The sequence below is a fragment of the Salvia splendens genome, chromosome 17 (genome assembly GCF_004379255.2).
Source record: "Salvia splendens isolate huo1 chromosome 17, SspV2, whole genome shotgun sequence".
NCBI classification, from domain to species: domain Eukaryota; kingdom Viridiplantae; phylum Streptophyta; class Magnoliopsida; order Lamiales; family Lamiaceae; genus Salvia; species Salvia splendens.
Genome location: NC_056048.1, coordinates 6395167 through 6467255, shown reverse-complemented (window position 1 = coordinate 6467255; position 72089 = coordinate 6395167). Strand labels below are relative to the sequence as shown.

Sequence of the window (72089 nt, the reverse complement as noted above, 5' to 3'; positions counted from 1 at the left end):
TTATTTATATTAAAAAATATATTTATAAAAATAATTAATTTAAACAATTATTTTAAATAAATATTTACTATCTTGTTCGACCCCACGATAATTTGTTCCTGGATCCGCCATTGCATGTCAGATATTGGGTTCAAAATATCTGCATATGATGGATGTGTACAGCAAATATAACAGTGAGGGTGTTGGCATTGCATACTTGGTTCTGTACGTCGATGACATGCTTGTAGCAGCTGAGAATTTAGAGGAAATTCAGATTGTGAAAGAGCAGTTAAGGAAGGAATTTGAGATGAAGGACTTGGGCGAAGCAAAGAGAATTCTTGGCATGGAAATTCAGCGAGACAGAGCTAAAGGATTGTTGTGGCTGAATCAATCTGAGTATATTAGCAAGATCATATCCAAGTTCAAAATGCAAGATTCCAGAGATGTCTCTACTCCTCTAGCACAGTATTTCAAGTTGTCACTGGACCAGGCTCCAAAGACAAAAGAAGAAAGAGATGAAATGTCAAAGATACCATATGCCAACATAGTTGGAAGTATTATGTACAGCATGATTTGTACACGACCTGATTTAGCACACGCGATAAGTGTTGCTAGTAGATACATGCAGGATCATGGGAATGAGCATTGGTCTGCACTGAAGTGGATCTTGAGATACATGAAGGGCTCCAGAAATGTTGGGTTACTGTATAAGCAGAAGATGGAAAAGGGGACTGAAGTATTAGTAGGGTATTGTGATTCAGACTTCGCCTCTAATATGGATAATAGAAAATCTCAGACCGGGTATATCTTCAACTGGTATGGGACAGCAGTGAGCTGGAAATCTACCCTTCAATCCGTGGTAGCACTAAGTACTACAGAAGCTGAGTACATAGCCTTGACCGAGGCAGTAAAGGAAGGAATCTGGCTGAAAGGTATGCTGCAAGACTTTGGAGTTGTGCAGGAGGCTGTCATTATCTTTTGTGACAATAATAGTGCCATTTGCTTGGCGAAGCACTAAGTCTTTCACGAGAGAAGTAAACATATTGACGTGAGACTTCACTTTATAAGAGATGAAGTTGAGAAATGAGACATCAAGACAGAGGAGAATGCGGCAGATTCTCTTACCAAAGCCTTACCAATTTCAAAATTCAAGCATTGCTTGAAATTGGTGGGTGTGACTGACGAGTAAGGTGGAGGTGTTATGGCATGAAGGCTTGAGTTTTTCATTGTCCAAGGTGGAGATTGTAGTGAGAGGTGTCCATGGAAATATTTAAACTATGAGGGACTACATATGCAATACTGGAAAAGGAGAATAAATTGGAGAATAAATTGGTTCTAACGTTCATTGCTAACGTTTTGTAACTGATTTGGAGAGCTAACGGTTTAGCTCAAGGAGATGATACAAAAGAAGAGAGTGAGGAGTTCACTTTTGAGATAGAGGTCATCTGGAAGAGTTTTCTTCGTGAGTTCATAGAGATTAGAGAAGCCAAGCGTGTGGTGTTCATTGTGTTGCTCTCTGTATAATTCAATATTGTATCTCCTACATACTATCTCGGAATAAAATCATTCAAGCCGTTTATGCCCGTGGATGTAGACTTTTACGTCGAACCACGTAATTCTTTGTGTACTGTTCTTCGTTTCACATTAGATTCTTTACAATTATTTTTTAAAATCTTACTTTTGTAAAATAAAATTCGAAATTTTAGATTTTAAACTATCTCTTATTTTTTCTATTCATAGTGAGCTCATTTTGATGTGCTGGTTCATCATGGATCTTATCTCCCATCTCTGTGGTCTTCGACTTTTGTTTGAGTTGGATTTTGGATTTGTTTTGCTTTGTTTGTTTGGCTATGTTGTTCGATTGGATTTGTTTTAGAATTGTTTTATTCTGTTTTAAACTTATACCCAAGCAGTTTTGAGCTTTTTGAATTTATTGAAAAAAAATGTTCACTGATTGCATTACCAAACATAAACCACAATCTCTCATCATTCTATACAAAGGTGTTAATTAGATTGCAAAACTCAACATGCATAAAATATATACTTTTGCACAATTTAAATGTTAGTATGCTTTGAATCTATATAGTTTGCCGCTAGCCAAATGGAGGTCTCGCTGCCCGATCAGCTAGTCAGGGGGCGACGCTATAATATGTTTCTGTTTTAGGCCTTAATATTTATATTGGGCCTAGCCCGTCGTCTGTGTGCTTATTTATATAGGAGTCAGGCACAAAACTCTGTAATCTGAAAACAATCTGAATAAGTTCTTCGTTTCCTGCCCGTGGACATAGCCAACACAACGTTGGTGAACCACATAAATTCTATGTCTCTTTACGTTTCTGTTTGTCTTGATTACACAATTGCTCTATTCTGTCACAACAAATTTAAATAAATAAAGAAAAGGAAGTGTTTTGCAGGTGAAAAGACTATATATGAAGTAATGGTTGGTATGTTGTTTTCACATGAAGAAGATGAATCACAAAATTAGGGCTTCTTTTTGAAGTGGACCACTCTAGCTAAGTAGAGCAAGAAAGAGATAGGACACTAGTAGTAAATGCAGGTAAAAAAACTTGTAAAAAAGAGGAGAAATGGAGAAGTAGGGGGCTCGTGATATGCTTCCCATTGTATATAAAAAAAAAAAGGGAATTTGTAATAAATATATTTTTTTTTGAAAAAGAAATGAAGTATGAGCTGTTGATGCACATGTATGGAGTTTGGATCATGAGAGTTTCATCATCAACACCTATGCGAAGTGAAGATGCCTCATCACTAGTATAATGTCTTCACTCTCTTTATGGACTTTGAGATTATTATTATTATTATTATTTTAATTTTTTCATATTGTTATTAAATATGGTGCAATAATTGGGTATACTTAGCGTGATGGTGTGCTAATCATATGAAGTATGAACTACTACTAGAATTAATTAATGATCAAATTTTGATGGAGGACCAACTCATGAGATATTTTGAGACGTAAAGTTAATGACGTATGGTTTGTAAAATCATTTGGAGTGTAAAAAAACATCAAAATTTAATGGAGGAATAAATGAGATTGAGACGAAAAGATTATCGTGTTGTATGGTTTCGATCGTGGAGTGTGAAAGGATGAGCTTTAGTGGAAGAAATTCATGTGATTGAGAAGAAAAGAACATTGTTTTAAACAAATGTTTTGGCAAATCAATCCCTATCGAAAAAGTCGAAATGCTCCACAAGAAAATTCATTTCATTTTTTTTTGGCCTAATTTTAACCAATATATTGATTATTAATTGATTTCCAAAACTTGGCTACCTAATTCGCTCGTATTCGGGCCAACTCTACCATATTGTTGGATAATTAATCAAAATATAATTTTATATAAATTTGAAAAAAAACTCTACTAACTTTCCAAAGTTTAAAAAATATGAATTTTGAAAACTAAATACGAGAATTCACTTATTTTGGAATAAACTCTATGGGACTTGGGATTATTTTCAGGTCAATCATGTCAAACTGTATCCTACCATATAGTTTAAAGTCATTCACAGATTAAAAAAAATGGGACTATAAATTTACAGCCTAAACTTTATCAAATTTTTACATATTTAAGAGCTTTAAAGAAAATATTGTTTTTTGGCCTGACGAGCTAGCTTTTAAATCTTAGTTTATTTTTTAAAAAAAACATAAAAATATTCGAGCTCGAAAATTTTCTGCCCATTTGGTATGAATCAAAAAATAGCCAAGCCCATTATAAAAGTGTAGGCATCCGGTTGTTGATAGAAATTCATGGATTTCATCCTAAAATCAATTGGTGATAGGAGAAGTGGTCCATTAGAATTATATAGTGGTTTCAGGATTATATGAACACCGACGTGGGATAGTTATAATTTTATATCTAGTTTCATTACAACAGTTATAGCAATGAAATACCATTCTGTCTCTCCAAAGACAGTTAAACCATTCACATTCCTTCAATTCATGAATAGAAAAGTTACTCTACCGAAACATGATTTTATTATCTAACTCAGAAAATTTTAGAGATTCATCTCTCTCCCTCCAACTCAACAATCTATATTAATATCTTAACATATATAATATTAATTGGTTTGTTCAAACACATACCTGCACCAGAAGAAATTAATTAGGATAGTGAGGAAACCATTAATCATTCATTTCACATGCCAAATTCAGATAGTTTTTTTACTCGGATTTAGAGTTCCTCCATAGATTGAGTTATCTTGTTCAAATTTTGCAAAAGACAATGAGTCTTGTTGTGGTTTTTCAAGGATTTGGGTCTTGGTTGGAAGCCCATTCATATTTTTTAGAGCTGAATTTAATTAAGTCTAAACATATTTTGGCGGCAACTTTAGGCCCATTGATGAGCCTATTTGCCTCAATTTTTTTCTTTTCATAAGGCCCACTGACATTGGCCCAAGTTACTCCCTTTTTTCGCCACTAACATTGAAATGCATTGAGTTGCTTAGATTTGATTGATAAGTACTACTATTGATTGCTAGATTAAATTATATCAAGATATAATATTAAACAAATAACGAGGAAATTTTAAAGAAAAAGGTGTTGATCAAATGAATAATTTTTATACCGAAATTTATAGGGTTGTGTTATAGGCATGTCATCTATATAGTGCATAAACAAATACCAAATCTGATCCATTGGATCAATAAATCAATTGTCTAGATTAAATATCTCATAAATAATTATGTAGTAACATATTTAGTAATGATAATTTTGATTAATTAATTTAGTTAAGGAAAATAAAAACTAAGGATAAATAGGGATGTATTGATTTGTTTTATAAAAATAATTTTGATTCTTGTTCATAACAGGGGAGAGTATATCATTTCAAAATACTCCATAAATCATTTCATAATGATACATAGCATGCATGTTGAAAATTCGAATACCCAAATTGAACATATCATTTCATAATGATAAATAAATTAGGTCATTACATTACAAATTTACAAATAACATGCATATTGAAAATTCGAATACCCAAATTGAACATAAATATATATGGGTCAAAATTGAAGTGCAGTCTAATTATTGCTGCATGTGAGCACGTCTTAGGTTAAGACTATGTATTATGTATTGACTTTGCATGCTAAAGGGGCCTAATAACATACTGTTTTTATTACATAAGTTTGATTAACACCTTGTTATATACATATGGACTTTTGACTTCTAGTTTATTATTTCCAAGTTGTAAGAAAGATAATACTAATAATTATCATGTATAGAATTAGAGAAGTTCTCTGGACTCTAATCTAAGTATATGGTTGATTTTCGAATGATTATGTGATTTGTACACATTGTGCTAACTTGATAAGTCGATAATCTTATTGATAGTAATATTATTGAGAAATGACTTATTCAGAACATTAATCATTCATTTTTTTCACTAAAGTTTTGAGTTTGGTGTGTTATTTTAAGTTGTATGCGAATTTTAACTGCTAAAAAAGCAGGCATTAATTCCCAAACCGCTTGGCCCAACATGAAATAATTAAATATGGGGTAATAACATAAATTAAAATTACTATTACTCAAAGTCTTGGTTTATAATATAGTAGGAAACTATTTAGTAGTACTATTTTAAATATGGGAAGAACAAATATGATCACCTTTAAGACTTCCACAAAAGTACTAAATTTGCAAAGTTAATTATACCTTGGTTTACAATATTGATATATTTTTGGAAAATTCAAATTGATATGACTGCCACATATATAATTAGAGTAAAGATAAATTAACAAAATTTGTACATACAAAATACCCTTAAATTTTAAACCGATTTTTATTTAAACCGATTTTCTTATTTATTATTCCTTCTTTACTCAATTACCCTTTCTTTAGTATATTTGTAAAGTTAATCAATATCAAACTACAAGGTTTATATATGGTAAAATATTTAATATGCATGATCAGTGAAAAAAACGGTGCCATTCATTTAAGGGAAATCTCATAAATTAAAAGAAATTGAATGATAACACTATATTTGCTTAAAATATAAAACTTATCTAATAATAAAATAATTGAATACAAATAGAACTAGGAGTATTATTATTTTATTGGATAATAACACTAAAGTATATATGCTATAATCATTTTTATAACTTAGAATATTAAGAATTATTTAAAGAGTAATAAAATAATTAGATGCGAAATAATGATATTATTTCGTTAGATTATAATTCTATGAAACTAAATATATATGAAGTCATTTTTTATAATTAGATATTAGAAAATTATTTAATAATAAAGTAATTGGGTGCAAGTGACTATAATTTTTCATTAAATGATCATAAGACAAAGAAATTAAGTATATATCATGTAGTTGTTTTTATAACTTGGAATTTTAAAATTTATCTAATAATTGGATGTGAATGACTATGATTATTTCGTTTGATCGTAACACTAAGAAATTAATTATATATGCATGTAGTCTCTTTTGAAATTTAAAATTTTAAAAATTATTTAATAATAAAGCAATTGGATGTGAATGACTATAATTAAATTGTTGGATGATAACGCTAAGAAATAAAGTATATATGCATGTAGTCATTTTTATAACCTAAAATTTTAAGAAATATTTAATAAGAAAATAGTTGGATGCGAAATACTATGATTATTTTGTTGGTTGATGATACTAAGAAAATAAGTATATACTCACGTAGTCGTTTTTATAACTTACAGTTTTTAAAAATATTTAATAGTAAAATAATTGGATGTGGATGATAGTGATAATTTCGTTTGATGATAACACTAGGAAATTAAGTATATATGTATGTAGTCATTTTTATAATTTTAAATTTTAAAAATTGTTTAGTAGTAAAATAATTGGATGTGAATGACTATGATTAAATTATTGGATGATAACACTAAAAATTAAGTACTTTTTATTAATATAGTCATTTTTATAGTTTATAATTTTAAGAATTATTTAATAATAAAAAATCTGGATGTGAAATACTATTATTATATATTTGGATGATAACACTATGAAATAAGATTTAAGAGCATTTAGTCATTTTTTATAATTTAGAAATTCTAAACTAATTTATTAATAAAATAATTAGATGCAGATGACTATTGTTATTTCATTTGATGATATTACTAAGAAATTAAGTGTATATAAATATATGTAGTTGTTTATATAACTTAGAATTTTATAAATTATTTAATAATAAAATAAGTGGATTGTGAATGACTATGATTAAATTGCTGGATGATAACACTAACAAATTAAGTATATATATGCATATATAACTTAGAATGAATTTAATACTAAAATAATTGGATGTGAAATATTATTATTAATTTGTCCAATGATAACACAAAGAAATTAAGTATATATGCATATGGTTGTTTTCATAACTTGGTATTTTAAGAATATTTAATAAAATAATTAGATGTGAAATACTAATATTTTGTTTTTTTGGATATTAACACTACGAAATTAAGTATATATGACGTATCCTATTTTTTATATCTAGAAATTTATGAATTATTTAATAATAAAATAATTACATGCGAATAACTATGATTATTTCCTTTGATGATATATTTAGTTAAGTAATAAGTATATATACATTAGTCGTTTTCATACCTTAGTATTTTAAGAATTATTTAATAATAAAATAATTAGTTGCGACATACTATTATTATTTCTTTGGATAGTAAAATTAAGAAATTAAGTATATTTGCGGTAGTCGTTTTTTGTAATTTACAAATTTAAAAATTATTTAATACCAATAAAATAATTTGGTGTTGATGACTATGATGATTTCGTTTGATGATAACACTATGAAATTAAGTATATATGGATGTAGTGTTTTTATATTGGAATTTTAAATATTATTTAATAATAAAATAATATGATGTGAATGACTATAATTATTTTATTTGATGGTAACACTAAAGAATTAAGTGGAATGAAAAAATATCCACATCCTTATTAATGGAAGAAGAAATTATGCAACAAATGTAAAGTATCTACATAATTATGAAGATATAGTAAATTATCCACTGGGTAAATGATGATTATGAAAACTTAATTTTCCAAAATGATCATAGGAGGTTAATTTATGTAATACATTAAAGGAATTAGTCATCATAAATTTATTGTAAATGTAAAATACCTAAATTGTCCAATTTTATATACACAATTTTTGTTAATTTATCACTACTCAATTAATTAAGTATACTAAATTTACTTAAGATTCGATCAACTAATCTACATATATATATATATATATAGGGTTGTGATCAATTGAGATTTTTTAACCTAATTGAGAATTGAGATGCATTATAAGCCACTCATTTTTATTAAATGAGTGGTCCAGAATTTGCCACATGGAAAATATTTTTACATTAATTAATTGTGAAAGGGCATATTTGTAATTTCATCATATATTTTATTTAATAAATATTTTTTTTATTTTTTTAAAAAAAATTATTTTTTTTTCGATTTTTTATTTTTTTATTTTTTTTATTTTTTTTTTATTTTTTGTCAACTACATATACAATTCATGTCAACTACACACATGTAATGTCAACTACATATACAATTCATATCAACTACACACATATAATGTCAACTACATATACAATTCATGTCAACTACACATATATAATGTCAATTATAAGCTGTTGACATTTGATGTGCAGAGCTATTGACATTTGATGTGCAGACTACACATCGTAGTTGACATAATGTCTCAGTAGTTGACATCGCGCGAAAATTTAAAAAAAATTAAAAAAAAATTAAAAAAAAAATAAAAAAATTAAAAAAAATTAAATTTTTTTTAGTTGTTGACATTTTAATACGAGTTGTTGACATTTGATATTCTGGCTATTGAAATGAAATGACGATAATACCCCTTAGTTGACATAATCTACTTGCAGTTGACATTTCAAAATGAGTGGCTGAAAATGCATCTCAATTCTCAATTAAGCTAAAAAATCTCAACCTAACAAGACCCTATATATATATATATCATTTAACTTTTGTGTTTGTCGTATAATGATAATCTATATAGCTCGTCATAATTCGAGTAACAAATTATATTAAAAATATCATGATTACATGTACGCATCATAGTAATGTGTTGGTTGCATCACCTCGAAGATTCTATTTCCAATCAATGTTAAGAAAGAAAAAATGTGTAAATTCGACACTTTTAATCAAACCTAAAATCTATACGTCATAAAGCATTTACATGACTAGGCTTTCCACATTGGCCACATATATAAAAATTGTAGAATATTTAGGTTACAGCAACCTTATGTTAAAGGCAGCAGCTTTAATTTATTAATCATTAACGAATCCCACTCATCCACTTGATCGTCACACATATAATGATACACATTTAATTTCTAAATTTAATGACTATAGTCGAATCTGACCTAATCCCTCTCTCACTTTTCTACCATTTAATTAACTATCTAACAATTTAATTTAACTTATCTTATTCTGATTCCCGCATAATTAACTTTTTCGAGCATCATTTTAAAATTGATGTTCACTGTTTACCAGAAGAAAGCAGTCTTTCCTAATCCGAACAATTTATTGCAAGTTTGCAACATATTCTTTGAGAATATATGAATGAGAATTATGCTTAATTATTGAAATAATTATATGTGAAGTCAAACATACGCAGAAAATAAATGTTCGAACGAATTTTTAAACTCTTTATAATAAATTATGTCCCCTTATATGCATATAATTTCCATTTTAATGTACCTAATTTTGTACATGGACTTCCACTAAGGTTCAAAACCTAATCAATATTATGGTAAGTGACTAATCATCTCATCTCTATCCTCATTTCCTGTCCTGTGATGTTGCCAGGATCATCCAAACAATGTACAAACATAATTTCTTGTTAATGGCGTTTACTTATTCGGATAAATAGCGACGCCTCAGCTAATTATCTTCCTAAAACAACTATGTGGCCAATCAACACTTATATACATTGTTTCACGCATTTGATTTAACAAAGAACCAACCAATAAATTCTCAACAAATTGCCGCGAATGAAAAAGAAAAGATTAAAGGAAAACTAGACTTAATTAGTTAATTTTAAAAAATTGCCGCGAATGAAAAAAAAACAATACCATTGTGAAACTAGAGTACTTAATTGGTTAATTCATTAAGTGATGGATTGCGGAAAAATTCATGAAATTTGTTAGACAGAAAAACCATTAAATTGGCGTTTATATATTCTCAATTATTTCACGACTAAAAAAAATAAGATAGCCTATTTAACTCAATGGTGGTGACAGTACGTGTTATCTCTCAGATTTCATATTAGAATATTAGATGCTCCACAATTTCACCTAATTTTTTGACATGGAATAATTAAAAACAAAATCAAATTTCATGATTTTTTTTACTGATTTTTAAAATTGCGGGACAGACTAAAATTTGACAAACCTTCATTGTTTTCTGACAATTTGACATTTAAATAAAGTTTAATGTACTTAAAGATATTGGAATTTATCAATCTACAAAAATCATCAAATATGGATACTACTATGTGAATTGTAAATTCTTGATAGTGAGTTGTTACTTAGTATCGTATTTATAAAAAGTATATTATAGAAATTGTCACATGCATGTTTATCGTCGATACAAAAAGGAAAAAAGACAAAAAAAATTAGGAGATTGTTGCCGGGATAGTAGATTAATTTGGATCAAAGAACTTTGCTATATTTTATATACATGCATTTTTAGACATACAATATTTTATTGACAGACGATGATGTGAGCACATGTGGATTTATGATATTCTTCTGCATGCTTACGTGATAGTATCATTAATAAAGATAGTAGTACAAAAAAATAAACTACTACTATATCAAGCAAGTTTTCCCTCATCAATATATACGTGCTTGCTTCATTGATAGATTATTTTAAACAAGGAATCCGAATGCGGTAAATATGGGTAATTAGCAATTTAACATAGGATTTGGACACTCATCTTTGTCATCATATACAACATACAAAAATTTTTAATGATAATTATAGATTAGATAAGGCCTTAATTTCCCCCCACCACATGTTGTCCCCTAAATTTCCCTTTCCCCATGTGATTAAGTAATCCAAAGGGGGCCTTTTGTAATTTTGTACGATTTTATGGCACTTTTGAGTTTTCTTTATTTTTGAAGGGGGGCGTTTAAATTTCTGTGAAGTTCAGTTGCTGATAGGAAAATCAATTTCTTATGAAAAAGCTTGTGGTAGGATATTATGTGAATTAAATCTTAATACTTAGTAGTGTAATTGTGGAAAATAAGTTAACAATCAATTGTACTGCGAAATCAGTACAATCAATTGTACTGCGAAATCAGTTCAACAAAAGCATATGAATCATGCATATACAGCAAAATTAGGTCATGGCATCAAAGTGCAACAAAAGTCGACAAGAATCATTATTATCTATCATGGTACAAGTTGACTCGTTACTAGGGGCGGACACAGAAATTTTCGATAGCAGGGGCTATACTATATTCTCTCCATCCACAATAAAATATACAATTTGAGAACGGCATAAATTTTAATACATAATTAATAAAGTAAGAGAATGAGAAAAAATATAAAATAATATACTCCCTCCGTTTTCAGTTACTTTTGCGCACCCATTTTATAAAAAATGATAATAAATAATTAAAGTGGAGAAATGGTAAAGTACGAGAGATAATAATGATGAGAGGATTATCATTTTTGTAAAACGAGTGCGTAAAAGTGAGTGAAACTCTTAAAATTGGACGAAGAGAGTAATAAATAATAGAACTCATAAATTATAAAAGTAAGAGTGAAATAGAAAATATTTCCATAAATTAGCGTGCACTCCTAAATAAAAAGATGAATTTAATACGATGAACTTTTTAAAGCATCAATTTTATTAAAAATACATTTGAATTTTCGATTGGACTTTTAATTTAAAATAATAAGCTAATAAGTGAAATTACAGTCGGTGCTTTATTAATAAAATAATATTATATTTTAATTTTTTAAAATTAAGTCTCCTCCTCAACAAGACACCGCTGTCATTGTTCTTTCTTTCTACCGCTGCAAATATTCAGTTCAGCCCCTCTTCTTACTCAATTTCTGATGATTTACTCTTCAATAATCTAAATTTGGTGAGGGCTAATGACCGTTTTTAAAATAATTGTAAATTTTAGAAGTAGAGAAAACATAAAAATAAGAATTTGGGGAAGGGCTTAAGCCCTCCCTTCCCGTTATTGTGTCCGCCCATGCTCGTTACTATTCTTATAAAGTTTCAAAATTGATACCTTCATCCGTGAAATATTGTCCAGTTTTGCCATTTTTGTGCGTCAGTAAAAAGTTGTCCACTTTGTTTTTTTCTATTTTTGGTGAATGGAGCCTACTTTCCACTAATTCTTTACACTCACATTCTTTTATAAAACGAATATATAAATGTGAAACTCTCATTCCAATAACTTTTTCAACTCATTTTTCTTCACAATTCTTAAAACTCGTGCCGAATCAAACTTCAACAATATTTCATGGACGGAGGGAGTACATGTCTTAATTCATGTCCCATTAGGAAAAAAGGAAAATAGACCATATGGATATTTAATTATTAAAATAATTATTCCATTTATCTCTAAATAGTGTACTTATCTGCAATGTTCATAGTTAGCATTTTTCTTTAATTATGACAAGAACAATCATTTTTCATATCGAGTTATGTATAGTTTTGAAAATCAGCCTTTCTTGTAAACTTATGCAAATTAGGACAACCTAAAACTGATTGATTATGCATGTATAATGAGTAATGTACACCTAACAAACCTCTGTTTTATTATGAAATAAAATAATGTATACTAATGAATGTCACATGTTATTAGTAGGTAACTAAACTTACAAGAAAAAATATTCTACATGGCGTCCTTTATTAAGACTTATCAATCCTAGAATTACTTTGTCGCCAAGTATCATTTTTGGTGATTTATAGTACTCCTTTTCATCTAAATAATCCTTTTTTGGTGATTTATATTACTCCTTTTCATCTAAATTTGTTCTAAAATAAAATACAAATGAAATACCTAAAGAGACACGTTTTAATTGAATTATTTGCATGTAAATATACGAATTTTAAACATTTTTTAATTTTTCACCTCAACTTTTATTTTTTTAATATAAAATACAGAAACTTTGAATTTTTCTGCCTTTTCCCCTACAAAAAGTTTTAGCCAAATTAAAGTTGATGTGGAGTATATTTTGGATATTACCATCTACAAGGCGAAAGGTTGAAAATCAATACATGAACTTTCGACATTTTCTGATTTTTTTTTTTCCTCTAAAACTTTCCTTTTTCTAATTTAAATATATGAACAATGACATTTTCTAAAAAAATTTCCCAATAAACAATTTCAATCCAAATAACAGTAGAACTAAAAATGATAACCTTTTTCTAGACGGCCGAACAGCAATTTTGGTAATTTAAGTGTGAGCTAAATTTATTACTATATCATTTTTATTTATTCCATAAAGTTATTAATTTAACCACCATATCAGACTGGAGTAATATTTTAGAATTTTGTAGTTTGTTTTACCGAATCCTAGGCAAATTATCGCTGCGAATTTTTCGGCATCTTTTTATGTGCAAATTATATTTTATTATGGTAATTAAGAAACTACCCAACAAGGCAACAGCTCTATTAAAAGATCATCGGGTAGTCGTCTTGATCGACTACATATTTGTATGATCTTTCCACATGGTTTTGGAAATGGTGGAAGATAAATATTCCCTCCGTCCCGGATAATTTGTCCCATTTTTCCATTTTTGTTCATCCCATATAATTTGTTTCATTTTTTGTAGTGGACCTCATATTCCACTAACTCATTTCTACTCACATTTTATAATAAAATTAATATATAAAAGTAGGACCTACATTCCACTAATTTTTTCAACTCACTTTTCATTACATTTTTTAAAACTCGTGTCCGGTCAAAGTGAGACAAATTATCTGAGACGGGGGGAGTATTATAAAAATAAAGCGCTCTACGCCTGAAAATATTTAAAAATTTCGAGGCCTCATTTCAATATACTACTCCCACCGTCCACGAAAAATATGGCACTTTGTGAATGACACGAGTTTAATGTAGAATTGGTAAAGTAAGAGAGAAGTAGTGTTAGTAAAATGTGGAATCCATATTATTAGTAAGAGAGAAGTTGTCGAAAACTTTTCTTTTTTGGATGTGCCTTATTTTTCGTGGACCACCAAAAATGGCAAATGTGCCCTTTCATGGATGAAGGGGTATATTTTAACTAATTTATTATTTAAGTTATTCAATAATGTTGTACCGTATGTACGAATAATTTGTTTAATGAATTGCACTAAAATCATGTATAATGATTTTATTAATAATCGTACAAATAATTCTACACAATGATTCTCTTCATTTTTAAAACAGTCTAGTCGATCGTTCATGATACATTACATTGGACTGATTATGTGGAGTATTTAATATTCAATGCTAATTGGAGTATAATAATACATGCACTTCTAACTAATTAAATATATTTATATAGGGTTATACTAAAATAACAATCTAAATTATAATGATAACCTTCCACCAACGATGACCCTTAGATTTATAAGCAGATTTAACATTAGTCTGTCACATGGCAGACTAGCTTGTCTATGTATCTCACATTGTTTGATTATCTCTAATTTCGTATCGCAGATTGCTTGGAACCATATGCCGAGTTGTTTTCCTAAGTATCGCAGATTGCTTGCCTATGTATAGCAGATTGTTTGCTCAAGCTGTCATTTTAACTAGGGTGTCATCAATCATCATAGTGCTCTGATTTTATATCGCAGATTGCTTAAAAACATATACCAAGTTGATTATCTATGTATCGCAGATTGCTTGCATAGGTTGTCATTTTAACTATGGTCTTACCATAGTGCAACCCTACGTATCTAACTTCCATTTACTTGGAAAACACTTCATTTCAACATCAATTTAAACCCCCTAGTACTACACCCATTGTCACAAATTACATCAAATCGTAATCGACTTTCCCAAATTAGTTAATTTATTCTCTTTATAGTAAAAAACTAACTTAATTCTCTTTTCTGCTTACATCCTCCTTTTTCTCTTCCCAAATTACTTCATTTATTCTCTTTATAGTAAAAAACTAACTTAATTCTCCTTTCTACTTACATCCTCCTTTTTCTCTATCATATTCTATATGGTTTCACGCTTTATTTATGTACTTGAATTCCAATAATTTAATTAATTTACGAGTTCGCAAGTTTTGAAAGATAGTATAAAATGAGGAAAACTACTTGAAGTCTTTTTAGTGAAGATTTTGGTATTGGAGTTCACTATTGTCTTTACATTTACTATTTGAGTAGCGTATGATTCAAAAAAATGGAGAAAAAAGAGAGCATAAATTTGGAAAATAACTTGGTAGAAAGTAGTACTCCCTTGAATAAGAAAAAAAAAAAAAAGTAGTACTCCCTCCGTCCCGGACTACTAGCACATTTCCTTTTCGGCACAGAGATTAAGGAATGAGTGTATAGCAAAGTCAACAATTGCGGCTGTAGGTGATAATTTTTACTAAAATTGAAAAGAGTGCAAATAACTTGGGATGCCCAGAAAGGAAATAAGTGCAAGTAGTCAGGGACGGAGGGAAATTACAAATCAACTCCTATAACAAGGAGGAAAGACAAATTACGCCACCCAGGGTTCGAACTCGAGACCTCCAGGATGGACGCGGTATCCAGCACCCTTTACCGCTAGGCCAAGGGGCTTGGATAAATTAACTGTTTTAATTAATGTTCAATATTTATACATACCTACCTTAATTCCACAAATTTTGAGCCAGAGGTTTTTAAATTATTCCTTCAAAAATTTGTTAGAGACAACATCCAAATCAGTACTCGTGAAAATGTTAATATAGACTGTAATTATAGTACTACAAGTATTAATATGATGTGGAACCACAAGCAACACGTAGGTAGGACTCAAATTGATAGTATATAGTACTAGTAAATACTTAGGTCATCTGCAACCCTGCCTCTTATCCGTCTCTTAATCGTCTCATTCCTTAACTATTCATGGCCCCACTGTACTTTTCATTCTATCTCTTAACTAAGAGACAGAACCTGCAACCCTCCACCTCTTATCCGTCTCTTAACCATCACTTAACTTACTATTCAATCAATTTCATTTTTATCTTTATTTCGAACAAATTCAATTAATAAAAACACATTTCATTAAATAAAATAAAATTACAACATAAAATAAAATTACAACTTAAAATTTTAAAAAAACACATAATTAAAATCCTAAAAAAATAAAAATTGCATAATTTAAAATACAATTTTATAGAAATTAAAAAAAAACTACTCCGCCGGCGAATCATCCCCCGAAGGCGGTGGCGGTGCACTCAAGCTACCTGGAGGCGGAATACCAATTTGTCTTGCTATATACTCAATTTCGGCAAGATGGGCTTGATATTGTGGAGGCGCTATGCGGGAACTGTCCGTCATCGTGGCAGTCAAGTACATGGACAATAGGGTGTTCGAGCCCGAGACCGAGCCCGCCTGGCTTGATTCGCCTCGGCCCCTCCTTCCTCTAGCCGCCTTCGTCGCCTTGGTCCCTTGCGGCCGACGGCGCCCACGGGAGGATCCCCCGGCATCGTCTGCCGTGCCCTCAACCTCCTGCGAGGCAACCTCTTGTGCGGCGCTGCCCGAACCTCCCCCACTAGATGAGTATTGGCCACCCGACGTGTGCTTCGTGCGCTTCGAGATCGAGCCAGAGCTGGACCGGACACCGCCGGCCCACCTTTCCTCGTCTTTGACGGCCTCCCAAACATCGACATGTCTGAATTCTTTGCTGGTGTCTTCGAAATAGACTCGCAAAGACGATCTCAGAAAGTCGGCTCCCGTGGCTCCTCTTTGGTAATGAGCCGCTTCGTTCTTGTAGATGCCGCAGAATTTTTTGACCTCTCTATCGACTCGGTCAAAGTGAGCGTGGAGAATCTTCAATGTGCGGCGGCGGGACCCCTTCGGCTTAATCTCGTTGTAGGCCTCGGTGACCTTTTCCCAAAAGCACTTTCGGGTTTGTTGATTCCCGACGATGTGATCGTACGAGACGCTGATCCAGGCGTTGTACACAGCCATCGTGTCTTTGTGGCTGTACGGATGCCGGCCTACATCCTCCTCCTCCTCGGCCGCCTCCGCCTCTTCCTCCACCGCCCTGGAGCTTCCATCGCCTCGTCCTCCTTCCGGAGTGGGTTCATCCGGATAATCCTCCCGAATTTGGGATAATCCCTGCGAACTCCTCGGGGCGGAGGGACGAGCGTATGCATCAACATCAAAATGGGGTGGTTGGTACCCCGCCGGCGTCGACGAGCCCGGGGTGTCCGGTGTCGATGAACCGGAGCTGGAACCACCCAGGACATTGTCATGCCCCCAGTCGCCGAACGCGTTGATGTCAAACCCGCCGGAGCCGCCACCGCCATAGTTGCCGTCGCCGGATATTTTGTGATGACAATTGGAGAGGTTAGATGAAAATTGGAGAGGAAATGGAGATGATTTGGGAAGAATAGATGTGTATTTGTGTGTGAAATGAGGATGAAAAATGAGTATTTATAGAGTAAAAATAAATATAAAAAAAGGAAAACGGTCGAAAAAAGGTAATATTACCGTTTTCGATTTTTATTTTATTTTTTTTATTAAATTTGAATTAAAAAATTGATTTATTGCGTCAGCGTGACGAAGCCCATTCGCGGGCGTCACGCATAGTGCCGGAGCCCGTGATCTGTCTCGGTGGGACGGGCGTCTCGGTGAGACCGGGACGAGACGGGACGCTGCAACGCGTCTTGCCGCCGTCTCGTCTCGGCGGGACGAGATACGAGCCACCCGCGGGACGCGTTGCTGGTGGCCTTATGGTAATTACGTATAACAAGAGATTTTTTACAAGATTTAGCTAATTAAAATTAAATTTTAAAACAGTTTAACAGAATATATAATACATCATACTCCTGGTGAGAACAAGATTTAGGAATATATAATAGGAGTATGAAAGAAGTGGAAAGAATAATTATTCCTATGTTCATGAGAACTAATTCCTATGTGGGAGTATATAAAATTATCATTTCATTCGTAATTAGACATATCATGTACGCCCTTCGTTCCATAGTAGTGGAAATGTTTTTTTTCGGTACACAATTTAAAAAAATGTGTTAATTGAGTTAAGTAAAGGAAGAATAAAGTAGGAAATGAAAAAGATAGAGAGATAAAGAGAGAAAATAAAGTAAGAGAGTTTAAGTAGATGAGAACAAATGTGTTGACTTTTACTTAAAAAGAAAATGACTCCAGTAACGTACCAAAATGACAAAATGACTTCATTATTTTAGAACGGAAAGAACATAACAAAATGATAAAATGATTCCACTACTTTAGAACGGAAGGAATATGTCTTGTGCAGGGACAACAGCAGTGAGACAAAATAAATATAGCCACAACTAGTATTTTTCAAAAGATTTCACATATTTGAAAATAGGGGGAAAAATAGTAGGTGGGCTTAATAATATATATTCACGGTTAACTTAATAATTATAAAAATATATTTCAAAGAAATATATGTAAGTCAAACAATAGATTCCAAAATGCGATAATGTTTCCAAAATAGCATATAAAATTCAAAATGATTAACATATTTGTAGATTAACCTAATAATAGGGTGGTTAATGTTGAAAGAAAAATTTTTTGTATTCAAATCCATCACAAAGGACCTCTAAATCTTTCCTTTATTTATAGCATCCACAATGGGGCGACCGAGGCGTGCCATCGTCCTCGGGCGCGCCATCGGGCACCATTGTGGGTGCCCGGACGATGCGACGCCCTAAGCCCACGCCCTATGCTTCGTCCGCGGTAGAAGCGCGCCCGATAGGCCATCGGGCGCCATTGTGGGCGACGCGGACGATGGCGCGCCCGATGGCACGCGTTTTTTATTTTTTTAATGCTAAATTTGTTTAAATACTCTCTATCCCACCTTTATTTGTAACATTTCATTTCACGATTCCACTCTCGAAACTCACATTTACTACGAAAACGGATTCAAGTCCCAAAGTCCGATGTTTGGGGGTGATGCGCGTTGGCCGGGTACAGAACCCGACGAATATCGGTCGTTCGACGCCAACGCGCAGTACGATCCCGAATTCAGTACGGATTCATACGGTTTGTCTGATATGGAGCCGTCTCCAACCCGATTCGTACAGATTCGTAGATTAGCCAACTTGAATCGTTTAACTTTTATTTAATCAATGTAGTCTTCGCCGGTTTTTATTTAATCGTTGCGTTTTTTAATTAGTTTGCATTATATATTTTGAAAATATTTAAATTAATTAACAAAACAATAGTAAAACCTATAGGGCGCGCCTTAGGGCGTCCCATAGGGCGCTCTATTGCAGGTGGAAGGGTATGAGGATAAAAAAGATGACGTGGCGGTGCATGAGGGGCGCCCCTAATGCTCTTAACAATAATAAAGGACCAGACATCTAAATTATTAAAACATAAAACTCGGAGGCATTCAATCGAAACTCATGCGTGTAATAATGATAGTTGAAATTTATTTGTCACACTTTTCCTTTTCCCAACATAAAAACAATTTAAAACGTAACCACCTATTGCTTCTTTGTTATACAGTAATATTCAAATTGCAATCATGCTAGTATTTAATAAATATCCTAATTATCACTTTATAATTATATCCTAATTTATGCCAACTTTATAGAAAATGCCCCAAACTATTAGAATTTTAAGTAAACTTTAAACTATTAATTTTATAGTATCAAAAATACTGTAGGCCCCTGTTTCGGCCTACGAAATTTTGATTAACAGAGCATCAAAAGTCGAATTTTTTGTGGTTTGTCTAAATATCATTTCTATTTTGTGATTTTTTTATAAATGTATAATTTTAAATCTGTAGTCATATTTATCATAAATAATATCCAGGCAAAATGTCATCATTTTCCGCATCGTATCACCATTCACCAACTTCTTTCAAATTCAAGTAATTTAACTTGAGATACCGTCAAGTAATTTAAGTTTTTTCAAATTCAAGTAATTCAAGTAAACTGTTAAGGACCTAAATCCTTAACGTCGATTTCCACACAAAATCAAGAAACGAGATGTCGTCGTTGTCGAGCGCCTAACGTTGGGTCGTGACTTGGACGGCAAAAAAGGGGCGGTTGAGCGCGAGATCAGCCTCGTCGGCAACCTTAGGAGATGTTTCTTGTTTGCAACTCAATTGAGCCAAAAGAACGATAATTTCATATATTGATTGAATGAATAAAACGATAACAACATAGCCCTATTTATAATACTAGAATACTAGCTTAGGGAACAAGAAAACAAGATACGAAAAGATACTATGAATCAAAAGATAAGTAAACAAAAGATATGAAAGATAAAATATATCTAAACTAAAGGACTCGTATCAACTCCCCAACGGTTAAAATCCACCTTGTCCTCAAGGTGGGAACCACGAACCAAGGACGAGAGTTGAAAGCAAAAGCTTGGCGAGGCGTCTCCTCCTGGATCAAACGCATACCGAACAACTGAACTTCTCCCTTCATCACCTCCATAAAAACTCAACGAAGGTAGACTAATGTGGTCGTCCAAATTCAACGCTAAAATGGAAAGCTCTGCCACACATTCCTGAATGCTTAAACACGGCGTGTTACTTCACGGAGGAATCAACCTTGCATCGGTGTCGAGCGATGTTGATCGTTGCTTCATACTTGTAACATCACCAACATTCAAATCCTTATAGATACAAGCAATTTCATGGAAAACAGTGTAATCACCACCTCCTTCCTTACCCCAACAAGTTTGAACATCATGGGGTGACTCTCGAGCAACATTAAATGATGCTATGACCTTCACTTCACCAATAGAACCATCCTCCTTTTCACCAATCTTCTCATCATATACCCTAACGAGCACTTGCGGTGACTCATTGTCGTTCTTGACAATCCATTTGTTCTTGACGAACTCTCCAGGGGACTCGTTGTTTGGAACATCAAGAGGAGCGCCATCATTGTGAACATCGGTAATGTCATTGGGAACATCATCACCGAATACTATCATGGGAGTATTATCAGTTTTCTCTTCGGCTAAATTCTCATCTTGAATGTTCTCCTCAAACTCCTCCCCATCATCCGCATAATAGAGAATGTGTTGTTTACACACATGTCCCATCACCCATTTCTCGAGACAGTGCCAGCAGAGACCCAACCTGGACCGTTCTGACTTCTCCACCTGGGAGACCCGTATTAGCGGCAAGCGTGGCTGCTCCGGAGTTTGACTGGCCACACGTGCGGGCTGACTGTACAGGTCCCGCGTTGGCTTTTCGGTGGAGTAGCGGGGCTGGTGGGAGGCGGGCTGGACTCGCGCTCTCACCTCCTCCCGAGGGTGAGGTCGGTCCCAGCACGTCTCCGAGCGTCGGGGCCGGTCAACGATTGGGTAGTCGCGGTCTTTCTGTTGCGCCGGTGGGTCCCAGCACGTTGGGCGGTGCCGTTGCGTTGCGGTTGTCGAGTAGCGATCAAACCCTAATTGGGTCTGATGATCTCCGTCATCAGATAGGTGGCCACCCCTCTCGATGTAGCCACCTCGGTGTCGGGGCCAAGCGTCTTGCGCGCGATCGCGGTACCCGATGGGCTGGTATCTCGGCCGCGGGCGACGATCAAGTGGATCCAAGTGGTGTGAGACGTACGGTGATTCTAGATCAGGCCACGACGGCGGACGGAGTACTTCCACCCGGCTGCTCGGAGGGTCCCAACTGGTTACACGGTGAGGTTCGGCCGGCTGGTACGGACGGAATAGCTGTGTGGCCTGAGGGAAGTCGTATTGACGACAGCGATAGCCGGCGTAGTTGTATGACATGTTGACGGACTGAGGCGTGGCTGTGGTGGATGATGAGCGTCTGACTTCGACGCGGCACGCGGGAATCCTTCCCGTCGGCGTTGCAGAAGTAGTGTTGTCCTGCGGCTAGAGCTCTGCGGACAGACGAGACTCGACAACCAAAGCAGTTGTTGTGCGCGGAATGTTTTCCGTCGGGCAGCGGTGTAGCTTCGGTTCGGATGGTGGGAGGGTCAGCTCTCAATTAAAGCACCAGTTGTTAAGGACCTAAATCCTTAATGTCGATTTCCACGCAAAATCAAGAAACGAGATGTCGTCGTTGTCGAGCGCCCAACGTAGGGTCGTGACCTGGACGGCAAAAAGGGGCGGTTGAGCGCGAGATCAACCTCGTCGGCAATCTTAGGAGATGTTTCTTATTTGCTACTCAATTGAGCCAAAAGAATGATAATTTCATATATTGATTGAATGAATAAAACGATAACAACATAGCCCTATTTATAATACTAGAATACTAGCTTAGGGAACAAGAAAACAAGATACGAAAAGATACTATGAATCAAAAGATAAGTAAACAAAAGATATGAAAGATAAAATATATCTAAACTAAAGGACTCGTATCATAAACATAAGACAATTAAGGTCATGTGCGTATGATTAAGCCAGACAAATGGTTTTTTGGAAGGAATTATCAGACAATTGCAATAAAAACTTACTAGCGCCATTGTTACATAATTAATTCTTAATTTCTTAGTCAACATAATTAAGTAAGATTAATTAAAATTCTGGGATTATTATAATATGTATACTTGAGGCAGTAATTCCGAGTCTAGAAACAAGGTTTTTCACAATTTCCGGAAATTATAAGTTTATACCTAAAAATCATTTGTTTTTATTTTTAATTCTTGAATGATAAAAAAATTCATGTGTAAAAATGTTATATTCATAAACTTAACGAAAAAGTTCCATCAAAATAACGAAAGAAAGAGCAGCAAAAAAAGGGGTAAAAGGTCCTTATATAAATTTAATCGAACTCTAAAAATCTATACACTAAGGAATGGATTGAATTCGATCGCGGCGGCCCTTACTTCAGTAGAACGGCACGGCGATATGCGGCGGCTTCGCCGGCGGCTTCTCCACCTCCAGCACGACGCTGCCCTGCCGCGGCGGCTGGCAAGGGCACGGTAATGCTATGAATTTCGGAACATTATCTCCCGGCATTATCACAGGCAAGCTCTGATTCTCCTTGCGATTCAAATCCTGAAATTCACGAAATCAACAAATTAAACTCAAATCGATCCAAATTTAGGTTGAATTGAAGTAGCGACAATCCGATTGCACCAATTTGAGATTCAATCAAATGTGTACCGTGTTTGGGGGTTTCGGCTTGAGATCAGCGTCGGCCTCGATGTCGGCGGAATCGAGAGAGAGAGTGCGGCGGAGTTTGTCCCAGTGGTAGCAGCAGGAGAAGATGCCGCTGAGGCTGAAAATGACGACCAGTAAGAGAGCGGTGCCGAGAGGGAACCCTAGGGAAGGGCGTGAAGCTCCGCCGTGGCTGGTAACTGGCGCACCACCGTGGTATGGACTGTCCATGCTCTAATTGTGTGATTGTATGAGTTGATGAACTCACCACTCCCCTCATTCGAGGTGCAAAGCAGCTATGGGTGGAATGGAATGAGAGAGAAGGAAACGATGTGTGGGAGAAATGGGAGAGGGATGCCCTTATTTATAAATATTGAGGTACATTTTGGGGTACGGAAATTAATTGGGGCTGGCTGCTGCTGCTGCTACTTGCCTTGCCCCACTCAAGTTTGGTACCTATCAATTTCACTAATTCTCTTTTTTCAATTGAACATATAATTATGTTTCATATATAAAAAAATTATCTATATCTAGGTGTATTCATTATTCTAATCAAGACTCATCAATTTTTGATTAAAATTTATTAGATGGAATGCATCATGCATCTGAATGCACTAATGTAAGATATTTGAAGAAATTTAGTTTTCTCTTTGTACATATTTTTAGGTTTTTGGGGAGGGCCCATTGTAATGTGCAAGCAATGGGTGGACATGAAAGCGGCGTTTGATTTGCTTGTTTTGTGCGAGAGAATTTGGGTAAAAGCAAGTGTGAAAATTTTTAGATTTTGTTTTAATAGCTCTTTTTGCGCCTACGCTTTACGGTTTGCTAGTGCTTACCTTTGTTTATTGTTTGATAGCGTAATAATATTAATCACTTACTATCTTGTCACGTCATAATTGAGACATTTATTGTAGATATGAAATTTTATAAAATTGATGTTTGAAGATATAAATTGTTAGAAAATAAAGTAGAAAAGTGAAGATAGAATATAATTAATGTTTAAAAAGTTAAATAGAAAGAGAATAAAATAGAAAAATAAAGAGAGAATTAAATGATGTTTAGAGAGTTAACTTAAATGGACAGAAAATAAAATTGAAAAGTAAAGAGATAATAAAATAAAATAGAGTAATTATTTTGAAATGTAAATAATTCAATTTAAGTAGGAAATTTTTAAAAAGATTTATAATAGAATGAATAAAAGTATATGAAAACTAGAGAAATTTAATTACACATTCATTATAATAGAACGAATAAAAGTATATGAAAACTAGAGAAATTGTGATTATACATTCATTTATAATAGAACGAATAAAAGTACATGAACTAGGAAATTGTGAGTATACATTCATTCATTCATTAATGGATGGCAGCTATACTTAGTACTCCCTCTGTCCCATTGAAGATGACTCACTTTTCTTTTTAGTTTGTCATAACCAGGATGACCCATTATTAAAAATGAAACTACTTTTCTCTCTACTTTATTCTCTCTCTGACTTTATTCACTTCGCTTCACACACAAAACAAAGTTGCATAAATTCTCGTGCCGCCCAAGGAATGGGTCATCTGACGGAGGGAGTAATTTCTAGGGGTAAAGAGTTTTTTTTCTATGTTATTGCAAATGCATCATGTGATGGCTTGCAAATTATGTATGGAATGTAAGTCACATTTGGAAGGTACATCATATTTGCAAGGCTGGCAAATCACATTTGGAAGAAGCATATTCGTCCTAATTAAATTACAGTTATGATTTCTAAATGAAAATTAATACCATGAATCAAAGATTACCATAATCCATAATTCTTATTATTAATAACTATTTTAACTCATACTTAATTCCCAAATAACTATCGATTAACCCCAAACTAATTATTACTATTAATTAGTTATTAATATGCTAATTGCGGCCGCCCGCCCATGTGTTCTTGTGTATTGCATTTTATTTAAAACCCGTTTAACTTTTAAAAATCTCTATTCAATTATTAAAAATATGAGTATAATATAATTATAAAACAAAGTAAATTTAAACTTTAGTCGCGGTTTTATTAAAATATAGTAGTATTTTGTACTTGAGGAAAAGAAGAGCAATGAAATTTGGTCTATATACTCATTTGTTTACACATTACAGATCATAAAAGGTCTTCAACCACTAGAATTCTCTCAATGTTGTCTTCCTAATAAAATACCTAAATTTAGTATACGAATCACATATATGATCCTAGTTGTTAATTAACTCAATTTATAACTCTAGAGGTATATTATTAAAAAAAAATAATTTCAATCTTATGCTGACAAGGAATAGTCAATCTTGAATCCCACTTGTCCATAAAAAAATTATTCGTACAATCCTCCCATCATTTGATTAGATGAACATGGATCTCGAGCCTATCACTTTGCTGAATAGATTATATCTCATTTTCCTCGTACAAATCGTACTTGAATTTTTTTACTTTGAATATATATATAAGGGTGTTATTATATAATAACTTATATATATATATCATTTTATAGTATATAAATATTATTTTTAGTAAATATGATATTTTTAACCCATAAAATGATAGGCTATTAGATTATCACCATAAATATGATTATCATTTTAAATATATATAGTATGTGATGAAAGTTGTAAGAAATATTACAAGGGACAAATTGAATCAGACTACTTTTGTTGTGACCCTTGGGGCACCTGAAGGCCAAAACTGAAAATATCTCTGCTGGAGAATGATGAATAGTTGCCATCAATCTCGACTTTAGTGTTTGATAATAAAAAAATCAAGACATGCAATTAATATTTTACTAGTAATTCTTATGGATTAAATTCAAATAAAGAACGTTCTTACTGGCTCTAGCTATATCTCGCAATTAGAGTGATTTCAAATAAAAATTAATGGGATTTTTTTTATTTTGTCATTTCAATTTTCACTCTGTCGAATTTTAAATATCAATAATTTGATGGATACAATCTAAGTAAATAGAGGTCAAATTCAATTTTGCAATGAATTTTCTGTTATTGATTACGTACCATATAATTTCAAAGCATTTATGCACAACTCGTGAAAATTACTGTTTAAGTCATTGGTCTTTCCCTTCTTTATATCATTTTCTTCTTGAAAATCTCTGTAATCACTAAGTGGATTCACTAGTGAGTAGTGACAATAACTAGTGACATTAAGCTCCAAGTTTGGAACATAAATTTAAAAAAATAATAGTACAATTTTTGAATCTTCCTCGAGAATTTCATAAGATTGAAAATAAAAGAAACAAGAAACATAATGTTTTCCACTTTCTTCCAATTTCACTTTGCAGTTTATTGAGATGGTGAAGTGGCCCACCACCACCACCTCCACCTCCACCCGACCTACTCGCCTTTCGTCACCTATACTTTTCCCATTTTATTTTCTTTTTTTAAAATACCAAATTAATATATATTCGAATCATTAAATCTTGGAGATGCAACGCCACTTTCATCATCATCAAATTACTCGACATCTTTTGTTATGATTAATTTGGTTTAGGTCATAGTATAAAATAATAATTCAAGACAAATCGATAACCATGTCAATTTAAAAAGATAAAAATTTGGATTAGGTTAATAGGGCCACTCTACATGTTTTTGAGCTTAAAACTTGATTTCCACTATAATCCTCTTTTCTTTTGGAGTCTATTCATATTTCATACCGATTCTATGATTTTAGACTAAACTGAGACTCATATTTTTCGTATACATATGATTATTTTAAGGGAGTAAGATATAGATGTATTTATATATTCACAATGGTAACTTGTACGGAATCTAACTTTATTAATAGTAATGTAGTGCTTTCTTAGCTGTGCAATTATATAAATAATTAGTGTATTATATTTATTAAATTTTTAGAGTTGGTTATAATTCGACAGTGCAGCGGCTATTCTTGTCGTCTATTTATTTACTTTATTATAATGAAATAGAGGTATGCTTAGCCAATTGCAAAGACTTCAATGGGAATGCCGTACCAAACACGTTTTTCCTTAATCTTAATCTTAATCTTAATCTTAAATTAGAAATAAGAGTAATATATTTTTCCAAATTAATTTATAAATTATGTGAAATTTATCACGAATATTCCTATATTTCACTGCCGTAAAATAATATACATAATAATAAAATGGGTCCAATTCGACTTAAAGTTTAGGGACATTATGTATCTGCAGTACAAGTGATGTACTTTTATTTATTTTATTCTTTTACTATATCCATTATTTTTATTATAAAATTCTAAAAATATTAATTATATGGAGTAGTAAAGAATTATAATTTAAATTGATCACTCCATCAGAAATTTAAGATTTATAGTAGTACACACTAATTTTGGACTACCAAACCCCACATATAAACGTTTTTAACTGAAATAATGTAAATTAAATTTAAAAATTAAATATATATCCTATTTGGATTAATGGACCCCAATTAGAAATTACAACGTACTAATTTTTTTTAAAACACTTATTTCGCTAGATGGGTACGATGAAGATCGATGGCTAACATGTCCAAAAACTTATGAATCAGAGAATAAAACAATCTTATGATTCTTATAAGAGTTAAATAAAAAAATAATAAAATTTTCGAATGTGGTCTCAAAACAAAAAATGTTATCATCTGATGATTTTAAAACGTTGTTTTCTCTCATTCGCTTGTCAATTAGCAGTCTCCTCCACCAAATTCTAGAGTGCAGGGCATCTATTAAATAAATCTGAGATTTTGCTAAAAAAAAGGAAAATAGTAACAAACTCGGTTGGAGAATATTGTATTTTAAATCAATTCAAATATATAGATTAAAGTGTGATATCAAGCAATTATCCAACTCCTTATAGATTGCCATGTTAAAGGAGCTAAATTCAGAAATATTCCTACAAAGAATGCTATAGTTGAAAATTTTCAAGTAATTAAAAGGAAAAAAAATGAATGGAGGATGCTTAATTAACCTCCACCCCAAATGTAAGCATGCTTCAAAACTAGCTCCAATATTCCTCATTATTGACGGCTTACAATAGAGAAAAACTTATAATAGTAGTACTTAAATAATGTTTAATTACAGTATTTTTAAAGAATTGGTGTTTATTGGATATTATATTATTGTATAATGTAAGATGGGTAATGACCTCCAATCTATACAATATATAAAAGGAGAGTTTTGGAGAAATTTACAAGATTGCCATTTAATTTATAAAATTATATTAAATTAAATATATATAATTTAAAGGTCATTAAATGTATGATTAAGTGGAGTGAGTGAGAGGTTTTATTATGTCATGTGTGATTAAGTGGAGTGAGTGGGAGGTTTTACTCACCCAAATAGATCAGACAGCGATGACATGACATCAAGCATTTTTTCCCCTATGAAGATTTATTTACATCTTTTGACATTAGGATCTGATTTTCTGGATCATCAGAAGAATATCCCAATGGGAGGCCATACTTAGATCTTATCTTCAACATCAAATCATGATAAAATCCAGTAGCCTCAGAGAAGAAGGTCTTAAACTGAGTTCGGATCTTTGTAAGTCGATCAGGTACAGCACGGAGTGTACCTTTACCATTTTGGGGTGCAGGTGATCCTGCCGAAGCCGCTGCAGCAAAGATGGCCCTCAGCTCCTCAATCCTCCTATAATACAATTGCCATAGAGCATATTCTATATCATGTTGTTCAGCAAAAAGCATGGTCTTCAAGGAGAATTGCTTCATAATTTTCACTCATATTCTGCCATGTGTTAGATATTTTTTGTCCTTTCATCGAATGCATGTGGTGTGAATTGTTCGATTGTGTACTTTCATGGGTCTCATCTTATGCTTTGCTCTACAGATGATCGTTTTAATACATATTGATTTTGTGCATTGCAAATTGATTTTGTTCCTTATTTTATTGTAGTTTTAGGTGAGGCGGGCAGCTTTAAAGATGACAAACGAGTTATTTTACCTATAAGTTATGTTGAAGAGTGACGATTGTGAAGAATTGAAGGTTTTAGTTTATAATGATGAGATTGATTTTAATTTTAAAGTTAATGTAGTGTATAAAGAAGTTTTAAAAATGATGAGTAATTATCCATTGTGTTTAATTCTTTATTGTGATAGATTTTTATCTTCCTACTCCATGATTTAATGTTTAAACATAATATTATGTAATTTGTTTCAAATTTATTATGCTTCAATGTTGATTTGTATAGATTTTTTATTCTCATATAACTAAAATTGTTACTTGTTAATATTCATTCTAATTTTATTTAATTAATTTAAAATTAATGTTTTAAAAATATACTGTGCATAGCTCTAGTATACATAAAACCTTTCTAATTTTCATATTTATCGATTGCAACCTCAACTTAGTTCTACAATTTTTTTTCTTATATAAGGTCGATTTCGTCATTTTATGTCACTTTACATCTAGCTTAAATTTTAGCTTGATAGATGACAAAACAAATAGTACATTTTCACAAAAAATGTGGATCACAAAGGTGTACGATTCCAGAAGAATACTAGTAGTACTATAAGACAAGAAAATAAGTTGTAAGGGGACATGTGAGCCCAAATATTCATGTGAAATCGGCAAATATAGTATAGTTGTTAAACCATGTTTAATTGTTTATCAGAGGCATTTCAATTTTGGAAAAAATATAAAAATAATTGAGGTCTCTTCAAATTATGTCCAATGGGATGGAGACATATGTCTCCTTTAGAGCATCTCCAATGTCGGCGTCAAAATCGCGACGCCGATTTTTCGCCGACGCCGGTTCTGACGCCGAACCATTGGAACCGGCGTCGGCGAAATCGGCGTCAAAATTGGCGTGGCCATGCCGATTCGCGCGATGACGCCGGTTCCGACGCCGATCCTCACGGCGCCATTGTGGGTCCCGGATCGGCGTCAAACCGGCGTTAGATTTTATTTTTTATTTTTTTTCTTTTGAAAACACTATATATACGCGCTTTGAACGTCATTTTCATTCGCACCACTTGTTTTAACGAGTACTCTCTCTACCTTACTTTCTGTTCAAGATCAATAACGAGCAATGGAGAACAACTACGAAGGTACTCCAGTGACTCCCGGGGGGATGGTCTCAGACTCCCCCGCCTCCCGGTGTAGGGTCTTAAACGCCCCCGACTCCCGGGGTAGGGTCCCATACTTCCCCGGCTCCTGGGGGAGGTGGTTGGCCTCCGATGACCGGGTACTACAACATGTACCCGTGGCAGCAGATGATGCCGGGGTGGGCACCCGGCATGCAGCCCCCTATGCAGATGATGCCGGGGTGGGCACCCGGGATGCAGCCACCGGCGCAGCAGATGATTCCACCGGCGCAGCAGATGATTCCCCCGGCGCAGGGGACGCACGAGGGGGACAACGCCTATCGGCCGACTTTTGATTTTTCCACCGGTTCTTCACACACATCGACCCCAACGGATGCACAGTATACGGAGACCTTCTCCTTAGCGGACTTGGGTTTTGATATGAACGAGGTTCCGGAAACTCTCATTCAAAGCCAGGGAGTAGGGCGGGGTAAGAAGAAGGGCAAGGCCAAGAAGGTCGGCGAGTCGTCGCAGCCGGAGGCCGAAATCCGGGGCCGGAGGAAGTGGACGGACGCGGAGAACGTTGCGGTTGCCAAGGCGTGGGTGAGTGTCTACGACGATCCTCTCGTTTCGAACAACCAGAGGATCGTCAACTTGTGGGCCAAGATAGCCGCAGCCTACAGGGCATTTTGCCCTGAAGGGAGACCGTGCACATGGGAGGAGGTCCGGAAGTGCTGGGACCGAATCAGGTCTGGCGTCTCTCAATTTTCGGGTTTGTACGCCAACGCCCTCCGCATGCAGACCAGTGGCCAAACAGAGGAAGACTGCAGGAGGATTGCGGAGAGAGCCTACCCCGATCCGCAGAAGAAGTACTATGAGTTCACCTACTGGAACTGCTACGTTGTGCTCAACGAGTCGGAGAAATTCCGGGCAGGCGTCGACGCTGGCTGGCCGAAGAGGCAGAAACTGAACTATACCCGAGATTATAGCGGCAGCAGCGGTGGTTCGACAGACCTCCTCGAGACGGCCCAGGAGGTCCCGACTCCTCGTTCGTTCGGTCGCCGACCTCGCCCGGTTGGCCAAAGGCGGGCGCAACAGGTTGCGAGGAGGGGCACCCCGAGTTCCCAGGGGGGCCATTCGACATCCCCCCTCGGCAGGTCTACCGAAGAGCTCAAATTCTTCGCGCGCCAACAAACGCGCGCTCAAATGGTGAAGACCTTAGCCGACTTCCAAGCGGCGGTGGACCCGAGGTGAAGGATTTTCTTCGTGTATTGCTCCAGAGCCAGCGTGAAGAATTGGAGGCGATGAGGAGGGACACCGGCGGGAATAGCAGCGGCGTAGGTGGCGACGGAGGCGGCGACGACGACTGTGAAGAAGCGCTGGGCGACGACGGAGACGAGGACGGCGGCGAGGAGTGATTTTGTTTTACTTTTTAAATTAATGTACTTTTTAATTTTTGTACTTTTTTAAAATTATTGTACTTTTTTTTAAAAATTAATATACTTTTTAAGTTTTAATATTATTATTCGAATTTTCCGTATTTGTCTCGTAAATTAAATTTCGTATGTTGATACGAGTGTAAATTAAATTATATAATTGTTATTAGTGATGTGGATAGGTAGTGTGAAGGCTATGTGAGGGCTATTTGATTTCCAGTTGATGTGGCAAGCTGATGTGGCAGGAGAATTGTAGTGCTGATGATGTGGCAGTGTGAAGGCTATATGAGGGCTATTTGACGTCCAGTCTTACTGGAGATGCTCTTATATTCTAACCAAAAAATTAACACAGAGTATACCAATAATGTGTAATTTTATATTAGTAGAAGCCAATTTTGGTATATTTCAACACACTTTATAACTTTCTTCTTTCTCTCCAACTATTATATCTTTCTATATAACTTTAAACTTTCACGATAATGAAATTGTTTTAATTTATTTAGCTTTACTAAAAATAACAAAATAATTATAAGATTGTGGCTAGGTAGGAGTAGTATTGATCATTAATACACAATAAAAAAATAGCTGTAATTGAGCTGGCAAGAACATGGTGAAATGAAGAGAGAAATAAATTAAATATTGAAGTTGAAGAGCTTGTATGTTCGAGTAATTGGTCCCTTGATAAATATAATCTTACAATAATATTGTGTCTTGAATCTGGGGTTGACAGTTTTGGGGGACATGCTTGTTGATTCTGAAATCATCGCAATAAATGCGGATAAAATTGCAATGGTAAGTTTCACACATTGAACTTGATAGGTGGAGGAGAATTCAACTGAATTTTCAGATCCAACTTTCCGAACGACCTAATTTATTGACTCCGAAAATAGTTACAAAATAAAAAACAAATAAAGAATAGGTACAAAATAAAAGGAAAAAAAAACTGTTTGGGCCTATGATGGCAAGGTACGATTTATTAAGGCCCAATGATTTCATGAAGCCTGTTTACGAATTAATGGCCTTTTAAATGGGCCGTCGTATAGAGAACTAGTACAACTTTACAAGAGGTTATAGATTCTCACCGTAAAATATAATCTCTCATTGCTCAACTAATTTGACTTAATCTTCTTATTGTATAGTTGTGAAAATGCTAGAAAGCGTGAATATTAAATTTCGTTAAAAAATAGATTTAATATTAGCTTTGTAAAAAAAGTATTTTTTTACTAATGGCACATTCTCTCTCTTGAATCGGTTAAATAGAAATATTGCTCCACCTAATTGAGAATCCGAAGAGGCAAATAGTAATGCACATTAATTAAAAGGTTAAAGAAAAATTAAAGGGAATGAAGAAAGGTGGTTCCAGAAAGATGTCAAATGCCACTGATGATTTACCAGAGTTTTTCAAGGTTTACACCTCTGCTCTAAGTTCCGAATTGATGGTTAGTTATTGCCTTTGTTGTTATTGTTGTTGTTTTTCACATACTCTTGTTTGATTATTAAATCAAATATTTGATTTCCCCTTTTTTGCATATATAATAGAGAATTCCACCAGATTTTATCACCAAATTTGCTGGGAATATTCCGACAACGTGCACGTTGGAAAGGCCACATGTTGCATCTTGGAAAGTTGATGTGTGCAAAGTGAAGGATTGTTGGTTTTTCCAAAAGGGTTGGCCTAATTTTGTGGAAGATAATTCTCTAGAAGATGCTGATTTTCTCACATTTTGCTATCTTGGGAATTCCTTGTTTTGTGTCAACGTATTCTCACCAAATGGTTGTGCAAAAAGAGGTCAATCTGCAGGTACTAATGTTCCAATACATGAGGTCCATCCAAGACAAGTGGAAGATATCAACAAAAACCCTAATTTCACCATTGTGCTAACCAGTGGCGGATCTAGGGGGGGCAGGAGGGGGCGGTCGCCCCCTCCGTGCGACTATTTTTCCCTTATCGGGATGTAATTTTACCATGTCCGCCCCCTCCGTTTGCCTCCGGCGTCGCCCCGAATAACCAAAAAAATAGCCATGTCCGCACTAAACCAAGCTAATATTATATATTCCGCCCCCTCCATTTCCGGATCCTGGATCCGCCACTGGTGCTAACCAAGGGATACTTGAAGAAGGGGTGTGAGGTAAGCTTTGATTTGTACTCCTTATATATGTATGGTTCATTTTAGGACACTTCTTCGAGTTAAAACACATAATCATATTAGCTCGCAAATACATTAATATCAGTTGGCATCACAAAACATGTCAGTTACTTCGTTGATTCTTAATATAAGTTCCTGACTCTATTAGAAGCTAATATGTTATGATGCCAATTGATATATAAGTAAATTGATTATGAATTTCAATTCATAATTTTAACAAAGTGATCAAGGAAACCACTCCCTATATACATATATAGAAAGAGTGCAAAATGGTTGGTTTAGTCATTGATTAACTGATACGGTGCAGCGTATGCCACGAAAGTTTTGGAATGCACACATGGAAAAGCATAAAAAATTAAGACTGGATGCTACTCTTTGGGTGGAAAATCAAGAATGGAATGTGGGAGTGTTGAAATGTCATGATAGAATTTTAATTAAAAAAGGTTGGCCAAAATTTGTTAGAGAAAATAATCTCAAAGCTGAGACTTCAATCACTTTTCAACTCACTAATGCCAAGCACCTGTCTTTCATTGTCACATTTTGTAGACCCAATTGAGGTCATGCTGACAGTTTCATTCCCACCAAAATATGGTTGTCTACTTTGATATGTTATAACTTATCAAGACCGTGTTTATTTACCTAAGTTTATCGTTGAAGTGTTTTTAGAACTTTATAAGTTATTTTGTAAATGACATGTTGCTAGGTGTTGAAGATTATTTTTGGGAGCAATTTATTTTTGTAAAAGATTATAAGCTTTGAAGATATCATTATGAGAAAACAAATTGAGGCTTGAGCAATTTGTGAGAGATAATAATCCCATTATCATCACATTTTTTCTCCTCAATTTGGGATAGTACGATTTTCCAGGCAACAAGCCCAACCCTCTCGACCTGCCTACAGTTTAGCATGCCCACTTTCTGTATTTAAAAATAAATTCCTCTACCCTCTCTCCCATTAAAATATTCAACTACTTTTTTCTCTCTATTTATTCTACCTAACACTTTCTCCTAAAATTTCATGTCACTCAAGAACATGGACATCTTAAGTGAGGGAGGTTGTATTAAAAAACGAATAAAGAAATAGCTTAAAATAAAAGAAAAAAGTAACCTCTTCGGAGTAATTAAATGTTTCATATAAAATGTTTTACATTTGTTTCAATTTAGTACAAAAGTATTAAGTTTACATATTTCATACAAAAAGTTACATTAGTGCTTTAAATTAATACATTCTATTTAGTCCATACTAACACTGTTACTTCCAATTATATCATACATACAAAAATTTTTATCAATGTTTCAAATTTGTACAAAAAGTTTAAAACTAAAACTTTCCATTAATTATTTCAAACACAATTATTTTTATTACTCACAAAATGAAAAACACATAGAAAAAAATTCACCACTCTTCACCATCAAATTAGCGAATTGCATTTTATTGTCGAAGCTTTCTCATACAACAATGGAGAATACAACTAAAAAGATATTGAATTTTTTTGAAAAAAATTAAATATTGACTTATTGACTGTTTGAAGCTCAAATTAGCCATTTTGTAAAGATGAAATGTGGACTTATTTTATATTGAGTTCTATAAAGAATACAATAAAAATAGAGTATATTGAGAGACAAATTTTTTTAAACCACGATCAATTGATGGAAGAATTGATATTGACTATTATTTTTTAGAGTGATTAATTGTATTAAATCTATAATTATTCTTTTATTAGGATGATAAGTTGGACAAATTATAAACTAACTAACGGTGTTTAAAATATTAAACAGATGTATTAATTTAAAACACTAATGTAACTTTTAGTATGAAATATGTAAACTTAATACTTTTTGTGCTAAATTGAAACAAAGTTAAAACATTTTGTATGAAAAATGTAATTACCCAACCTCTTTTTGTCCATAGTTTTAAGAGGAAAAGTTCTTTTATACTACCTTTGTCTAAAACAAAAATAATTAAATAAAATAAAATTATAAATGGCGTGAGTTCTAATGCGCAATTGATAAAATATAAGAGAGAGAAAGGGAAAAGATGGTGGAAGTAGTATTAGTGGATTGTGAAGTCCACATTTAAATGATACTCCATGTAAGATAGTACTCCCTCCGTCCCTGAAAAATTGACATATTCCATTTTTATCCATCGTTTTGAAAAATAATAATAAATAGTTAAAGTGAAAAGAAAGAAAAGTAATAGAGAGAATAATATAGACATGAGACTTCTCTACATTATTCTTTTTCGTACTTTACTCTCTCTCCACTTTAATAATTTATTACCATTTTTTTAAAACGAGTGTAGAAAATAGAATAGGTCAATTTTTCATGAACGGAGGGAGTATTTATTTAAAAGTTTCCATATTTAAAAATTGATTTAATTTTGATGGTTGCTCCAAAATTATACTAAAAAGAGATAATATTTTTAGTTGGAGAGGTGCGTACAAATGCTAGAGGCCAACAATTAATGATTATTCTCAAGAATATGCCTTATTGCATGGGCATAATTTCATAGAATTAGGTCATCCGCAACGCTGTCACTTATCCGTCCCTTAATCGTCCCTTAAATTACTATTCATGAGCTCCCACTGTACTTTTTTTACTCCATCTCTTAACTAAGGGACGGAACCTGCAACCCTCCATCTCTTATTTGTCCCTTAACCGTCCCTTAAATTACTATTCATTCAATTTCATTTTTTATTTTTATTTCCAACAAATTCAATTAATAAAAACACACTTCATTAAAAATAAAATAAACTTACAACATAAAAAAATACAACTTAGAATTCAAAAAAAAAACACATAATTAAAATCCTAAAAAAATAAAAATTACAAAATTTAAAATACAATTTTATAGAAAATAAAAAAAACTATTCCGCCGACGAATCATCCCCCGAAGGCGGTGGAGGTGCACTGAAGCCACCTGGAGGCGGAATACAAAGTTGTCTTGCCATAAACTCAATTCCGGCAAGATAGGTTTGGTATTGGGGAGGCGTTATGCGGGAAGTGTCCGCCATTGTGGCGGTCATGTACATGGACATTAGGGAGTTCGAGGGTGCCCCCGAGCCCGAGCCCGCCTGTCTTGATTCGGCTCGGCCCCTCCTCCCTCTAGCAGCCTTCGCCGCATTTCTCCATTGCAGCCGACGGCGCCCACGGGAGGACCCCCAGCATCGTTTGTCGTGCCCTCAACCTTCTGCGAGGCATACTCTTGTAGGGCGCTGCCCGAACCGCCCTCACTAGACGAGTATTGGCCACCCGCCGTGTGCTTCGTGCGCTTCGAGGTCGAGCCCGAGCTGGACCGGACACCGCCGGCCCACCTTTTCTCGTATTTGACGATCTCCCAAACATCGACATGTTTGAATTGTTTGGCGGTGTCGTCGAAGTAGACTCGCAAAGCCGACCTCAGAATGTCTGCTCCCGTGGCTCCGCTTTGGTAATGAGCCGCTTCACTCTTGTAGATGGCACAGAATATTTTTGACCTCTCTGTCGACTCAGTCAAAGTGAGCGCGGAGCATCTTATATGTGCGGTTCGGCTTAATCTCATGGTAAGCCTCGGTGACCTTTTCCCAGAAGCACTTCCTAGATTGTTGATTCCCGACGATGATACACTGCCAGCGTTTCTTTGGGGCTGTACGGATGCCGGCCTAGATCCTTCTCCTACTCCTCATCCGCCTCGGCCTCCGCCTCCTCCTCTTCCACCGCCTCGGCCTCCTCCACCGCCTCGGCCTTATTTCGGAGTGGGTTCAACGGAATAATCCTCCCGAATCTGGGATAATCCATGCGAATACCTCGGGGCGGAGGGACGGGCGTATGCATCCACATCAAAATGGGGTGGTTGGTACCCCCCGGCGTCGACGAACCCTGGATGCCTGGCGTCGACGAACCAGAACCACCACCTAGGACATTGTACATGCCCCCCAGTTGCCGAACGCGTTGATGTCGAACACCCGCCGGAGCCGCCACCGCCAGAGTTTCCATCGCCGAACATTTTGTGATAAGAGGTTAGATGAAAATTGGAGAGGAAATGGAGATGATTTGGTAAGAATAAATGTGTATTTGTGTGTGAAATGAGGATGAATTAGGAGTATTTATAGAGTAAAAAAATAATAAATAATAAAAAAGAAAAAAAAACGGTAATATTAACGGTAATATTACCGTTTTTCATTTTTTAAATTTTTAATTCGAATTTAAAAAAAAAAAAATTTATTGCGTCAACGTGACGATGCCCACTCGCGGGCCGGCGAGTGGGCGTCACGCATGGCGCCGGAGCGCGCCTCGTCGCGCTGGCGCGTGGCGAGACGTTTCGCCATTCGTCTCGGCGGGACAGAACGCTCGGCGGGCTGGAGACGAGACGGGGCGCTGCAACGCGTCACGCCGCCATCTCGTCTCGGCGTGACGGATTACGGGCCACCCGCGTGACGCATTGCGGGTGGCCTAAGTTTATCTTAGATGTGTTTTTAGAACTTAGTACCATAAGTTGTTTTTGTAAATGAATGTTGCTTATGAGTTATTGAAGTTTAATTTTGGGAGCAATTTCTTGTTGTAAAAGACTATTGCTTTTAAGATATCATTATGTAAAAATAAACTGCGGGTCGATGAATTTATTTTTGGGATCTTAGAAGTTAAACAAATTTATTTTACAATTTATATATTGTTCAGAAATGGGTAAACTCTTAATCATCTGTAATGGTATTCTAAAATCTAAAATTGAATAAGAAAATAGTTCCAATATTAATGGTATCTTAAAACCCATCTCATTTTGAATTTTTAATAAATATTTTGAGATTTTATGAATATAAAAACTGAGTGAATAGAGAATAATTTTTTAAGTTTGATACATGGCATGTTAACAAATTCAAACACAAATCTTTATAGCAATGCCAAAAAATTTTATAATGAATAATACTGCCTCCGTTCATGAAATGTTGTCCAAGTATGACTTGGCAGGGATTTTAAGAAATGTGAAAAAAAAGTGAGTGGAAAAAGTTAGTAGAATGTAGGTTTCATATTTATATATTTTTTTATAATAGAATGTGATTGTAATGATTTAGTTGAAAGTGAGGTTCATTTACTAAAAATGAAAAAAAAAGCAAAGTGGACAATATTTCACGGACGGACCGAAATGGCAAAACTGGACAACATTTCACGAACGGAGGGAGTAGATAAAAATCATTAGTTTTTTAGAATTATGAGATTGACTAAAATTTGATCACTATTCATAATTTTTTGGGATATTGGCATCTAATAGTATGAAACTTTCAAAAAATTGGGTTTTTTCTATGAACTTTAAAATTGGCAAATAATATCACGAACTTTACCTAGGGTTTGTTTTTTCCCACGAATGAAAAAATCATGTTATTTTAATAGATTGAAGAACAATTTTGGAGGGTGTGCTTCAAGAAAAACTATCTTCAAAGATTGAAAAACTTGAAACCCTCAAAATTGTTGTCGAGAAATTACGAAAATAAATCCGTATCATAATATTATTTGTGGGAATTTTTCATTCGTGGGAAAAAACAAACCCGGGGTAAAGTTTGTGATATTATTTACCTATTTTAGAGTTCGTGCGAAAAACCCTACTTTTTTGAAAGTTTCATGATTTTAAATACCAATATCCCTAATTGTTTTTAGCAATTTGCTCATTATTTTATGAGATCTAAGACGTTCTTTTATATTTTGTTGAGAGTCAGGAAGGCCTTAAGGCTCAATAAATATATCTATAGATATGGGCCTTTTAAGTGGGCCTTAACGTGGTACCTGTTCAGCTCTGCTAAGTTGTAGTAGTACAAATTTTAAACGTATGAAACTCATTGTTGACCAACATGAACGTATGACACTCATTATGAAACTTGTGAAGGAAATAAACTTGCGATAGTTACATGAAGTCGTGAAGAATCCAATAAGATTGTTTCAGGCTTTCAGCCAAAAAAATATTGTTGACATTCGTACTTAATACTAACTTTCTATTGTAACTAGTATCTGTGTTTTCCATTGTCCATTTTATTAATAAATACTCTCTCCATCCGCTATTAGGAGTCTCATTTTTTTGGTGGCATAGATTTTAAGAAATGTTAAGAAAAGTGAGTGGAAAATTGTATATATTAGTTTTAAATGAAATGTGAGTGGAATTGGTTAGTTGAATGTGGGACACTGATAGAACCTTGTTCTATCAGGATTGAGCACACACGTTTGTAACGAGAATAAAAGAAAGATAAACCCTAGTTGAGGTGCTAGGGGGCGATTTCTGCCAGAACTGGGAATGAGAATAAGTAATTAACTTTATTTTTCAATAAATGAAAATACGATAGAATTCTATTATATAGAATTCTAAACCCTAATACATGTCTTGCTAATTAAGAAACATAATTAAAATAAAAGATTACAAAAGATATGGAAAATAAATAAAGATAAGTAACTAAAATAAAAGATACGCTAAAATATTGGAGATGATCTTCGGCGAGATTTGCTAGATTGAGGACTCTATCAACTCCTCCGCCGTTGAAAACCACCTTGTCCTCAAGGTGGGAATGAGAATTAAAATCCAAGCTTTATGTGGCATGAACTCATATACCACCATCTTCCCATTTCTCTTAACACCATATTCCAACGATTGAACTACATTATTATGCTGAAGTTTGAAAACCACAATCAATGCATTCTTGAACCCTTGAGCTTCTTGTCCAAATGTGTCTAACGGACTTTCTGATTCATGATTCAATACCATTGCCATGCAAGACCAAGTGATGAAGATCATAACATTGCTTAAAACCTTCACATATGTTATGCAAGAACGACTCCCCCAACATCTGCTCCGGAACTCCTGAACATTAGTTCCGCCTACATTATATTGCAACTGATTCATCATCTGACAGCCAAACCTATTTAAACAAGAGCACTTCTCCAAAGCTCGAGTATAACAGCTCCCAAACTTTAACAACGTAATCTGGAATAATATCTTCACTTTGTTAAAAAATGCTACACACCTAACAAAATCCTTCCCATGCTCATCCTCATGAAGCTTATATTCCCTTCTTTCTTCCAAATAAATCATGTAGTAAGATGGACCACATCGCCGACAAACAACACTCGAAAACTCTAAGGAATCGTCGCCGGTGTCCACCACGCAATTTCGAAGCAACTCGAAAGATGAGGAAGGGTGCGGTGGTTGAGAAGGTGGCAGTCTCCAACGTCTACGGCTGCTAGATTTTCTACCCAAATGCTGTCGTGGAGGGATCGAACGGCCATCAGCGACAATTGCTGCCAATTGATACATTGGAACTTCTTGTGGCAGAATAACTTTTCCATGTTGTCCTTATTTAAATAAAAATAGAATAGCCGTCATCAGTCATGTTCTTGTAGGTTCCAACCTTCGGCCATTTTATAGATTGTTTTGGCAAAAGGTGAGTTAATTCAATCTCACTCACAATCTGAAAGAGTTTTGCAGAATCCTTCGAATATGGTACAGGATGAAGAATGAACTGACTCATAATAATAGGAGGCAAGAAGTCGGACAATGCATCAGGCCATGCTCGATATGCTGTCTGCCCCAGTAGAGTATAACCACCGGCAGATCCACCCAAAAAATCCAAGGATACACTTGTCTGGTTGTGCGCCGTTAGAGTGTCGAAAAGGCCCGAGGTTCTACAGAGTGGAGAATTGAGAATGGAACCGCCACCGCTGCACTATCATCATACCCAAAGTCTTTGAGCGGATTAGCTCTTGGCTCTATTTTAATGGGGAGTCGGCTCCTCAGGGAGGGCATAACTGTACCTATGATAGGATTTCTTCTCAAAAGCAGTGCGTCATCTCGGGGAGGTATAGCGCGAGCATCACCGTATAGATCTATGAGAGTCGTTGCGTCGACGAAAACCCCTTGAATATGGCGTGCCTCAACCTGCAAATTTCCGTTATCCATCTCGCAATTTAGAAGTTGCAAATCAGCATCCACACTCCGATCGGTATACGACTTTGGAGTACCAATACAATGGATGGATCAACATCATTTATTACATCCATATCAAATTCAATTCCATTAGCAAATATCTTGTTCGATTCCAGATTCATGTTCAAACTCAAATTGCTAATAATTGACTTGTAACTACTCTCATTAGCAAATATATCGGTAGACGCCACATTCAACCGTTGAGTACCAAATAGACTGTCAACAATTACCTGTGAAACCTCCTCGTCTGATTCCGAAGCAAATTGATTGTCTCTTAATTGCTTTTCATCGTCTACTTCCTCAGTAAATTCCGGAGTAAAATGGTAGCAAACTGCCAATAGAAAATCATCCCACCCTTTGCCTTTATTGTTTTCCTCCCAGTACGTCATCCACTCCGATGGCGGATGATCAAACAAGAATTGGGTCAGGTATAAACGATCATCGAGCGGCATGTACTGATTATTGAAGTAGTGTTGGATTTTATGAATCTAATCCTGAGCATTGTCACCGTCAAAGCAAGGGGGGTCGACGCGAAGGCGCGGTAAGGGCTCGGCCTTGAAGCCCAGCGACGGCAGTGTGATCGACGGAGAAAGTGTCCAACACCGCGCAGGCGCTGCGACTGACTGCTGGTCTGGCGGCCGAGTATGCCACGACGGATGTGGAGGTGAGCGCTCGTCAAGGCTGTCCGGAGGCTCCTCGGTCAGTGTACGATGTCTAAAATCGGCTAGAAATTCGTCGTGAGCAGCTACTAGACGGCGTAAGTCCATGAGTATCTCAGTGATATCGCAAAGAGCGTGTTGTTGTGATTCCATAGTTCGTCAAGAATCTTGAGAAAGTGGATTGGTTTTTTTTTTCGAGAGATTTTGGGGAAGATTGTGGCGTGAGATTTGAGGGAATTTGAGCGGTGGAATGGGATGGAGGAAGAGTAAAAAATGAAAGCACCAATTTGATAGAACCTTGTTTTATCGAGATTGAGCACACACGTTTGTAACGAGAATAAAAGAAAAATAAACCCTAGTTGAGGTGCTAGGGGGCGATTTCCGTCAAAACCGGGAATGAGAATAATTAATTAACTTTATTTCTCAATGAATGAAAATACGATAGAATTCTATTATATAGAATTATAAACCCTAACACATGTCTTGCTAATTAAGAAATATAATTAAAATAAAATATTACAAAAGATATGGAAAAGAAATAAAGATAAGTATTAAAATAAAAGATACGCTAAAATATTGGAGATGATCTTCGGTGAGATTTGCTAGACCAAGGACCCTATCAGACACTATTACCATTAACTCCTATTCGCGGACGGAGGGAGTATATAGTAATTAACAATTAACATATACTATATAATACATTTGATAAAAGTAGCTAATTCCTCGAGAATTTGAAATTAATACCCATTTTATATTATAGTACTTCATTCGTCCCAAGGAAGATGACCCCTTCCTTGGGCGACAGGAAATTTAAGTAACTTTATTTTGTATGTAAAGTGGAGAGAGGAAATAAAGTAGGGAGAAATATGTTTCCATTTTTAGTAATGATCATCTTGGTTGGAATAAACCAAAAAAGGAAACTGATTCATCTTCCATGGAACGAAAGAAGTATAAGACATGAAATTCCTCACTATTTGTGTTTCATAAAAAAGGAAGGGAATTAAAACATGGAGTACTTCCTTCGTCCATAGAAAATAAGCAAAGTTGTAAACGGCACAGATTTTAATAAGGAATTGATAAAGTATGAGAGATGAAGATAAAATATGGTGGAAGTAGTATTAGTGAATTGTGAGATTCATATATATAATGATGTGGAGGGTTAGAATTAGTTTAAATTTTTTTTATTTTAGAATTAGTCTAATTTTAGTGTACGGTCTAAAATGAAAAAATTAGTCTATTTTTGTGGACGGTGCATTATATTCCTTGCCCTGCAATTATATTCCTTCTAAAAACATTTTACTCCTTTGTAGGAGTATGTCGTATTTTAATTTTATCAACGTCAGCTCCCCAATTCGAATTGTAATTCCTCCTTTCTACTTGAATTCATGTGTTTTTCATAGACAAAATAAGTATTTTGTCCGCTTGGTTCTTTCTCTCAAGGGAAAGTAGTGTAAAAATAAATAAACTAGAAGTGCTAAAAATCTATTAATACTTTCCATTTAATATAATCATATGTAATATCATAAATATAGAATCTGTAATAATAAAAATTTTAAATTTTCCAATATGTTAGCTCGAAATTCAAATGTATAAAATTATAATTAATTTTTTTACAATATAAAATTTAAATCAAATTAGCCAGCATTTAATTAGTCTGTAACTCGAATAAAGTTAGACTTACATTTTAGCATAAGAGCCGCGGGCCGGATCGCACTTGGGTCCCGGCCCGTGGCCCCCAGCGTTAAACCACTCCATTTTCCGGCCTGGGACGGTCCCGGTGACGCAGTCACGTCCCGGGGCCGTGCCCGGGGTCGGCTCGGCACAGGGTTAATCGTCCCGGGTTGTGACGCGATGCGGTCCGGCCCAGCGTTATATGGGGTTCGGGCCAGACCCGACCGAAAATTCAATTTTTTTATTATTAAATTCGAAAATGTATCTATAAATACCACTCCATCCATTTTCATATCTATTCAACTTCATTTCTCTCCCTCTCACACTATAAAATTCGAAAAATACCTCCTTGCCATGAAGGTCAAAGAGCAATCGAAGCTCAAATCGCCCGAATGTTAGAGGCGGCGATGCCCGTAATCCAAGAAGAAATCAATAACGAGGTGGAACTCTACCAAGCTGCTATTCAAACGTGGAACGAACAACACGTCCGGGTACCACGTACTCGGATGTATATCCACCGAGACCGTGAACAAGCTAGTTTGCGGCTTTTCACGGATTATTTCTCTAGAGATCCTCGATGGAGTGATCAGATGTTCCGTCGTCGGTACCGGATGCAGAGGGCTTTGTTCCTGCGCATCGTCAACGCATTTGTAGCTCGTGACTCATATTTCATGCAAACCATCGATGCTGTTGTATATCGACTTTATAGAAATGCACATCTGCCCTACGCCAACTCGCTTACGGAATGACTGCAGATATGTTTGATGAGTACCTCCATGTGAGCGAGCAAACTGGACGAGTGTCTAGCTAGATTCTACCGGGTAGTGATCGAAGCATTCAAGGATACATACTTAAAAAAGCCAACGACCGATGATGTTCGCAAGTTGGTGAACATGCACGAGCAGACCCACAGCTTCCAGGGGATGCTGGGTAGCATCGACTGTATGCACTGGCAGTGGAAGAATTGTCCAACGGCTTGGAGAGGACAATACACTAGCGGGCACAAGGGCACACATCCAACGATTGTGTTGGAGGTCGTTGACGACCAACGATTGTGGATCCGTCATGCCTACTTTGGTGTAGCTGGGTCGAACAACGACCTTAATGTGTTGAACGAGTCTCCATTGTTTAACGACTTGTGTGCCAGGCGAGCGCCGAACGTAGAGTTCACGACCAACCACCGTCGGTACAGTATGGGGTACTATCTGGCAGATGGGATCTACCCTCCATGGCCCGTGTTCGTGAAGACTATCATTGTTTGCCCAAAAGCAAGAGGCGGCTCGAAAAGATGTGGAGCGTGTATTCGGGGTTATGGTGAAGGGAGCGACCCATGGTTGGCACCGTCCACTAATCGCCGACATCATGTATGCATGTATCATAATGCATAACATGATCGTTGAGGATGAGGGATAAAATGTCACTTTGTGGAGCGACGATCTGCTCTCCAGCACCACCAGTATCTACATTGTCACCGCCCCGCCCGTGCAGGGTGTTCTTCCCGACATGCGCAATGTCATGGCCCATTCAGCTGCGATGCGCTAAGAAGAACTACACACTCGCCTCCAAGCGGATCTAATTGAAGAAATTTGGACACGCACCAACGTTTTCCAGCATAGACGTTATGTTTTAATGGTTTTTTTTTAATTTCTTTGTTGTAATTTTCAATTTCTGAATGAAGAACAACTTTTCCGTGTTTGAATATGTTCGACATTTTTAATTTCACGCGTAAAATAGGTTGTAAATTGTGAATAGTGCAATTTAATAGTTGTGGCCTGGGATGAGCTTACATGATTAGAGGAATTGTGGCCTAGGACTCAAATTTAGGGGAATGTTGACGTGAATGGGACATGAGGCCGAATTAGGGACGAGGTGGATGCTCTAAATGACATCCCTCCTACGAACTAAAAATAAGAGATGAGTACTACTATAAGATATAGTAATAGCATAATGAAAATGGGTGTGTTTTAGGAAAATATGAAAATTGTAAGTGATGCTAAACAGTATGAGTAGTACTATCTCCGTCCCTGAAACTTTGTCCTAATTTACTATTTCGGTCCGTCCCTAAAAATTTGTTCCATTTCACTTTTTACTATTTTTTATAGTGAAATTCATATTCCACTAACTTATTCATACTCACATTTTATTATAAAATTAATATATAAAAGTAGGATCCACATTCCACTAACTTTTTCAACTCACTTTTCATTACATTTCTTAAAACCTGTGCCGGGTCAAAGTGAGACAATATTTGGGGGACGAATGTAGTATTTTTTAAATTTAATGTTGTAAATAGGATTTAAAAGGTTGGATTTTAATTACGGAAATTCTTAAAATATCTGAGGAGTATGAATTAAAATGATAAAAATGTCGGAAGTGTAACAATAATAATGTTTAATTTTAATTATTTCATCCTCTTTTACTAATCTCTCACGCCATCAGCATATAATAACCAAGTCAAATCTCAAAAGTTACACGAAGGGGTAAAATAGTAACTCCGAAAAGTGGAATAACCAAAGAAGCAGAACACTGTCCTCAAGAAACTGTAAAAAGGCATAATTGGCTGTCACCATTTACCAACCTGCAGCAGCGACAGGTAATTATTTTTCCTCTGCTTCAATCCTACGGCCACCATCCATCCCCACAAACCAATCCCAGCCGTTGCTCACTACCTCGGAAAAAAATAATTTCACAGCCCGAATTACAATTTTACCCCCCTTCTGCCATTTTTAAAATTTTTATTTTTTTGATCTTCGAGGCTCCCTCGGCCAAATATAAACAAAACAAAACAAAGCTCTCTCTCTCTCTTGCTTTTGTTTTTAGCTTTCTGCTTGAATGGAGGGGCCTTAAAAATTCTCTCTGCTTTGCGATTCCTCATTTTACTGTACTTTGTCGCTCCAATCTCTGATCCTCATCTTCTTTTAAGCTGTTTTGTTGCTTCTGCTCTTGTTAATTTATCCTCAGGTATGCTCTTGCTGTGCATGCAATTTCTGTTAGCTCAGCTATTCAATTTATTGTATTTCGAGATGCAGTTTCTTTTAATTTTTTTTCATTTAACTTTATGTTCAAGAAAGTGAGCTTAGATCTTGTCAATTTTTGAAATTATTTCTGGTTTTTTACGTTTTTTTCACTCTGACTGGTGTTCTGGATCTTCTTTGATAGTATTTCTAGTTTTCAAGCATTTTATTTTGTTGCTGTGCAATTTTGTTTTGAAGGAATTTTTTCTGCTGTCGATTAGACTCCTGAGATGTGTGTGTATGTATATATGTGATTTACTCCATGCAAAATGTGAAAACCTTCTATTTTTATGAGAGAAATACGATATAAGAACGGCGGCTCTTACTTTTTGTTCCTCATGTGTTGAATATCGATATTGATACGCATTTGCCTCTTGTTTAATAGGAAAAACTGTGGAGTATATATCTGTGTGAGTGACATTTTTGTTTCTGTGGTGAACTGAAAATTTATTTTGTTCGTATTTTTCCATTTTCACGTTTTGATGTTAAGTAAAACTAGTATTTTATTGTTCAGGGGAGGGTAGGCGCTGTTGAGTTGGTATTTATCTTGGACAAATCTGTTTCAACTTTACCTCTCATTTCTAAAAGGTTTATTTCAAAGGAAAAAAAATCCGTGTTAAAAAAGTGATTATTTCTCAACCTATTGAGTCGACAATTTATGCATGCGATGCTAGCAGTTGGTTGCATAGCTACTGACTGCACTGCCATTTTGGGATATATTTTTTGTAATTTGAATTTTGACAGCCATTGAAAGATGCTCCTAGTTGTGCATTTATGAAATTGTAATAAGTGATTGAGATGAGGATTTTGTTGTTACTAGTCTGTTTTCGAGGGAGTGATCGACCTTGATATATTTTTTCATTTTGCAGGTTACAATAGAATTTTGAACTTAATGTTCCTGTGATGGCTTCGGCATCAGATTGTATTTCTCAGAGTGGCCTGGGGTTAAAAGAACGCAATTACTTTGGGTTGTCGGATTGTTCCTCTGTTGATAGCTCTGCTGTCTCAAGTTCTCATCTTGAAAGCAAGAATAATATGAATATGAAGGCCACAGAATTGAGGCTTGGTCTTCCTGGATCACAATCCCCAGATAGAGATTCTGACTTCTCCCTATTAAACTCGGTTAAGCTTGATGAGAAGCCGTTGTTTCCATTGGCTCCATCCAAGGATAGAATCTGCACTTTGTCACAAAAGACAGTAGCGAGTGGAAACAAAAGAGGATTTGATGACACTATAGATGGCTTTTCTGAATCCAAAACTACCAATTTTTCTGAAGGCAACTGGATGTTCAATGCTACTGGTTCTGATCCTGGACAAGCAAAATTAGCTGGTAATGTGATTTCCATCAGGCCATCAGGGACTCAATTAGCCATTAAATCTGAAGTACCGGCAAAAACATTACAAGAAAGTACTAACAAGATAATTGGTACTAACACTGCTAATGCACCTGCTGCTAAGTAAGTACACAAGCATAAAGAGGGGGTTTAGAGATAAATATTCTTTTAGCTGTCTATTGATTTGAGATTCAGATTGCTTCTAAGCTAATGACTGTTGTAACTGCTATTTTGTCTTCTCTTGCAGGGCTCAGGTTGTGGGTTGGCCTCCAATCAGATCTTTCAGGAAAAACTCTCTGGTCACAACCTCAAAAACCAACGATGAAGTAGATGGTAAACCTGGTCCAGGTGCTCTTTTTGTTAAGGTCAGCATGGATGGAGCTCCATATCTGAGGAAGGTGGATCTCAGAATGTACTCGGCATATAAAGAACTTTCTTCTGCGCTAGAGAAAATGTTCAGCTGCTTCACTATAGGTAAATCTGGTCTGTGAGATAAAGATTCTTTATCTATCCTTGCAAATCATGTGATGTTCCTTCTGGTTTAGGACAATGTGGACCTCAGGGAGCTCCTACCAGGAAAATGCTGACTGAGAGTAAGTTGAGGGATCTTCTTCATGGATCGGAATATGTGCTGACTTATGAGGATAAGGATGGGGACTGGATGCTTGTTGGAGATGTTCCATGGGAGTAAGTTTGTACTCTTTTGCTTTGCTTATGTGTACAATAGCTGCCTCACGTGATGTACTGATAAGTATAGTGAAACAAATGTGGTCGAAGGAAGCTGTTGCATCCGGGAAAACTGAGAGTCACAGTTAGCCTTGACTAGAGTTTCCTGGGGTGACAGTTGACATGCATCAACGGTTTAATAGTCTTGTAATTTAGTGGAAGTCACTAGCTGTAGGGACTTCTATATCTTGCTGTTCTGAATTCGGTATATACTGACTTAGTTAAATATATATAGGCAACTTTGAAGTTGAACTCTCTAGATATTTCATATACTCATATTCTGTGTTGTTCCTATATATACCTAGAGAATTGTTTCATTTTAGTGCAATTGCTAAGAAGTCTTTTATTATCACTGTTCTCATTATGTTTGCAGAACACATGGAAAGATTAGTACGATTTCCTTGTCAACATGTTGATTTGCTCGCCTAGTGAAACTCTTTTCATGTGCTTGATTGATCTCCTGATCATTTTTTTCAATAAATTCCCGTGACAGGCCACTTCTTTGATTTGCCTCTGTTATTGGTTATTGCAATTCCAGCACACAACTGTTACTTATTGGAGCCTTTATATCTGCTTTCTAAATTTTACTAGTTGCAACTGCTTAATGCATCAGATATCTTCACCCCTGCATACTCTGATCCTGCACTATCTATTTCACAGTTCAACCTCCAACTTGTTACATTATTTGCCTCTGCCATACAAGCATGAGGCCCAATCCATTTTCTTCAACTTCACCTCCTGAAGTTGGCTCCTGTAATTCTGGGAGGATTGATGAACATATGCTTATATCAATATTTTTTCCCATTTGATAGTAGTCAAATTAATCGGATATGTTTAGTTTTTATTTTACTGGTTATCTAACTATTTCATCGTGATACTTCTTTAGGATGTTCATTGCTTCATGCAAGAGACTCAAAATTATGAAGGGGTCTGATGCTATTGGATTAGGTGAGCATTGTCAATTGGTGTGAATTAATTCATTAACTTTTATGCCCTCCTCGTCTGAAATGCTGGGTTTTTTTAAAAGAGCCTATGTGTGGGAGTTCTTGGTAAGATTTAGTCAAATAATGTATCTAGGTTTGCATGAGTATTCAATTTGTATTTCAACATCATTATAACTTTATGCATTTTTCTATACAGCTTTCTATAGTAGTATGAGATCTCTGTAAAAAACCAATTGCATTTGGAAACAAGTTTTGTATTTATGTTGCAATAATGAAATTTCTTGCTGAAAGGTTCAAGTTCTTTTCAACTCCTCAAACATTTTAAAGCTAAGAAGAGTTTCATGTGTCCATGTTTTGTGTGGGATCTTGCTGTGTATCCATGTTTCTACAAGTACTTTTACATTTCAGCTATATATTATACTAGTCTGTACAACTCTGTATTGTATGAGTTCCTGTAAGGATGCTGTATCTTTTTTTTACCACCTGCTGTTTTAATCAGTAGGGTCAGGGTAACATGTTATGTTTTTGAAAGGTCTATTGACCCTTGCGTACTGACCTTATATTCTTTAATTTTCAATTGCTGTACCAACTTTTTGTATAAATATTACTTTGGGGTATTATTTTGTAGGATCATTGGTATTGTAGTTGGATTGGTCTTGTATGATGATGTGCACTGACAGCATTGTGTATACAATTAAAAGAAAAAAGCACAACATCTTACTAAGGCTATATGTGTATGTACGAAGGATTTTGTTATTCGTACTCGACTTCATGTAAACTTATAAGTATTAGATACATGTTGATAGAAGGCTTCTCATTTGGCTTTATAATATGGTTGCAGCTCCCAGGTCAGTGGAGAAATGCAAGAACCAGAACTAGAACTCAATGACGATGGTTGGTTTCTGTCGGCATTGTCAGGAGTCTTTTAGGTGTGATTACGGGAGTGATGTGCCACAGTGCCTTCGTCTTGGAATCAGATATCAATTTTATTTGCCTTCTGGTCTTCTCATATGGTTTCCTCGAGTGCTTGCTGCGTCTGCGTTTTTATTTGTTGTTTATCCTAAATCTCGATTTCTTAGTTGAGGCACAATAGTTCCACACTTGAAATTTTTATGTATGTCAAGGTTGTACTTCTCCATTTGAAGAAAGCTACTGATTGTGTGTGATCTAATACTTGTTAGATAAGTGACTGTTTGGATTGATGTGCATTTGTTTGTACTACACAATATGGTGATATACTCAACTCAAATTTCAGGTAACACTTAAATTGGGACTGAGATGAGTTTTAAACAATGTTTTTATGCTGAAAATTAATCATTTTTGTGAGGTTTCGTATGGATCTTTTGATGCATGTAAGGTAATTAACAGCATAGGCTCTCTGATCGATTGTTATTTTTTTTGTATAGTTTCCTCAAATATTCTAGAATTTGCATTATCCGTTTAGTGCAATGTATGTTGCTTCTGTGAAGTTGAAATTATTCAAAAATCTCATGATTAAATTGGTTTACAATGTCAAGATTTTCTCTCGATAATTGGTAGGAATATGGCTTAAAAATGAGTGAAGTGATGACTTCAAACTCTTAATGAAAATGTAAACACTTGTATGTGGACTTAGAAGTGCAAATGGGATTCATCATTAAGGGCAATAACAATTTACTTAGTGGATGTCACTTAAACAGTGAATTAATCACTATTTATATATCATACTATCTTTTTTTTAATTGTAAATGAATTAAATTTATCATACCATCATTTATTGTACTGCTATACATAATAAATTTCGAGATCGAAGTGGGTCATAAATAGACTATACAAGTTGTACAAGAGGTCCTATCACAAAAACGTACGTATACACATAACTATCATTCACCCAGTCTTTGCCCAATTAAATTATAATAATAAATAAAAAAATACGTGCATGCATGTCATCCTATTGGATACTCACTATATGTTGAATATTTTTTATAATGTGAAAAAAATATTGTTCTGATTCTCATCCATCACCTCTGCCGATTGCATTGCTCTTCAATAATTTTTTGCTTGATTTGATTAACTGGGCTCCAGCCAAAGAGTACTGTAGTTTTATCTTGGTGAAATTTGTGTGAAAGTACAAACTAAAGATGCTTGCAACTTGTACATAATAGACCATAGTACTACTACTCTCTGATGTTGCACATCTTGTCTACTTCTACCTAACCATCACCTAATTTTTACCAACACATATATGATTGAAGCTTCCTGAGTGGAGATATTATAGTCCAGGATCCTATCATAATTTATGTAATACTGTTAAATTGAATGGTGATAATTATCTAGACTTAAGTTTTCAGATTCAATCTCATGAACTAAACATAATATATAGTTAATGTTAAAAGTTAAGGTCGCCGATCCTATGCGAGCACAAGATATGCTCGACGAATTGACACGCAGCGTACTCACACACCAACTGTTTGGTAAATTGCCACAATGAAATAACAAGATCCTTTGGGAATTGAACTCTCGGCTTTATTGAAAGAAACTGAATAGCAAAACAAGAAAGGAAAATCCTCCGCAGAGGCCTAATCCTCACGACGGAGGCCTACGAGAAAAACTCGTCCAATAAACTGATCACTCCAAGATGCTTTTCAACGCCTGGGGTCCTCTCTATTTATATGAAAACTAATGCAACAATATAGGAATAAAGAAGCTGAAATAACAACCTAACAATCTACTGATTTGTCTCCCCCATATCTCTCCATCGGTTAGCTTGCATAGTTGTCCAAGTCAGCCATCATTTGAGGGACTATTCTGCTGACTCATACTTGGCCAAACCACTTCCCTATTTGTGTGCTTGTACAATCTCCACTTCGTATCAACTGCCTCACCCTCAAAACAACCTTGTCCTCAAGGCTAGACGAATTCACAGATGAAGATCAGGTGGTGGCTAAAACTCAAGCTTGTAGATGTTAATCTGTCGGTGTGGTCGATGCCCTAGCTGATTCCCTGGCTTGTGTGAAGAGGCACCGAATAGAGACCTAGAGAAACACAATTCCTTGGCACTAGGCTTCATCTGCTGTTCCGACGAAACATGAGATAAGTTGTTGAATTCGAGTACAGGTGATGAGGGCAGGGGAGGTGCTGGTGGCGCCGAAACAGGCACTATCCCCATATATGGGTCTTCGAAAACATCAGGCACTTTCAAACCACACTCTGATGCTGTCTCCCCAAGGATTGGAACTTTATGTTCCTTAGGTGGTTGTCCGTTAGAGGCAACAGACAGTTTGGGGAATGGAACCTCATATGGTGGGTTCTTTGACGCCATGGCTGCGGAAGGATACGGGCTAACAACTGCGGCTGTTGCTGCGGTAATATTGTTAGCTGTGGGTGAGATTTTGGGCTGTTTTTCGGCAATGCGGACAGCAACAATAGGGCCTTCACTGCTGTGTTTGGATTCGTCCAAAACTCCGTTTCCCCCGAAACGCTTCATTAACTCCCGTGCGAACCGGGCCTAGGGAAGATCCTGAACCCGTTTCCGCAGCAGCTGGTACCAAGGAAGGGCTGCGCCTGCCAGGGCCACCATGGCCACGCCCACCCGATTTTCTGGCGTAGTTTCTGAGATAAAAAAATATTGCTCCGCTCTTACTAGCCACGCGAGGGCGTCAGTGCCATCAAAAGTCGGCATAGGTGATGTTGAGTTGTTGTCGGTTGACACCGAATTCGATTCCCGATTTTCAGAGGACGCGTCGTCCTCCGGTGGTATTTTGGACCTGTGATTGAGGGTCGCGAAACCCGCACGCATTTCTACTATCAAGGCGTCGAGTTTCGACTCCAACGCCGAGACCCTTTTGTCCGTCTGCTGGAAATGGGCGTTGAGTGCTTCGGTAGCCTTCTCCAAACCGTCTAGGCGTGAATCTCCCCTAGAGTTGACCATCGTTCACCGCACCAATTGTTAAAAGTTAAGGCCGTCGATCCTATGCAAGCACGAGATATGCTCGACGAATTGACACGCAGCGTACTCACACACCAACTATTTGGTAAATTGCCACAATGAAATAACAAGATCCTTTTGGAATTGAACTCTCGGCTTTATTGAAAGAAACTGAATAGCAAAACAAGAAAGGGAAATCCTCCGCAGAGGCCTAATCCTCACGAAGGAGGCCTACAAGAAAAACTCGTCCAATAAACTGATCTCTCCAAGATGCTTTTCAATGTCTGGGGTCCTCTCTATTTATATGAAAACTAATGCAACAAAATAGGAATAAAGAAGCTGAAATAACAACCTAACAATCTACTGATTTGTCTCCCCCATATCTCTCCATCGGTTAGCTTACATAGCTGATCAAGTCGGCCATCATTTGAGGGACTATTCTGCTGACTCATACTTGGCCAAACCACTTCCCTATTTGTGTGCTTGTACAATCTCCACTTAGTATCAGTTAATCTCGAGATATAAACTTGCAAATAGAACAACCTCTAAATAGTGTTAATAATTATGGAAAATATACAATAGTGGCAAAACTTGCTTATTTTTGGTGGACCGAGGGAGTATTGGATCTCGTATTTTACTATACATGTCGATAGTCCTGTTTCGGTGCACGCGTGACAGCAAAAATTGTGCATGGACGAAACATCCTACAGAAAATCGGTATATATACCATTAAGATCATATATTATCCAACCACATATATATATAATTATTCTTGCAAATACATTATGAAAATTGAAATGAGTCGTTATAATAAATGTGGGGATCTGATCAGAGTGCCTAATAAAGACAGAGGGACGTAAATGCATGTCAGAATCGTGCATGGAACCTTAAAGAAAATGTGATTGTGTAATGAGAATTGGACGATAGAGATGAGATTCAACCACCATCATTCAATTCCAATACATTTCCTCCCTAATCTGCCACATCTCATTGCTCCATACCTATTGTTGCATATTTATATCATCTTATCTTTATTCATTTTGAGCTCAATAATTTCCATATATTTTGTTCATAAGCTAGGACACTTGTCTATTCCAAAGAGACTTTTCTTTTCTTGACGAGCTAGAAGAGTCGAGGAGGAACTTGGTGTTTCATCAATCGGACATTTTGTCCACATTTAGGGTTCATGACAATTTCATTAAAATTAGATCTGATTGCTACACATGCTTTGTCAATGTTTGCATTCAGACATTGTTGTAACTTAAATATTTTTTGGAACAACGTAGTGTATGGAGTACATATTTTTGTTATAACTTTTACACGGTATAGCTTTCGGCTGCCGAAATGAATGGGATGTATTAATTGATGTTCTCATGGGGTGCAACACTAGAACCTTCTATGGAATCACCCATTCTAGTACTACTTTCGCCCAAACACTATTTTCCATGGGATCCGGTGCATTAGTGCTGGTATGGTCGTATCCGATGTTCAAAAATAAGTTGGTGGGGCTGAAGTTCCTAATCGAAAAAATCCTATGTGTTCATATAGAGTTTATCATAAATTTTGACAATAATTTGAGAGGTAGCCAAATATTGTGTAGGTGTGGCAATTAGGCAACTAGTATAAGATAAACTACCTTGTAGATGTTTGTGGTGTCGAAGAGCTTAGTTAATTTATTTCCTTTTTTAGGTAGTGGCGTCCTACTATTTCATCTGAAAATATTTCTTGTTGCAAGGGGAAAAGTGTATAAAGATGGATTGTATAAAAACAAGAAACAAGGCATTTGTGTAGGAAATAGCTATCTGTACAGAAAAAAGGCACTCCTACCATATTAATTCTACCAATAAAGTGAGGCTCATGTTATTTTATACACTAATACTTTTTTACCAACTAAATTTACTAAATAATTAGTACTATTAAATTTTTATGCTAATCAAAAGATGATAAACAAGTGATAGACATTGGTAGTATATGACAAGAAGGAAATATTTTTTTTAAATGTAGCCTTTTCACTTTCAACGGCGCATGTTTATGCGGTGAGGAGTCTGTATGGATTAAGATAATAGATTGGCCTCAATGAAATAAACTTTAATTTTGGGTCCTTTTTATAGATCTATATTTATTAATATGAATGTTTTGTAAGTGATCAAGTTAGAAATCTAATTGGTCCAATCGATTATTTCATCCATTAAATCACAAGTTTTGACTCCCACAATTTGGAACTCTGAAATTTGTGTGAAAATTCTAAACTAGAGTAACACACAAAACAACACTATCTGCACCCAGTAAAAGTGATGTCATTTCTTATAGTATAAATCATGGAACTGTGAAAAATATCAAATTTCGTGAAAGTTTATGATTTTATGATCAATACCCCCATATAAATTACCAATCTTGAATATTCCAATCATGTTGGGTACTGATTTTGGGATTGTATGGAGAAGCATCATTTTTGTTAAAAATAACTACATTGGTGAATTTAGATCCTATTTTTGAAAGCATAAGTTTGTGTTATTGTCGGTTGAAGGAAGTTGTCACGTGAAATTCAAATTCAACATGACATGTTTATACCATGTTCCGAAAATAAATTAGTTGAACCACCACAAGGTAGTTGATGCATTAAAATTATGAAAACGGAAAAGAAGAAAAAAACTAAACCAAACCACAATTTATACCCTTTTTAATTCCATTTTGGTATGCAATATTTAATTATGCACAGGGAATAGTAGTTTTGAATATGCACCTTAATTCAAGTAAGAGATCATCATATAAATCGTGGAATTGTAACATGAAATTTAGAGTTGTCAAAGAAAGTAGTATAAAGTATATCAAATGATTAAATTCTAAAACGATAAGAAAACAAACATCATGATAATTGATATCCAAGGTTTCGGCATTTGAAATAATTTGGTCCTAAAAGTTAGTGGCAATATCATAACTTTGTTTCTACACTTTTTAAACTATACTTCAAACCTTGGCTCGATTCCTTTCCAATACTCCATGTCACCAAAATAATGTTGTCGTAATGATTTTTAAACATCACTTTTCTCCATCAAAACATGTAGAAGCAATGCGTAATTTAGATTTCAGTCACAACTCAAATTTTTATAAGCCAGATCAATCGACCTCATTTTTAAAATTTGTTATATTTATAAAATCAAAATAAATAATAAAAATTTCCAAAAATAATTGATTAAAATTTAAAAATTGCATAAATTAAATAATATAAATCACAAATAAAATAAAAAAAGAATTATGGGCACTTGTAATTTGGGCGATTAATGTTTTTGAGTAACGAACATGGCACATTTAATTTTAGTTATAAATTACTATAATCATAAGTTCTTACAAAAAGGAAAATTTACAATCCAAACATAAGTTATAAAATGATCAGACATATCGGATCCATTCTACCGATATGCAATCAATGGATTGATTACGAAAATAAAGCGAATATTATTTTATTTCTTCTTTCTGTTTTCAAAAGTGAATGGGTTGCACGATTTGTGATCAATGGGGCTATTTGTTATCATGATTTTTAGTGGTCTCTTATTTTTCTCTTCGTCTTTTGTTGGAAGCATCGATTATACTTTTCTTAGTATTTTTCCCAACGGCATAGTGAGGAAGTTTTGGACTAATAAAAAATAGCTCATCTCACTCATGTCCTACAATTAACCAAGACAATTCAAATTCGATTCGAACACTAGATAACAAAAATTAGAGTTCTAATACATCGAGTCAAATACACAAATTTATTTTCATACTGTATGATATTTTATATAGTTGAATTTAATCCATTCATTTTGTATATACATAGATTAACGAAATGTTATATACTTTTGAATGGCTTATGCAAGCATTGAGTACTGTTTGGGGTTTGGAATAAGAGAATCTAGGAAACATTACTCATGGGTCGGACATGGTGAATAAGATCGTCGCTAGTACAGTCATAAGATAAGGGTTGTCCAGGCATCCAACAGTCTTCACTGACAATGGAAGGCAAACCCAACCCTTCAGGTGGAATTGCACATCGTAGTATCAAAGACTTTCTAAATTTAAATACCGAATTTAGTGATATTTTTCAATGATAAGGTCGATCAATCCTCGACTCCACCTAAATCCTTCATTGGGTTGGTACGTATATGGAACCATAGTTTTCTTGTTTAACTGAGTTTGGCATACATTAGATGATTAGATTGAACAAGGGACACTATAAGAAAAATACAGGTACAATTACACTGAATACATTACTTTTTTTTGGTGAAATGATGTGGAATCTTACTGATCACACACATGTGCTACAATTATGTCAATATTCAACCACTATATTAGAATATGCAGTCCCATATATAGAGAGTGATATATTTCAAACGCATCAATTTAATGGAATGAGATGCATCAATTATTCATCACACTGCCTAAACAATTTGAATGTTCCTACGGTAAATCCAATATTAGTTTAATATGAATGATTAGTTAGGTGATTTGAACGCTAATTTTAGTTGGAGTGGGATTTTTAATAATCTTACACTTAATGACAATAATTGGGTTGATTTTAAGGACTATTCCACGTTACATTTAATATTAATACTATGTAGATATATTTTTAACATACACAAAGCGCATCACATGACCATACGAGATTATGAGTTTTCTAAGGATAAATTAGTGAAGTAGTCAAAAAAAGGAAGAAGAAATTAGTGAAACGAATCTTTATGAATAATTAATAACATCGGGAAAAATGAATTAAAAAGTGCTAAAAAAGTTTCAATTTTTAATTATGTTATGTGTGTTTCCTTTACTCACTCTCTCTCCAGTCTCTGTTTCAGAATCTTAGATTTGATTTTGATTAGATTATTTAATTTATAGTACTGCTAAAAAATTAATGCTAAGACAATCTCATTTTGGATCTTTCTATTCTATTCTATTCTCTAATTTCGTGGCCTTCATGTGAAACTCTTTTTGTCCATTTTTTCATCTTCAATCAATCAAATAATTTTGGTTATTTTCAATATTGAATATATATTCCTATTTGTCCATATAATGCACAAAATATATCCTAAAGGTCACCAAGAATGGAAAAAGAAAGGATGTGAGTCATGTGACAGTACATTATCCTAAAATATTAATTTTTTAAATTCAATACTAATAATAAGGCGAGTGAAACATTTTCAATCATTTATTTCGTAGGGGGGGGACTGATTATTGATTTTTCAATTTAATAATATGGTAAGTGTCCAAATCAAATTGTCTTTTTAATAGGTGTATTGGGAATCTCCAAGTGGGACTAAATAAACCATTTTTTGATCTTATTAATTATTAATATCATGACTATTATTTCAATCATATTCCGAAGTCAAAAAGGAAAATTGGGTTGGGTGTTGGAGATCACATTACTATATTTTTCTAATACACTAGACTTTATTTATATATAAAAGCTGGTTAATAGTGAAGCACTGAATTAATGCCACATTTGTTTATATTGCAAGTGAATGAACAATTAAATAAGCTCTAATTTTGTTTTCAATTTAATGCATATAGAGACATAATATATAGTCCAAAATGCTCAAAGCTGCTCCATGTGTTCTTGCTTTGACAAATGCTAGTTAGAAGACAAAGTGCATATGTTGAGGCGGAAGCTCTAATTTTGTTGGTCAAATTTAATTTAGATTAATTAATATATGTATATTCTCGAGGTTTGTTTTGTCTTCGTTTAAAATACATTTTCTATATTTATTGTGAATACCTTAATATAAATTTTATACATAGTTTGCATTATCTGTTAATTAAAAAATGCGGCACCTTATCGAGTTGCAACGTGTCATTCTCTATTAAAGATCAATAGTTGTTATTTAAATGTTATAGCTATAATAAAAGGACGCGAAGTCACATACGAATACATTAAATAATTTCTAAGTAGGTACTCACCAAAAATATCTACCAATCAAAATTAATGGCGAGATGTAACCCATTCATGCACAGATCCATTTCAATTAGAAAAACAAAACGAATATAATTTTATAAATACTAGAGTATATATACTTATAATATATCTATGTGTGTGAAAACATCATGTGTGGTAAGGTTCACCATATGAAAACTGCAACCAACGCCGACTAAACTCCACACTGCATGTGTTTTGCGTATTCTACGTGTATATTTGTATCTTAAAAAAAATATTAATCGATTATTGATTAAGATATGAAACATGCAATTAATTATCCTTATCATAATTGTTTGGCCCATAAGGATTGAGTCCATATAAATTATTCTTTCCACATGTAGATATTTCTTTAACAATACCTCTTGACTAATTAATTAATTGTTTTACTTCGTTGAATCGAACACAATCCTAGTATAAAAACTTCTAGAATAAATTTTCAGAATATATCAACTTTTAAAAATTATACTCTATAAAACTATCGAATATCGATCTTTACTAAATACAACCACACGATTATTCGTGTTCCCATTGTGATAGGGTCCTCGATCTAGCAAATATCGCCGAAGATCATCTCCAATATTTTAGAGTATCTTTTATTTTATTTAGTTATCTTTATTTATTTTCCATATCTTTTGTAATCTTTTATTTTAATTATGTTTCTTGATTAGCAAGACATATGTTAGGTTTAGAATCTATCGTATTTTCATTCATTGAGAAATAAAGTATATAACTTATTCTCATTCTGAATCTGCCGGAAATCGCCCCCAAGCACCTCAACTAGGGTTTATCTTGTTCTTCTGCACACTTCAAACGTTCGTGCTCTAATTCGATAGAACTAGGTTCTATCAATTGGTGTTTTCATTGCTCACTCTTCCTCCAACAAAATCGATTTCTCCCTCTCCAAACTCACGCCAGATTTCTCCCTCTCCAACCAGACGCATTTTCTTTTTCTCATCTCTCAAAACCGCTCTCCCGCAAATTCATTTTTTCAATTCCCTCACACACTCAACCTACCATTCTACCCAAGTCACACTTACGCTCAATCTCTCTCCAAATTGTTTCCCAAATCCACTTTCGCCAGATTCTCGACGAACTATGGAATCACAACAACACGCTCTCGAGATTCTCATGGACTTACGCCGTCTAGTCGCTGCTCACGGCGAATTTCTAGCTAAGTTCGGACAGCATACCGAGGAGGCTCCGGAAAGCCTTGACGAGTGTTCACCTCCGCAGCGTTGGTCTCCCCCTCCGTCGGTCACTCAGGAACCGATGGGTTTCAAGTCTTCTTCCATGCCTCGCCTCAAACCTCCACGTTTTGACGGAAAAATGGCCCTGGATTGGATCTCTAAAGTCCAAGAGTATTACAACCACTACCACACTCCGCTCGATGATCGCCTTTATCGAGAGGTTTGTAGAGCACGCGAAGATTGAACGGAGCAAAAGAGATAATTCCCTAGTTGAAGTTCTAGGGTTTTCGGAACAAGAATGAGAATAGAAGTTTATTTCATATTTCTCAATGAATGAAAATACGATAGATTCTAAACCTAACATATGTCTTGCTAATCAAGAAACATAATTAAAATAAAAGATTACAAAAGATATGGAAAATAAATAAAGATAACTAAATAAAATAAAAGATACTCTAAAATATTGGAGATGATCTTCGGCGATATTTGCTAGATCGAGGACCCTATCACATTGTCATGCACAATTATGAAATTCGCAACAATTTTGGAAAAAGCAAAAAACAAAATAAAAGACTTATTAGTAGTCGGTTACCCAATCCAGAGAGTTTTATTACAAATTTTTTAATAAGTTGAATACTTGTGATAGTGTGTGACAAGTAAAAGTGAAGAAAAGGGTACACGTCTTGCTTTATACCCTCCGTTTCTCTATAGTTGAGTCATTTTTCCATTTTGGGAAGTTTCCTCATAGTTGAGTCATTTCCTTAAATAGTAACTTTTTTTCTCTTTCCTACTTTATTCATTCTTACTTTATTCACTTTCTACTTTATTCTCTCTACTTTTTTCCCTCTCTTACTTTTTATCTATTTATTTAATACATTCAACATCCTTTTCTTAAACTCCGTGCCGAAAAGTTTTGTCTCAACTATGAATAAACGGAGGGAGTAAATGGTTAGTAATGACTAAAAGTTACTTCCTCCGTCCCAGATAGTTCGTCTCACTTCCTTTTTCACACTCATTTTGCAAAAATAATAATAAATAGTTAAAGTGGAGAGAAAGTAGAGTAAAAGAGATAATAATGTAGAGAATAGTCTTACCTACATTATTCTTTCTCTTATTTTATTTTTTTTTAATTTTACCTATTTATTATTATTTTTGCAAAATGAGTGTGAAAAAGGAACTGAGACAAACTATTTGGGACGGATGTACTAATAGAAGTGAGATTTTCACTGTATCCAAGGTCCACTTGTATTGTCATCACAAGCAAACTAGTTCCAAAATGGATGATTTATTTTGTGCTCACAACCCCATAAAAATGCTTCGCACTCCAAACATTTGGTTTAACAAAGTATGTACGAGTTGTATTAATTAATTTCGTTTGTGAAATCAGTGGGGACATGTATTGATAGGGACATGATATCCTATTTTATTTCGAAGGGAGCTGATATTCTTTCCGTATATTTATTTATGTTTTAGTATTATTTAGTTGTTATGATTTTATTTATTTTTTATAGTGGTTAGGATTTGATTTGCTTTTGATTTACTTTCTTAGTTTATAGGAGATCTTTTTGTACAACACATATTATAAATATGTGCGGAGTCTTTTATTATTATCAAGGCAGAATGAAGAATTAAATTATTAATCTCGTTCTCTCCTTATAATATGTGCGGAGTCTTTTATTATTTTCAAGCAGAATGAAGAATTAAATTATTAATCTCGTTCTCTCCTTCGATTCTCCTTCTTGGAGAAACCGCCAATCTACACTATTTTCCTCTATTTGTGCTCTCTTTTCCTATAATATATTCAATAGGAATTAATCTCATATTAATTCCTATAATGTATCCTACTTCTGAATCATTCTCCTTTATTATACTCCTATTAATAAGTTTTCAAACGTTATAAGTCAGACAATATTCATACTACTATTATACTCCTAATTAGCAAAATTTATTTTGGATTCTAAATGTAAATTAAGTACACATAATACTTGATTTGAAGAATGATGGAATTAAACGTTATAATCAGTTTGATTTCTTTATGATCTAATACTATGAGAATACGAATTTTCTCGTCACTTATTATATACTAAGAGATCTTTGACAATGTATAAAAGTTTTCATCTTCCAAATTGTAACCGTTTGGAATTCATTTGCCAACTGTGTTTGAAAGGAGATACTGTTAGGACATTAACAATAAAAGGGTCATTCCACGTCAGCATTTTATCCTTGGGCCATTCCATTCCACGTTAGAATTTTCAATGGCCTATATCCTTCTAATGGAAGGGCCATTCCAAAGGGTCTATCTCCTTTCATTTCATTTCCACGTCATCATTATTTTGTTTTAATTTTTTTACACTTCTATATTTAATATGTTATTAATTTAAATAAATTAAAATGTAAAAACATTAACACGCAAATCTTCATTGTATTACAATAGGGTAGTGATTTAGAGACATAATGTCTTCATGCCATAATACCCTTATATTTTTTTTCATACATATATTTTATATTGAGACTGATTTGTCCTAATATTATATTAAATGGAAACATATCTACTTAAGGAAAGCTAAATCAAATTAAATATCATTATACAAATCATATTCATTAATTAGAGATAAACTAAAATCATGCCTACATGAAAGTAATAAACGTATTTTAAAAAAAATCATAGGTTATATACCATTTGCGTCATGTTAATTTAACACTAATAGTATTTTAGAAAAAAACATTAATTTAGATTATAATTAATTATTATAGTAGCATTAATTAACACATTAAATAACTAAATTATTATATCTAATTATAAATAATTTGATACTTAACATAGTCTATATGTTTTTTTCAAATAAATTCTATTAATAAGTTGATAGTTTGATTTCTAGTTTTTTAGCCTGTTCCTTTTCGATAAAATTTTTGAAATATGCTAGTAATAGTTTTTTTATTTTAATTGACTACTACTACAAAGACTTTGTCACTCGACGCAATAGAATTATGCTTAAAATATTAACTCTATAGCTTTAAAATAGATGTGTTAAGAACATTAAAAAATTGATTAAGATTCAACTATAACATTTCAAAAATCTAAAATCGAGAAATTATTATTCAGTACGAAAATAATAGTAAAATAATCCATTTTTCTATTTTAGACTATTTTAATGTATCATACATCAACTAATTAACTAAGGATAAGAATTAAGATTATGACAAAATCGTAAGCTCTATTAATACAAGTATATCAAATATTTGGAGTATTATTTTTTTAAAGAGTTAGGAATTCTTAAAATACTAAATATATAGCTTTAAAATGTTAAATATACGAGTCAAGAACATATGATTTTTTTATCAAGTTGTACGTTGAAAAATTAATTAAAATATTCAAATATAAAGAATTAACACCAAAATTATGAAATTTTTAACATCAAAACTGCATACTCAATTAGTATTATTACTTCATAGATCAATTTTTAATATGTTGCATGATATAGTGAATTGAGCTAATAACTCTAATATTTTATTAAAAAAAGAGAAAATGTTATCAATATAGCTATAAAACACTGAAACATATCATTTGATTATTTTTTTCGATCGATGCTCGATAGAGAGACATTCCACAATTTAAGAATTTAAAGAAATTAATTTTTTTGCAAATTAAAATCAAAAGCTCAAACTCAATCAGTATTAATATAAAATCAAAATCAAAATTATGAAATTATTAAAATAAAAAATTGTAAACTCAATTAGTATTAATTTATAATGCATCAAATTTTATTTAGATTCGTAAATTATTAGATCTTTACTTCGAACTTCAGTATACATATAATTACATAAATAATAGTATTTTTTTCTTTTTCAAAGAAATTTTGAAAAATAAAGATATACTATACCTTATTAAAATTTATATATTGGAAAGTAATATGTAACCTTATAACAATTTGTAAAGTAAATGTGTACTATAGTTAACTTTCCAAAATCAATACTCCCCACGTAATAAATTAGCCGTTTTATACGGTAGGGCTATTAAGGTATATTTACAAAATGCAAATTAAATTATAAATAGAATATAATATAAAATTGCTATTTTAAACCTATTATGGCATTGCCATTAATTTATGTCTCTAAAAGATTTTTCATTACAATATTGGAAAAAAGAATATAACGAGATGCAAATTTAAATAAAACTAGGGAGAGAAAATTTATTAAAAAAAATGAGAGAAGAAAAAGATGATGGTATGTAGGGGTGTGCATTCGGGTTTCGGTTCGGTTTTTTGCCAAAACCGAACCAAAATCGAAAAACCGAATTTAGTTCAAAATCCAAACCGAACCGAACCCGAAAAACCGAAAAACCGAAACCGAAAAATCGAAAACCGAACTTAAAAACCGAAAAACCCGAACAAAACCGAAAAACCTGAAAAAAACCGAAAAACTTGAAAAAAAATAAATATAATATAAATATATATTTATATATGTGTATTTTATTTTATTTTATTTTATATATACTAATAGAATATTTATATATAATATAAAATTAGTAATACATATAATATATTATATAGTAGAATATATGAAAAGAATATATATATATATATATATATTATATATAATATAATATATTAAATTAATAGAATATATATATAATTCGGTTTTTCGGTTTTTCGGTTTTTTCTTTGCCCGAACCGAACCGAACCGAAAAAACCGAAATGTTTTTATTTTTAAAACCGAACCGAACCGAAAAACTGAAAAAACCGAACCGAATTTCAAAATTTCGGTTTGGTTCGGTTCGGATATTCGGTTTCCGGTTTTTTTTGCTCACCCCTAATGGTATGGAAAATGGAAAGAAGGGGATGAGGTATTTATAGTAGAAAATATGGAAATGCGATTGTTTTGGCTCCTTGGCATGTGGATTAGAGGATGGTGCCCTTACTTCCCCTTCTCACCGGGGTAAATACCAGAGGATTGGAATGTCATCAGAGAGTGGGAGGGTTGACACCAGGTTTGAAGGCTTGAGAAACACACGAAATAGGTGGGCGCTGCCTCTTGCTCCCTACTCGTTGTATGATATTCTCTCAGGTAGAGTTTCCTATTGTTTGCCTTCTCTTTGTTAGTTAGTGGTGCGCCTTGTTTTCGACTGTTGCTTTTTCTCTCTAGCTCTATTGATTTTGCACTTGTAGTGCTGTCAGCTCTGTTGGCTTTTTTCTTTTTTTTTATTCAGTGCACGTCTAATGTTGTTGTACTCTACCTCGCCACTTTTGGGTGGTTTGAGATTTTTTATTTATCGAAAAAAGTAGAAAATATGGAATAAAAAATCAAAAAATATACATTAAAAAAAAAGATAAGGGTCGATGATCGGCCCTATCCCCACAATGGGTGGCCGATGATCGGCCAACTGGGATCGGCAAAGGCCGTTCCAACGGTCACATGGGAGGAGCCTTTGATAGGCCCTTTTCTCGCAATGGAGGGCAGATCACAAAGCCTCTCGATCGGCCCTTCCATAGTGAATGCTTAGGAGTAATTTTTTTTCTTTTGAAAACTTACTCTCTCAGTCTTACAGAGTATGCAATTTTTGTTGGTTACGAGATTTAATGCACAGTTGATAACGTAACAAAGAGATAGAAAGTAAAAGTAATTAAATTATTGTTAGTAAAGAATAGGTTACCACCTCACATGAGATACAAGAGTTTTCAAAATTAGAAAGTGCATACTCCCTCCGTTCCACTGAAGAAGACTTACTTTCTTTTTTTTTTGTCCCAATCAAGATGACTTATTACTAAAAATGGAAATATATTTATCTCAACTTTATCCCCCCTCTCTTACTTTATTCTCTGCATTTAACACACAAAATAAAAGTGCATAAAACCCTGTGCCGGTCATGGAAGGGGTCGTCTAGCTGGAACCGCGAAAAACCGTCGGAAACCGGCGGTTCAGAACCGTAAAAAACCGACAGTTCGGAACCGGAACCGGAACTGCCGGTTTTCAAACCGAAACCGGAACCGTGAAATAGCCTCACGGTTCGGTGCCGGTTCCACATTTCTCGAAACCGGAACCGGCGATTCCGGTTCCGATTTATGAACCGTGGGCATGTCTAGGCTGAATTACTCTGACAATGTGAACTGGATTATAAGAGCACCCGCAACGTGGGTCGCGGCCGTTCCGCGTTTCGTTCCGACGGAACGAAACCGGCGCGCGACGCGTTGCGGCGCTGCGTTCCGTCGGCGTGTCGTTCCCATGTCGTTCCGGGTGCCGTCGGCACGAGACGCGGCACGGTGTGTGCCGCCACGCGCTTCGGCGACGTGGCTCCCCCTACGTCGTGCGTGACGCCCACTCGAGGGGGGTGGCGTCGGGGTGGGCAGCGCAGTGGTGAAGGATTTGGTTTTAGTTTTGGTGGTGGTGTTGCCGCCATTGTTGGAGGGAGAGAAAGCTTGAAATGAGTGATAATGGAAGAATGGAAATGGTTATGGAATCTGAAGCTAGTTAATGATGATGGTTATTTAGATTTAATTATTTTATTCTTCTTTATAATTTTGTTATTTCAATTAGTAATGTTTATAAGCAAAGATAATTAACGGGCAATAAATACATTTTTCTAATTTGATAAGAAATAAATTATTTGCATATTTGGCTGGTGGATTAAAATTTGTATATTTTTTAATGAAGTGTGCTTGTTTTAATTGAATTGGGTTGAAAATAAAAATAAAAAATGAAATTGAATGAATAGTAATTTAAGGAACGGTTAAGGAACGAAGGGTTGCAGGTTCCGTTCCTTAGTTAAGGAATGGAGTAAAAAAGTACAGTGGGGCCCTCAAATAGTGGTTTAAGGAACGGTATAGGAACAACGTCGTGGATGGCCTAAAAAAGTTACTCTAATTCATTTAGATATGGAATATAGTGTAAATTATGTAAGACTATTCAGATATGAATTAAAAAAGTTACATATATGAATTTGTACTAGTAAAGAAAACCTCGGTACTCACATAACTACGACTTCTGACTACACATTTACTGCTTCTGATTCTGCAGCGTAGCCCTGTCCACCCAATCACGTGCCACTTCTACACTCTCTCTCATCTTAATTACATACTCACAAACATTAGGATATCCACAATTGCCCCGGAGGGGCGATCGCGGGCCGGCTTATAGCAGGGGCGACGTCCGCCACGAAGCGGAAAAAAAAACGGGACGGAAGGGCGAGCGGCGAGATATTTGCGAGGATGCGGCGGTCACCCATTGCCGCGCCTATAGTGCACCGGCGATCGGCGCGCCGGTCGCCCCCTTCAATTTTTTTTTTCTTTCGAAAATTAACCCTATAAATGCCACTTCTCCACCATCCATTTACACCATTTTCACACACTCTTCACTCATTCACTATCTACACTTTCACTCTCTAAAAATGCACGGTGGAGTCGACGAATCACCCGGCTAGCACGAATCGGGATATCGCGACAATCCTTCCCAGCCGTCGGGATATGGCAAATATCCTTCTCAGCCGTCGGGATATGGCGGCACTCCGTCCCAGCCGTGGAGTTGGAGTCAATCTCCCCAGGCCGAAGAGCCCTCCGCTACACATTCTAAGCGCGCACGCCCCCCGGGACAACATGCCTCTATTCGACGCGCTAGAGAAGCTGGAATTTCCTCGCGCCGATCGTCGGCCGCGTCTGGATCGCGCACCCCGCAGCCCGCCCCTATACCGCCGCGCAGGGTCACTATTTCCAGTGAGGCCTTGAGGGAGAACCTAGATGTGCTGTTGATGCAACAACTGCATGAAGTCTACAGCAAATAAGAGGCCGCAACCGACCCGTTCATCAAGGATATATACTTGAACCTCATACGTCGGATCCAGCGTCATCTACGCTTGGCTGATGAGGCTCCTAGGGCAGCGGCGGCAGCGAGGGAGACGGAGAATAAGAGGAGGAATCCGACTCCGCCACCGATTAGACGGTGGCGGCTTTTTATTTGTATTTTGTTTTAAATGTTCATTGTATAATTTTACCGTTGCCAATACAACGAATATTCGGTCTCAATTACCTCGTTTTATAATTATTTAAATTCCGATGATTTTAAAACTAAAGGAAGAAATTAAAATGAAAATTGGTTATGAAATTTCGGGGCTCTTGGCAGTGTCCACCTATAGTTGCGGAAACCTTTTTTTTGGGGCGGACAAAAAAATTGAGACTGTGGACAAAAAAGGGAGCGGGGCTATTGGGGACGTCCGCCTTATAGTGGATACTCTTACACACAAATTACGCTGCGAACAAAAAAATTTACTCTCTTTCACACAATGTCAACTTTTTTCTATTTCGGTCCGTCCTATAATAATTGTCACGCTTTATTTTTACCATAAGTGAAAAATATGTCACACTTTCTAATAACTCATTTCACTCATATTTTATTATAAAATTAATATAAAAAAGTGGGTTTCACATTCCATTAACTTTTGCAACTAACTTTTCTTTACGTTTTTTAAAACTCGTGCCACGGTAAGAGTGAGAATTATTGTGGAACGCTAGAAGTAACTTTTACTACTATTCAATAATTAATCGTATAGACATAATTACGCCGCGAGGATAAAATTAAGCTTTGATAATTAAGGTTAGGTGAATTATTTATCAATCATTAACCTGCACACTATACTATTTTTAATTACAGTGGAGAAATGTTTTGAGATTCGATATATAGCTACCTTTACTTTGTGATTGGACTTCGTTAATTGTTAAGTTATACTCCCTCGACCCAATTCAATTACACCTCTCCACGAATGTCGTTTTAAAGAACGAAAAAAAAAACTAAGTTTAATCAACACTTTAGGACATAAAGATAAAAAAAATTATACTCCCTTCGTCCCACTAGAATACGTACTTTTTTCATTTTAGAGCATCCACAATGGGGCGGACGATAGCGCGCCCGATGTGGGTGCGCGGACGACGGACGATGCGTCGTCTACGCCCTAAGCTTAGTCCGCGGACGAAGCGCGGACGATAGGGCATCGTCCGCCCACTGTGGGCGATGCGGACGATGCACCGCGTTTTAGTTTTTTTTTTTTGTACCTTTTCGATTCACTTTTCAACTCTCAAATTACGCTATAAAATGATCAATTTTTTTGATGGGGCTTTTGTAGAATAGTCAATTTTTTTTAATTTATAACCATTGTAACTTTTTTTAATCAATGTATTATTTGTCGTTTCTATTTAATCATTGTGTTTTTTTTTTAATTTGTTTGCATTTATATATTTGAAAACATTTAAATTAATTAACAAAACAATAGTAAAACATATAGGGCGTGCCTTAGGGCGCCCCACTGCAGGTGGAAGGGCATGAGGATAAAATGCTGACATGGCGGTGCATAGGGCGGGCTTTAGGGCGCCCTTAGGGTGACCCACTGTGGATGCCCTTAGTTTGTCCCACAAAAATATTAACTTTCTAATTTTAAAATCTTATTTCTCTTTATTGAGGTGGAACTCATTATTCACTAAGAATATTTTAATTACTTTTTCTTTCTACATATCTCTCTTATTTTATCAATTTTACATTAAAACTCAAGTCCAACCAAAAGTGCACATTAGGAGTCTCGTTAATTTTTCTACACTCGTTTATAAAAATGATACTATTAAATAGTTAAAGTGGAAAAATGGTAAAGTAAGAGAGAAAATAACGTAGAGAAGACTCTTTTCACTCTTAATTTACCATTTTTCCACTTTAACTATTTATTACTATTTTTATAAAATGAGTTCACAAAGTCAACGAGACTCCTACTGTGGGGCGGAGGAAGTAAGTACTTCATTCCTCCCATAAAAATAGAGACAATTTCTATTTTGGTATATCCTGTAAAAATAATTCACTTTTATTTTTGATAACATCTTTCGCTCTAATGAGTTGAACCTCATTCCCCACTAACATAATTCAATAACTTTTTCCTTTCTACTTTTTTCCTATTTTACCAATTTGAATTTAATCTCTTGTTGTCTCAAATGTCTCTATTTTTATGGGATGAATAAGTTTTACTTTTCGCTAAAAATAAAAATAACTTATTATGATGAAACATCCCAAAAAAAAGAAAATAACTCGCTTATAGTGAGGGAGTACGTGGTACATAAATTGAAATGAAATCCAAGGGATGGTAAAATGACATAAGACTCATTCATTCTTGTGGGTTAAACGAGGGATTATTTATTTACCTCAATCTTAAATTCTTTAAACAGATGTCTTATCCACTAAGATTTTTACAAATTAGCACGAAAAATAGGTTACGCCTTTTTTATTTAACAACCAAAAAGTAGTACTCCATCAGTCCCAAAATAAGCAAGTCATATTTTTTTTGGAGATATCCTACTAGTACAAGTGAGTTATTTCTTTTTTCACAAAAATCATCCGTCTTACTTTATTCTTTAGTACATCTCTATTTTTCTCTCTCATATTTTACTCTTTATACTCTAACTCATTAAATATCAAATTCTTAAGTTTCCTCACATTCTTAGTTATTTAAGTGAAATGGATTGTAGTAATAACCAATTAAGTCATGCATCTATCCTATATAAAGGTCGACATTGTTTTTATTCGGAAACAAAATGCCTGAATTACTAAAGTGTTAAACTGGAAGTTGTCGTATTAGTTTGGAATATAATGAAATTAGCAAATTGCAAAAGGTAAAAGTAAAAAAGGTTTACTATTGTTGGAAAATGGGGTAAGCTGACAGAACGTAACGCACTAGAAAAAGACAAATGAAAGAACAACACGTGAATGTGAATCTGTGGGTTTTACTGTTAGTTGTCAAATCAGTCTAATTGGGAATGGTAAATAGGATAAAATCGAATCATGCTGTAATTCTCTATGGTATCCATATTCGTCTCTTTTTTACACACCCAATGCATTCCAAAAAAAACAAGTGAATTATGAATGCTAGTAAAAATGTT

The 72089-nt window shown here is 34.9% G+C and overlaps 3 protein-coding genes across 4 annotated transcripts; 2 read left to right on the top strand and 1 right to left on the bottom strand.

Moving 5' to 3' along the window:
• Nucleotides 1-22807: 22807 nt before the first annotated feature.
• On the bottom strand, nt 22808-23595 carry LOC121773596 (uncharacterized protein At5g65660-like). The gene is made up of 2 exons (XM_042170486.1): nt 23255-23595; nt 22808-23146 (listed from the first exon to the last, which is right to left on the bottom strand). Exons 1-2 carry the CDS (start codon nt 23477-23479, stop codon nt 22976-22978), a joined length of 396 nt encoding a protein of 131 aa, XP_042026420.1. The 5' UTR covers nt 23480-23595; the 3' UTR covers nt 22808-22975.
• Nucleotides 23596-33013: 9418 nt separating this feature from the next.
• On the top strand, nt 33014-33687 carry LOC121774154 (B3 domain-containing protein At4g34400-like). Of its 2 annotated transcripts, none has more exons than XM_042171069.1 (2): nt 33014-33126; nt 33260-33687. In XM_042171069.1, the coding sequence occupies exons 1-2, from the start codon at nt 33064-33066 to the stop codon at nt 33677-33679; spliced, it is 483 nt and encodes a 160-aa protein (XP_042027003.1). In that variant the 5' UTR covers nt 33014-33063; the 3' UTR covers nt 33680-33687. The 2 variants fall into 2 exon arrangements, with proteins under 2 accessions (XP_042027003.1, XP_042027002.1); XM_042171068.1 differs by having other exon boundaries at nt 33021-33159.
• Nucleotides 33688-46907: 13220 nt separating this feature from the next.
• Nucleotides 46908-51361, top strand: LOC121775067 (auxin-responsive protein IAA9-like). The gene is made up of 6 exons (XM_042172029.1): nt 46908-47096; nt 48019-48606; nt 48731-48957; nt 49029-49170; nt 50096-50157; nt 50995-51361. Exons 2-6 carry the CDS (start codon nt 48053-48055, stop codon nt 51030-51032), a joined length of 1023 nt encoding a protein of 340 aa, XP_042027963.1. The 5' UTR covers nt 46908-47096; nt 48019-48052; the 3' UTR covers nt 51033-51361.
• Nucleotides 51362-72089: the final 20728 nt, after the last annotated feature.

What these genes read in the sequence shown, in the direction of transcription:
- LOC121775067 (XM_042172029.1), top strand. Translation starts at nt 48,053, where the DNA reads ATGGCTTCGGCATCAGATTGTATTTCTCAGAGTGGCCTGGGGTTAAAA. An exon ending in GCTAATGCACCTGCTGCTAA is followed by an intron (nt 48,607 to 48,730) that starts GTAAGTACACAA and finishes CTTCTCTTGCAG; the next exon opens with GGCTCAGGTTGTGGGTTGGC. An exon ending in GTTCAGCTGCTTCACTATAG is followed by an intron (nt 48,958 to 49,028) that starts GTAAATCTGGTC and finishes CTTCTGGTTTAG; the next exon opens with GACAATGTGGACCTCAGGGA.
- LOC121773596 (XM_042170486.1), bottom strand. Translation starts at nt 23,479, where the DNA reads ATGGACAGTCCATACCACGGTGGTGCGCCAGTTACCAGCCACGGCGGA. An exon ending in AGCCGAAACCCCCAAACACG is followed by an intron (nt 23,147 to 23,254) that starts GTACACATTTGA and finishes CGTGAATTTCAG; the next exon opens with GATTTGAATCGCAAGGAGAA.
- LOC121774154 (XM_042171068.1), top strand. Translation starts at nt 33,064, where the DNA reads ATGAAGAAAGGTGGTTCCAGAAAGATGTCAAATGCCACTGATGATTTA. An exon ending in CTCTAAGTTCCGAATTGATG is followed by an intron (nt 33,160 to 33,259) that starts GTTAGTTATTGC and finishes CATATATAATAG; the next exon opens with AGAATTCCACCAGATTTTAT.